The sequence below is a fragment of the Varroa destructor genome, unplaced genomic scaffold (genome assembly GCF_002443255.2).
Source record: "Varroa destructor unplaced genomic scaffold, Vdes_3.0 BEIS01000005.1, whole genome shotgun sequence".
In the NCBI taxonomy this organism is placed as follows: Eukaryota; Metazoa; Arthropoda; class Arachnida; order Mesostigmata; family Varroidae; genus Varroa; species Varroa destructor.
In genome coordinates, this window is record NW_019211458.1 from 28337129 (window position 1) to 28400278 (window position 63150).

General features: G+C 39.1%; 2 protein-coding genes and 2 long non-coding RNA genes across 10 annotated transcripts; 2 read left to right on the forward strand and 2 right to left on the reverse strand.

Moving 5' to 3' along the window:
* Window positions 1-4810: 4810 nt before the first annotated feature.
* On the reverse strand, window positions 4811-27629 carry THADA (Thyroid adenoma-associated protein homolog). Of its 3 annotated transcripts, none has more exons than XM_022807449.2 (30): window positions 27112-27629; window positions 26445-26509; window positions 25863-25975; window positions 25155-25376; window positions 24642-24802; window positions 24094-24351; window positions 23593-23756; window positions 22959-23132; window positions 22461-22591; window positions 21924-22160; window positions 21341-21592; window positions 21062-21236; window positions 20115-20421; window positions 19437-19715; window positions 18885-19067; window positions 17808-18007; window positions 17347-17483; window positions 16800-17063; window positions 16353-16620; window positions 15957-16115; window positions 15559-15647; window positions 15052-15196; window positions 14887-14914; window positions 9543-10039; window positions 9064-9300; window positions 8600-8808; window positions 7734-7842; window positions 7259-7448; window positions 5871-6616; window positions 4811-5625 (listed from the first exon to the last, which is right to left on the reverse strand). In XM_022807449.2, exons 1-30 carry the CDS (start codon window positions 27182-27184, stop codon window positions 5266-5268), a joined length of 6432 nt encoding a protein of 2143 aa, XP_022663184.2. In that variant the 5' UTR covers window positions 27185-27629; the 3' UTR covers window positions 4811-5265. The 3 variants fall into 3 exon arrangements, with proteins under 3 accessions (XP_022663184.2, XP_086845988.1, XP_086845987.1); XM_086989862.1 differs by having other exon boundaries at window positions 25863-25917; window positions 27112-27185; XM_086989861.1 differs by lacking the exon at window positions 24094-24351 and having other exon boundaries at window positions 27112-27628.
* LOC147755501 (uncharacterized) lies at window positions 11754-21662 on the forward strand. Of its 5 annotated transcripts, none has more exons than XR_015328154.1 (5): window positions 11754-12434; window positions 15724-15902; window positions 18958-19095; window positions 20196-20424; window positions 21393-21662. It is a non-coding gene; the product is annotated as an uncharacterized LOC147755501 (long non-coding RNA). The 5 variants fall into 5 exon arrangements; XR_015328155.1 differs by lacking the exon at window positions 11754-12434 and adding an exon at window positions 12452-12526; XR_015328153.1 differs by lacking the exons at window positions 11754-12434; window positions 15724-15902 and adding an exon at window positions 12458-12611.
* A 2034-nt stretch (window positions 27630-29663) lies between the features above and the next one.
* TrpRS-m (Tryptophanyl-tRNA synthetase, mitochondrial) lies at window positions 29664-31116 on the reverse strand. The gene has a single exon (XM_022807530.2). The coding sequence runs from the start codon at window positions 30861-30863 to the stop codon at window positions 29847-29849; it is 1017 nt and encodes a 338-aa protein (XP_022663265.1). The 5' UTR covers window positions 30864-31116; the 3' UTR covers window positions 29664-29846.
* A 15974-nt stretch (window positions 31117-47090) lies between these two features.
* LOC147755502 (uncharacterized) lies at window positions 47091-51418 on the forward strand. The gene is made up of 3 exons (XR_015328156.1): window positions 47091-47795; window positions 50179-50438; window positions 50829-51418. It is a non-coding gene; the product is annotated as an uncharacterized LOC147755502 (long non-coding RNA).
* Window positions 51419-63150: the final 11732 nt, after the last annotated feature.

The following is a 63150-nucleotide window of genomic DNA, read 5'->3' on the forward strand; positions in this document are numbered from 1 at the left end:
AATTATTTAATACGAGGGTTCCAATACACGAAGATAAGTGCAATAATACAAATAGATAAACGTGTCTATTCAGGTTGGTACAAACCACTGTAAAACTACCTGAACGTTTAAAACTCCATATTTATATTGGTATTGTGAAACATGGTTTTCCTTTACATGTCTTTATAAGCTACTCACTTGTACCGAAGATGGCTTGTTGTCTCTAAGTATATGACAGATTACTTTCCCTTAAAAACATTTCATCTGTAAGAGCAACTCGGTATAACATAAGGGCATCGTCATTTCGCAAGTACTGGGTGTCCCAAAAAATTCATACGCAGTCTGAATAATTATAATTTTATTTTTATTTGCATAGAATCTCTTTCCGTATTTACAAATACTTAAACTATAAAAAATCAATATAAAATGCATACCTATTTTTTTCCCTACCACAGATGTTGAAAATTGTTATCATTCCGCCCAAAACGCTACTGATAACGACAGACCCACAAATGTTAACAAACATTTTATTTGATATTGTGGCGCATTGGTGCCTAATGGCGGCTTTTAGCTATTTAAATATTGCAGGTTCTCTTTTTTAAATATCGTAAAATTTATTTTTAAATACCATTAAAGGGAACGACCTACTGGCTTCAGTTCTGAAAAACGTGCAAAGTGTTCTATAGGACCCTTTCGTTCAACCTATTTATCTGGAACATTCGTACAACAGTAGTACATGCTCTTACATCTCGATGACAGTATGCGGGTGTATTTCCTTTTGAAGATATAATTCGCTATCGTTACCAAAATTCTCCCGAGTGCGTGGTAAAATAAATTTTCACGGGAAATTAACTCGTCTAATTAATCTTTTGCTTGAAATGCTGCGCCACGCTGCAACTCCCAATAAATATACGATGCTGTTACGTTTGGTCCGACTCATCTTTATTGATAGGAAGTGCTACTGCTGGAATCTAAGTTTTCTATTTACCACATCTTAAAATGCGATGAACACGTGATTTTCTGATGCCAAGTTCGTAATTTATTTGTGGTGAACGATTCTGAACTGTTCAGCTCTAACTCTTCAGTGACTGATAAAAATCATTGATGTTTTTGTTTTTTCGGGACGTTGTTTATTAAGATGCTTAACAATTCCATCTGTCTAAAATGTAGCTTTTACCCGATTAATTATAAGTCGTGCAGGTGGAGCTGCCCAAAAATGTTTATATTGTCATACTTCCCATAGCATTTTGCAATTTTTTTTGTTTAAGGTTAATCTTGGCGAGTTCCTTACCTCCAATTAATTAAATATCGAAAGGGAAAGATAACCAGAAAGTTATGACTCATTAAATACTAAACAGGTTTTTTAAACATTCTGTATGTTTGTATTAATAGCCAGTCGTCGGATTCAGTCACGTTTGACTGAACTTAACGAACAGGCTAACGTATCTGTTGATCTGGTGCAGCCTGGCCGATATCAAGTGCTGTATTATTGATTTTGCGTATTTGAAACATATTCTACTAGCTATAGTATTAACTATAGTACTAGTTTCCCTTACAATCCACACTTGTACATTCATATGCAGAGGATGTCTTTTTCTCGTATCTTTTTGACCTAGACTACGCACCCGCTTGATCCTCGTTTGGACTTGCCAGTGGAAGAAGAATGCAAACATTGTTTGTCAGTATATTTAATTATTGCTAGTTGTTGTTATTTACAGTACTGCCTTATGCTCTAATTAAGTATGCAATGCTTGAGGAATTTCAAGATTCTTCATCTAATATCCCCGTAAAATTAGAAGGCTATAGTCACCGTATCCGTAAGCAGCGGTTGTAGTTTGAAGGTAACAGTTTTGCAGACCTTTAAGGATCGAAATGTTGCTGGCGCGCCATTTAAAGCGCAAAAATTGGCAGCACTAAGAATTAACTCACAATATAGATAAAATCACGCATGACTGAAATGGAAATACAGAATCCATAGATTTCGTAACTTAATGTGAGTCAATCACATTTCCGGAATTCAAATTCATCAACCAGTGCGTATTCGTTAGTTTAAATTCGCGTACCCATGATACTCCTGTCAATTCTTTTTTTGCCAAATGGTAGTGCGAGACGCTCAGGAGATACTGATTCGAAACGTTATTAAAAAACACTAGAGTTTTGGAAGAAGCAATAATAGGAGCTAAATGTAAACTACAGGTAATGGTTCAGCCAAGATTCCATAGGATACGTGCCGTTCAGCTTAAATCACACGCATTGGCGGTAGGATAAAACAACCGAAATAAATCTAGTGTATATGATGAGGACTCCATAATTGAGCTTAAGCGTACCACTAAACAATAATTTGCAAAGATAGGATCTCTCAATACAAAAAAACTACTCCATTTGCTTGCTTGAATTCGTAGAACATCGTCCAGAACCAGTTTTGAAACAGGTAAATTGTCGATCACTGTCAGTTAAACCTGCATACTTAGCTAAGCGGTGTTTACCGTATGCAAAACATACACCCAGGAGTAACTCCGCAACTGTTTGACACAAGAAAATATGAATTGAAGTAGGCGTCTAAAATACTGTTTATCGCCCCAGCGCTCCAGCCTTTAGATAAAACGAGTGTACATTTTTTGATCTAAAGGAAAACCTTTATAATGTTATCTGGCTAAACCCACCAATGCAAGTGGTGGTATCCTCATTGTTGTAGGTTGAGTTATTTTAAATAATATCCATTTTTTTTAAATTAGGCTTACAAAATTGTTTTTCCCCAATGTAATCGCTGCCATTCACAGTTTTCTACCATGCAAACTTAACAGCTTCAGCTCATCCTTCGATGAAATTCGTGGTGATATGATCCGTGCTGTTTATCTCAAAATGTCGGCGGATTAGGCAGGACTAAATGATAATACATAGGGTTAGGTATTCCTAACCCCACCAGTTATAAATCTAATAAAAACGCATCTTGTATTCAAGACACTATACGCCAACTGGGTAGATCTCGGTGACATTCTTGGCACACGCACTTGTTCAATGATTTTATCGAAATAAAGTCTTTAAGCTTTTTACCGCTGAATTCGATCACCTCATTTGCCGATACCACTGAGACAAAACACTCAGCGTAATTCAATGTTTTAAAATTGCATTGATGTGCTGAAAGGTCGAGCACTTATCATTGATTTGTTAGAATCTAGAAAGGCTTCGAGTTCTACGTTCAGAGCTATCTCTGAACATGGCCTTATACGCCAGACTCTTTTCAACGTAAAGCGCACCGTGCGTCTACGCCTGGGCCTTACACCGTCTACCTTACAAAGCTGTCGCTTTAATAGGCAGACACCTAACCTTTATATCTCCGAAGGAATCTACAATTAACAGAAAATCCTCGGTTCGCTAGATCCTTTGATTTTTGAGTACAAACATAAGAAACGTGTTATCACTTGCTTCCAGAAAAAGCAATACCACCGTCAGCGAACCCTAAAAAACAGTTTGATGTCAAACATTTTAAGTCAAACCCTACCGTTATTGTTTAAGTGGATCAAGATGAAATAGACCTCGATACATGGTTCGTATCATCTTGGAAAATCACTTGACGATTCTCATTGTATTTGGCCTCAAGTAAACAGATCCCTAGGGCTACTGACACGATTGCTCCGATGTCAGTTTTATAAAAAAAAAAACTATATATGTATTATCATAAATTCATAAGAGGCTAATAACGTTCAACTACTGCCCCAGTGAAACTTATGATGGGTTGTAACAAATTTCAAAACTTTTTCTGCGCTCCTTTATGTAATTAGTTTTTATTATTAATTAATAGTACGGGTATTTAATACATGTTTAATACACACTCGTCTTCTAAAAGATAGCTAACATTTTTTTTGACTTTGCTCATCGACGAAGTTCGTGCGCTAATCGATGCAAAGATAGTATGGCATATTCTTTCCTAAACAATGAAACTTAACTTCTTAAAACACACCGTAGTTTTCCGCACACCGCAATAGTCAGTGTTAACGTACATGTGTAAGCATGCCATTCTATTCTTGCTAAATACTCATCTCTTTGAGAGATGGCGAAAGAAGCAACAGAAGCAAACAGGAAGCAGACATTAAGAGCTGAATACACTGATTTGTCATACCTTACGCAATTAATTTGCAAGTGTTCGCTCGGTAAACATCAGGTAAGGTCGCGTTAGGGAACCTTTATTGAACACTGAACTTTCTTCGCTCGCAACCGTCGTAACTTGTTATAAGCTTTGCTCAGACTGACCGAGCGCATCCTCTGCACACGCCGGCTGTTTGTCCATCACAGCAAGCGTCTTCTTCAAAATGTGCGTCAGTCATGGCATCGAATAGGGGAGGACACAGGGTTTTCTACTAAACTCTGTTCTCGGTGAACCCACAATTCACCTGCTGACGTGCGTTAAAGGCGTGATGTATATTTGAACTCTGCCACAAATACTTTGCCTTACTAATCTGTGACATCCACAAAAACAATCAGTACAAGTTCGTAATGATCCAAATAGACCACTATCCACATACCATTCATTTTACGAAAATCTACGCAGGTTAAATTTTCAAAAATATAAGTTGGAAACTGCAAATGCATGCTATTAATTATTATTGTCGACAATAATGAGAACAAACTGCTCAATTTTTTTTAATAACAACCAATTCATATTTATTTTAAAGGCGTGTCTCTCGCCAAACATGTTTACATTAGTTGCTGCATATATACAAGTACGACATATTTGTATATTTCGATATTTCCTTATAAATAAATGTGAATTAATATATATATATATATATATATTTGGAAAGGTTTTCTATATAATGCTAAATTTGTGAAATTGACTTTCCACTGGTGGCCCCATTATACAGCAAGAAAAGTGACTCTGTGTGGATAAGTGCACTCTGTGCCGTAGAAACTGACCTTCATAGCAATCTCTAGGATGTTTTTTGAATCCGCTATTGGCTTTAATGATATTCTACCTGTTCCACTACTTATGATCAAATGTCATCATATATTTTTGTAGTTATTATTATGAAGAAGAAGAACATCTGCGACCGCTAAATATTTGCTTATTTTCTGTTTTCAAAGCTAACATCCAGGACATAGCAAGTCTTATCGGTGTATAATCTTCTATGATTTCCACATCCATGTATTTCTTGTCAATGAACATCTCAGCTACATAATACCTTGAGTTGCTTACTCGTCTAATGCACACCCTACTGTTTATCTGATTCACCCTGTTAACGAATACTATTAAAAGTTCGAATAATTCATAATGGGGTTTAAGTACTTCTAATCAGAATCATCAATTTCAATGACTTCCGGAGGATTGTGTGAGATAAGCTCTCCAACAGGCATAACATTCGTACCCAGGGCGCGCAATCTTCCAATGCTAATGTTATAGGAGGCGGCGTTGTTACCGGACACAACTGTCTCTGGCTTATCGCCTTTGATTTCGTCCTGCGAGTCATCACTCAGTTCAATTACGGCCGTCTTCTTCGAAGGTGGTTTATCATCATCGAAAACGTTCTGCGATGAACGTTTCTTAGACTTCGGGGCCGCCCGATCGTTTTTGATTCGACATGAATGGTGGCCGTTCGATTTGAGACACGGGTTAGAATCATCGTCGACCGATTCGACGAAAATGATCCCCTGCAATGGTAAACTACTTCTTCTCAAAATATGGTACCAAAATTAAGTGTAACCAAAATTTAACTATTGCTGTTTCTTCTAAAAAGTTCTTAATCATGGTCTTATGTAACAGCTAGCTTTTGCGATCGTGATGCTTTATGATACCTGCACCTAGTATTTGCGAATTTTAAGATTTGTGCATATGATCGCATGCTAAAGTAAGGACATACTACTAATTCAGGAACGTGAAAAAGCATGTTACCTACCGTAGATACGTCATCCTCATTTCCAGCAGCACTAGGACCTTTTGTTTCAATCACCGATCCCGTCTTAAGGTCAACCTCGGACAACTCACGGACCTGTGGTAGTCCTTCATTGGAATCGTTCTCTTTCATAGAGTTAACGTCTTTTTCTCGTTTCCTGTTGCCGTCAGCTCGACTGCTAGCACCACTGCTGTTAGTACTGCTATTACGCTCATCGGTTTTACTATCCGCCTTGCTGGCTTCGCTGACGGTTCTAGCTGAGCCATTTGAATACTTCTCTTCTCCCGATTGGCTTCTCTTTGATGCTGAGCGTGCTTCGATATCTTCCTTCTGACAACCCGTAGCCGCGGGCGAGATACCGCTTCTATTACTCGTAGTCGGGGAGTCATCTTTGTGACCGACATCTTCTAACGCCATTTGACCCAGTTCACGCTCATCTTCTTTGCCTTTATCATGATCACTATCTACTATAATCTCGTCCTGAGCTATTTTAGCTCCTCCGAAGTTTTCGATACCAGTCCTGTCTCTGTCGTCCTCAGACTCTTCATCGGAGTTAAGATAGGACTCGTCGACTTCGGACGAAAGGTCGTCATTCTCCTCAGCTTCATCATGCTCAGACTCATCTTGTCTAGCTCTATCGAATGACTGGAGGCTAGAAGATGGTTTTGCAGCGCCCTTTGAAAGCGATTTCCTACCCGCATTGGGCTCTCCGCTACCATAATACCATTTTGGTGAGTCTGAGCCTGCAACTATTTACCATAGGAAGAAATTGTTAGTATAAGTAGGCGTCCATAGTGTTTTAGTTAACTATTGATGTTTTTTTAGAAAACACATGGCTCGACATAATTTCTTATTTTTGGTTATTACAGGTAAATTACAATTGGAGGTGTAGATTTCCTTTTCTCGGTCGTAATCTGTTATAAAATATTGTATATGCTACAATTATTTAGGAAGCAATGTACGTTAGCTTGTTTATTAAACACTGCGAGCGGACTAACTTCAGGCCTATTAACTATTCTATCCCTCCAGTTTTTATCCATTGCCAAATCTGCCCGGAACATTGATTATTCATCTCTACGTAGCCCGAATGTAAAACACCACCACAAACGACCAAAATAGGAAGTTATTCAAACGTCAAACAGATTTTATAGCACTCGAAAAAAATTCAAATGCTCCCCGAAAAACTCGAAGCACTTCGTGCAATACCCCTTCTTCATATTTACGACTAAAGAATTACTACCTATCACAGAAAAGATTTGACAAAAGTGCCACATCTAAGAAAGTGTCACATATATATACACATACGTTATTGAGTATTAGTTGAGTATTGAATAAGTATAATACACTAGTCAGTGAATTACTTCTTCTCAATTGCTACAGTTGGAAAATACCTTTTGGTGTTTTCGACCTTGCAGTGACACTGTCAGATGATGGTGGTAGGTCGTTCCTGCCGTCAGCGCCACTGGCCTGCCTGTCCGCGAACTCATTAATAACAGCCGCTATTCGCTCGCGACCTTCAACTTCACTTGCCCTTAGGCGCGCATTAAGTTCAGGATCATTTTCAGCCGGATCGCTTTCATCCTGAAACACCAAGATCGCGCTTAGTTAGCTATTAGAACATACACAGAAACACAAAATTATATTTGTTATAAAAGCAAAAAATGTCGATACGTTACAACAACACAGATTCATTATACTTACTATGTAGTATAAGCCCTGTTTTATGAATAAGAGAGCATTCATTATGTTTACAATCGAACAACAAATGAATATACAACCATATAAACACCCTACAATAGGGTACAGTTGAGGTGAATGAAGTAGCTATTATACTTCTGATAAACAGAATAAAATTGAAAAACTCACCTGTTGTCCGAACTCTATTTCTAGCGATTCCATATTCAAGCGTGTTTCTATGATTCGGCGTCTCTTTATCTCTTCGACAATCTCCTTGAACACCTCCTGAGCAACTGACCTGTTGATTAACAAAATATCGTGTGATACAACAAAATTATATGATTGGATTATGTAGAATAATAGGTGATTTTTGGCTCGAACATGAAGTGAATTGGCAAAAGATACCATTCTGACAGGCACAGCATGCTATGGTGTATCAAAACCGCGCCAAGAGAAAGAAAAATGGTTTCTTATTTACATTTTTTTAATGCCATTCATTATTTTTTTTCTATATAAATAATATGGCTATCCTCAGGATATCTTCATAGCACATACAGCACACAGAACGAAGCGGATAATTCCATCCTCTATTGTTTTTACTGTCTTTTTGCTTGCATCCCTTTCGTCTTTCTACTTGCGCTACTTCATAAAGTTGATTTTTATAGTATCGCTTGACTTGTCATTCATGAAATAATATCACATAAATTTTTTTTATCACCAACGCTGTAGAAAAAGTACTTCATTGTTCACAGCCAAGTGCATTGTAGAAGTCAGCGCTTGTGTGTAATCACTAACTGACTAAGGTTCCGCTCACTATAAACTGACATCTACCTGTTATTATAAATAATACGGATTTTGTACAATCCTTCGCATTATTACATACAATATATCCTTCATAATTTTTCCACGCTCCTAAGTCCCAGAACACTGACAGAGTATCAAGCACACCCTCGTTAAATATACATGTTTATAACTTAAGGCTTTTATAACAATATATCCTGTATACAACATGATATAATATCAAAACCATTGATTAAACACGGCATCATTCTCACCTTTGACGATCGTCACTCATACCAAGATTCGCTTTTTCGTTGACACGGCGAACGATAGCAAGAACATCAGTAAAATCCGGCGTGAGTTCCCTGCGGATGCACCGAGTTGCCATCTTTCCGGCGGCTCGATTCACCTCAGGACAGGTGCTACAACGAACGGTGATTGGTCGTTGGCTTTCTCGCATTGTTGTCGTTGGGTTACATTCAAGCTGAAAATGAGGATTGAAACAGATACTACTTCTTAAGCTTGAATTCTTTAGGTTTTATCCAATGTGCTAGTTTGCCGGATGGGCCAGAGATGGGCCAAGAAACCCGTTCGGGTTTTCAACATACAAAGAGAGACATCGTTGTCTAAGACCGCGTGGGGGTTTCTAGTCTTAGCGTACTTACTTACAACACATATGTTATCATTTTAGGCTGACAACTGTTTATTTGTTTATCCATTGCGTATCTATTATACATACCTCTTGGATTTTGTTGTACAGAATTATAGCACGCCGTTTCAGTCTATCGAGATAGACATAATTACATTCCATTTCAACGTCCGCATCTTCCTCGTCCTCTTCGAATCCGTTTTCTTGCTCGACGTTGTTGATCTTTGCTATGATTTCAGTCAGTTTCTCGCTCAGCTTCTCAACTAGCTTTTCAGATGACTTGGCTACCTTGCGGTTTCGGTTGATCTGAATCAGTTTACGTTGTTCCTGCAATCAAACAATCAGATAGAAAAACAGATAGTAAAAAACCTGATTTAAAAATATTTTCATCAATATCATATGCACCAGAACTAGCATATAGACGCAATCTAATCACACATAATCTACCGACATACATCTAGTATGTTTGATGTTAGGCTTTGTGTATGTGCAATACTCATATCGAATAAGCGATTGCACCCAATAAATATAAGTGATGGAATTTTCTCACTAGTTAGTACATCGCGTACCTCGCTCTTTGGCGGGTTAACGACCATACTGTCAACCAATTCCTTAAAATGGAATTTTTTCTTTTTTGGATGCTTCACACAGCCTTGCTCTACGAGACGGATCTTGTTGCGAAACGCGGCGGATTCAAGATAATCGATATCTGTTTTTTCTGCGGAGAACAGCTCCCAGATTTGATCTCGCAGCTTGGTCAGATCGGTACTACTTTTCAGGCCACCGCTTGACGGTCCGGCAGAATTGCTGTAGTCTGTTAGGTCGACGTGTTTTTTGCAAAGATTCTCTAGTAGCTCGCGGGCCTGTGACAAATGATCGACTTTAGAATGTCTTCTTGCTTCATTAGCTACTACTTCTGCTTTGCGGTTATCATCGGCTGAAGACACGCCGGACCCAGGGTCTTTGAAAGCTGTATGTGAATCCGTTTGACTAGCAGAAGTGGACCCAATAGCAAGTATTTCGGATGACGACATGACGAAGTGTTTTTGAATAAATAATGGGTCTCCTGCAAATCAAAGAAAATGTTAAGACCTTTTATTAGTATTGTCCAAGTTAGAACAATATAATATGATAATGAATATGAAAATATATCGTTTAGTTGAACGAGTTTCATGATTTCAGTTACATTGCAAAAAGCCCATTACTCTAACCTACGACAATGGGTGCAATTTATTTGTAATTACTTTCTACTTCAAGTTTTAACTTATTTCATATATATGAGTGCATAAGAAAACACGTATTTTTTGTTTGTTCCTTAGTTTTATATTTAAGCTGTAAAAGCCTAATTGAATCAGTTTCTTTATCGTCTACCTGGGGTGTATTGCGCATAAAGATGCACAATATATTATCAACGATTTCAATTTAGCTTAGTACGTTGCTATAGATACTCATCGCGTATAATTGTCTTATTGTCAATATGCAGCTTTTAACTAGATCGTGTGGGCGTAATGACTTGTACCCATCTAACGGCCCAAAGATAGGTCTGCTTCTGCACAAACATAAAATCTGTGATAAGATAATGTTAACTTAAATAATTTTCGCGTGTTCTGCACCTATTGTTTGAATAAATTTTTTTCAATATATCTAACCATAAATTGATTTTGAAAACATCGAACCCAAATCCGGGCCGATCAATCGTGTTCTCGTTGATAACATTATTTAGAAATATACATATAATACATATACATACTAAAATACCCAATTCTATTATATTGTCATAAAACATAGCCATATCATTTTAATGGTATGGTTTACTGTGGTATATAATTTTATTACATTACATACTTTCAAATTTATACGTTGTAGATACATAGATAACATTGTGTAAAAAATTATATGTATAAATAAATGCTCATCTGTGGTTCACTTCTTGTCATGTTCTTTTTTATATCTTTGTAGGCAAAATGAGTAAGCCATCGATATCAATACTGGCAAACACTAAATAGGCAAACACGAATTAGATTTGAATTTTATCTTAGCAAGATTCACAGAGTTCAAACGAATCGTTTATGAATATTTGCTTTTTTATGAACTCTAAGAATAAGTGACGATACATAATATGATGTTATAAAATAATAATAACAACCCCCAACTTTGGAGAGATTAAAAAGGTATCATAGATACTAACAGCAGAAAAAAAATGATGTTACTATTTTGGATAGAATTTAAGAAAATGCCAATACTAAAACGTTTCATTTCCTTGCAGTAACGCCTCTCCGAATCAGCGAAAATTTGAAACGAAGGTTTTATTGTTTGGCTAAGAGCTCAATACCATTTTGAACACTTCCAAAACACTCAAGTTGTTCGGTTCTCGTTATCTCTGCTAAAACTCGACTAGATGTACATACTTCGTGGAGAATCACGGGATATATATTAATAACTAATCTATTTTTGCTTATAAATAGGTAGGAATTCATTGACATAGATTACAGATATCCGACCTTGCAAGCTATCGAACTCATATTCGGATCGTGTATTATCGATTTAGCAGTGCAATTTTTGCTTTACTGTTAAAATTTCGATATTTTCATATCTGAGACAGCTTGTATATTCAGGAATTCCAGTCGCGTTGGTATACATTTATACGCTGTGTACAGATAAGATCTTTCGATATTACCATATCGCGTAATCTGGTTACCACAATCACAATAAATACATGTCGACCAATGCCATTACTGCCGACGACGTAGAATCTTTAGATGCGATACCCTAATATAAATATACTACTATGCGTATACACACCCGCTACGTGGAATTTCCCCGTCGCTTTGATGATGATGACAATTAGGATCGAACAATAGGACTAGTACACCGCGGTAGACACCTCAGTCTATTCTCCAGTCAGACACTTTAGACATATAGTAACGTGGCACCAAAAACTTGATATGATCGTAAATCGAAATCTACAGAGTGTTAAAAAAAAACTTACGAAACAGAAACGATCACTGTAAGCTATGATAAATTCGACGAGTCAACAATGAAACCAAAACATTGCCACAGAAACTGAGCCCGTCCACTGTCTTTTTAGCGGTCAAGTGAGTCCTGCCCTCACAATCCTAATGCCGAATCGAACGTGGTCACAAGAGTATGTTGTTTATTTGGTTCAGCGAGACTGCGCATACAGCTCTGATATAGCAGACGATTTTTGCGCTGGGCGTCTCACTCGACAAGAGTTGTGTTTTGTGGCACGCTAAGCGTTACAGCCTTGTAACGTGTAACGAAAGACAAAATTGACTGATGCGATTTACTTGTCTGAGAGCTCTCGAGTGCAGTACCGAACGTAAAACTTGAAACATTTACTATGTGGCTGTTTGCTCATAAGAAACTCTGCTTTTCGTAATTGACTGCACAGTTTAGCGAATTCTAATAAATAAAACACAACGAAATCGCCTATCCTCGAAGTAGTTTATCTGGAAGCGTGCGTTCTGGCTGATTCACAAAAAGCCTAAATTCGTTACCTTATTAAATTTGCTATTAAGTAGCACATTAACTGGTATTTATGGTGACAGTCTTTACTCAATAGCTCCAAGTGTCGACTGGCAATTTAATACCACTTACTAATATCGCAGTTATAGCATGTAAGCAAAATTACACAAAACAGCTTAAAAACTCGCCAGTCTGTTCATATTTGTACACAGTTTATACTTGAAATTAAACGTAGCAGACCACTTTGTTTATACTGGCTGTTTATTTATCGGGATTAATTTATGGGAAGCGTTATTATGAGATCTGAACCTCTAAAACATCGGTAGCATTATACTAAGCCTTGTAAATGTTTGGATTAATTTTACGTTCCATTGCTTTATCATACCGCTTCAGATAATATCTCAGCTAAACACTAGTATTAGGTAAGATCAGATCTTATTCCTTCTTATTCAACATATTATCTATCCAGTTAATATCAAGGCATTTAAGAGATTACTGAACATCTGAACTGATATCAAGCTTTGATAAATCTTGCAAAGTTACCACTAATAACGCTTGTAATTAGTAACACGCTAAATCACATCGTGAGAATATGATTATGACAGAATCCCTAAATTGCGCCAGTACAGTTAAATGACAAACAAACGACTATAGTAACATTGTCACCGAACGAGTGAAATGTATTTTGTTTTTCCTACTGACGTGCCGATTCTCTCCTTTCATCCATTTATAACAATGAACTTATTGACACATAACAACAGATTGTCCCGATTGGCTTGCTCCTGACACAAGTGAATAGATTTTATTTTAATTGTTCTCATACGTGTCTAGTACGTTGTTTTCGTGACGAAAGTACTTAAACATATGTTCTAGTCTATGTTTACATGCCGTCATAGCTAAATCATAGGTAGTGGGATTAGACAAATATCACTACATAAAACAGCACTACAATATAATTGTACATATATGTATATACCTATCCTGTAACGCGGATATATTGATAAGGCTGACTTTTGTACATTCGATTAGGTTAACGATTGCATAACGACTAACATCTATTGGCTGCCGGGCCCCGCACTGATTTCGACATCTAAATAATGGCGTATAATGCTACCTGATTGTTTTACTCGTAGCTGTAATATAGGTAACAGTTCCTTTCGATTACAGCCAAACCGAGTTAACGTGAGAGGCCAAATATTTCGCTACTTTTATGATGACCAGAGAACGTGTTCGTTCTTAAACTAAATCTCTTCAATTTTTCTTTGCTATTATTCTTATTTATATTTTACCTTTTTTATAACATAACCTAGATCCAAGCCTAGACATTATTTTCGCACGTTGCTGTTTAATGCTTCACAAGAATACGAGTGCCTACTCTAACAATGTACTAAGCCTGTGCTCAATTAATAGTTAATAATAGAACTACTTGATATATATTTTCTTTGAGAAAAAATTGACAATTATACACTTGAAAAGGATCACCTCACCAAAATATTATCATATTATGTACAAGCACAAGGTAACAATCATTCTACGTGCAATCAGTGCAATTGTTGAATTTAGCAAAACGAGAAAAATACATATTATTTATCAAAGGCCTTTCACAAATCTGTAATCTGCCCACAACCATAGATTGTGCCGTGAGCTTCTGTCCGAGTAACACCAGCCCGCGGTCCAGTTGCCGGTTACTTGCAAGTTCGTAATCGGTTGTTTGAAGGACCTGCGTCTCTAGTTTATCAATAGTGGCGCTCTGTTCTGGCGTCAGTGTTGGCATATTGAGATCTCCTACTAATCGAGGCCGAAGTTCTTCAAGTGTCCGTCGACATGACTCTGCGATGACAAGCGTATCATAGAATGTATTTAGTTCACCTTTTTCAAATGGTTGTTCATCAATGTTTCCGTCTATTGAGTCCTGATCTTGAGAGTTGTCCAAGGCAGGTATTCTGTCATCATCTACTGAGGCGAGCTCGACAAGGAATTGGCCAAATGCCTGAGGATTAGCTGTTGTCTTTGAACATATAGCTAGTACAGCTTCTAGGGGGGTTAGCCGACATAATAAATCCGCATTGATCGTCGCCACACCATCGATGATACGGTCTCTTATGTAGACGTCGTTGTCCAATACGAGGTTAACAAGAGCCTGGGTTAAGCATATGTGACTCGCGGCGTTTCTCACGAACACTTCCTCACCATGAGCTTTAAGCAGGTTGTAAGCGAGATCCGCGGCAACCCGTCTCATGTCCGGATCTTGATTAGGGGCTGAGTACTTGCGTAACGCGTCTATGACCCCACGCAAAAAATTACCTTTGAGACGAGGCACAAATGCGCTTACAAGCCCAAACAAGGCCACAGCTACGGAAGGGTGAGTCAATACAGAAAGTCGATCAAGCAATATGAGCACACGAGTTTCCAACCTATCAAGCTTACCCGCATTCAATGTAGCCAGCTCGTATGCCTGTCAAAAGGAAAAACATAAGTACATGGACTTCGCTTGCATTGAACTACGGATATTAGATTTTTTATTTGATCCACTAATATTAAATCAAATGATTCAAAAGGTAATTATACACGGGAGAAACCAGCTTAACGTACCATTCGCTGAACATCGGGATGTTCTTTGTCAGGGGACTGAATAACTTGATTCATAAGTTCGATGGCGGACGATACAGAACCATGTTCCAAACAAAATTCAAAGGCGGCCGCTTTTTCGCTGTCAGTACGAGCGTCAACCGGCACTCTATTCAGCCATATGAAAAATTGCAGTTGTGTCACAGAAGATGGCAATTGAGTCACTTGCGAGAAGAGTTTCTACTGGTCCTTAGAGTTATCCATTTTATGATGAGTGTGTGTGCCATGTAAATTTCTCTATTTTCATCCAAGTTACCAAAGTTTACGTTCCCGCACAACGATATGTCGATATCGTACCCTTATCGTGTCAGTAAGCATCATACTAGAAATATATAATGGTGTTTCGCAACTACTTTGCGCTAATTTGTCAAATGCGTTCTTAAAGATTTATATTAGCTTTGAACACTATATAAGACATTTTTGTACCCTGCATGATTTTACTTTAACCAAGTGACTTGGCACATTACTTACCCGCATGTTAGCTTGTACTTTATGAGGGCGGCTTGAAACTGGTCACCGCCCGGAATGATGAGGTCCGCCTTAGGAACAATTTCTAATACCTGAAAGACCATGTTGCGTAATCGTGTGTATCTTAAAAGCCAATTCAAGTCGTGTGTGCTATATGATTCTTCAAAGTGTACGCTGACGTGCGTGTCAGATCCTAACTGTGCTTGGATTCCTAAATGACATGCATTGTTTTGCACGTCAAAACTGTGGCGTTGCGCAAGGGAAAGAAAATTATACTGCCTGCAGACCAGTGACAGAAGACTGAATGCATTTCGTGCGCGTTGGATCAAACGTGTTTTGTAAAAAACGTATGTGAACAACAACATATTATAGCGAAATAAAAAAATGTATAAAATATATACCTTATCGACATTTGAGCTGCAAGATGTCAGTAAACGTATGTATTCGGCAGCTGCAAGGCCATAATGAGGGGCCGCGATCCATGCACCTTCCATCAGTGGGCCGCTCAAGGCCTGCGTCAGTTCGCTCGACATTTCCGACATTGTAAGCACCGCGCGAATCTAGCCAGTGCATACAAATTACGGAATAATCAACGAGAAATCTCAAACATCGCAAACAAATAAGTATAAATCACAAAAAATTGAGCCAGGATGTATTTGATGAATTTAATCAAAGTGCGTTAGTGTTACTTCCAGATAAGCACAAGGCCTTTTTATTATTGCAAAAATAAATTTAAAGTTTCGCCTAAAATTTACGAAAAACTTTATGAAATCTAGAAAAAATCAAATTGTACCAACCTGCAGCAGGGTTCCGTGAAGCCGGTTTTCACCAATTTTTCCTTCGCCGGCTGCCAGCATCCGCATTTTTTGTATCAGAACCTGCAGACGGGACTCAGCCGGAAGCAACGAGGCATAAGCCTTCGAGCTGGCGACACGGATGCCATGAAGCGAAGAACCCGCGCAGACATCTAGAAGAGGCATAAAGGCGCCTAACTTGGAGTCTGTTAGCGACGGTATAAGCCTTTCTAACAGGAGTAGAATGGGATACAGACCCGTGTGGCCCTCGCTAAAACATAAAGCGAACAAATGGCAATAAATATAGCAATATCAACAATGGAAACAAGGTTCTTTAATTTAATACTGTGCAGTTCTATCGGGGTTGGTTTTAACATGCATCTAAAACTTTTTACTCTACCACTGGTGCTCTGAACATTTTATTTACAGAAAAATAAAAAGCCTACTTACATATGCTTTAGAAGTTCAGCAATTCTTTCAAGAAGAAACGGTAAAAGCTCTGGGAAACGCTGAAAAAAAACATTTCCGGTAAGGCAATTTTTACGCTCGATATCTTGGCGTGATCTGTTTACTCCAAAGATTCTCGTCATTAACGACGAGAAAAGCAGAGTGCTCGCGTTGCGAACATGCCACGCGGGATGAGAGAAACCTCGCAAAGCTGAACATAGTCCGGAGCTCACGTAACCCATGACGCTTTCTCCCAACTGGGTATCTCTGGAAATCAAACAGCGAATATTCCAATATATTAACGATAACTCAGCTGCATGTAATTAGTGTCATACGTAGCTATATCTTCTTCTAAATGGATCCAATCTTATGTATGGATATCGGAAATTGCGATTTCGTTTATATGAACAATGGCAGCAGCTAAACCCAATTTAAATTAACTAATCTACAATGTAAATAATGTTTTTTGAGATGGCCACTTCTATATCTTTCAATTATAGGTTATGAGAGGTTAGCTCAGCGTTATTTCAACTGCTACAATCAATGTTACCTGTAGAGCGCCCGAAGAACGTTGAGTGCGTGGACCCGAGCTTTCTCGTCTTCGCCAGCTGCCAAGGGTAGCAGTCCTGTCATAGCACGTCTCAATCCGCCATTGGCGTTAACTTCAGGCTCCGTGACCACAATAGACTGGAATCGCAAAAACAGCTAGCTAGAAAATGATGCACACAAATAATTGACAGTAGCGACGTACTATATGAACCGGTTTGCTTTATTGATACGTGATTGTGTAAAGGCTGATGCTCAATGGCAATGAAGATTTGGTTAGCGAAGTTGGATGTTTAAAAAAGATGCGGGTAGTCTCGCATGCCCGTCTGCAACTGAACCGAGTGAAGAATTGGTAGAGTAACGACGGCCAACATTACGTTGCTTTGCGAAACGACTACTGATTATAAATATTCTGCTGCGCATTATCAGTTTGGAATACTCTACTGTAAATACGTTAAAACTTACCTGCACGATGAAGGGCAATCCTGCGCTACGTCTCGTAGCTGAAACTTCTCCACTGGCTACACGGGACATTAGCTCATCAAGCCATTCTTCAGGAAGACGCCGAAGCCGTTCGTCTGGATGTCGCCATAAAGAGTAACATAATCGCGAAAAACCCATCGATGCCTGCTCAAAAGCACCGCGATGTCGTACACGACACAACTCTAGAAAGGATACGACAAATAAATTATTACATGAATGAAGTAAACAATGCTTTTTCCCCTAAACCCTTCAAAATTATGCTTAAGGAGAGCTTTTCGATTAGTGAACATAATGGTCCAGAGCTCGGTTCAAATGTCTCACACCTTCTGTTATACCTCGTTCGGATCCAAATCTGTATTGTGAGTCATCTTTATATGTTATTTCGTTCATATTCCGTTGATATGTGCGTAAGTAGAAACATACTCTTGACACTTTTCTTACAAATATCGCTGATTTAATTCGAAACTAAGACGGTTCCAAGACCTCCCTACGGACTCCAGCTAGTGTGGAAGTATCCCTCGACGGATCAATGAAAGAAACTCGACCGAAACAAACGTTTCCAAAACGCGCTCATGGTTGAAAAGATATGTGGAAGATACACACCGCTATTTCTAAATGAGCTGAGATGCCGATTCAAATTTCCCGCTACCTTTGCCTATTTGAAGTTCATTTGCGCATTCACGTGGGGGGTGGTGAAGACGAATCGGAACTTTTTTTAATAAAGTTGCTCTGACAACCAAGAGACTCTACAAGGGCGAATAGGACTAACCAACACATAGTTACGAGTTCTACAAACATCACTTCCACTACGCCCTATATAAAATTCGTAATCTTGATTTGTCAGGTGCTACGTGTACTTATAGTGGAACGTGATTCAGTTACCATGCGTCGTCATCGGTTGCAGTGCCTTCGCAAAAAATTCTCCCTTAACGCTAAAATTTTTTTAATATTAAGTTCATACTTTCATTCATTAAGTTCATACAATCCAATTGTATGTTTGTAAAACATTATAAATATGACTTATTTCGCTGATATCTAATCACTGAAGAAAAAACTGACCGTTCATAAAATAGACTCCCATCTTTACGAATTCCTCTTCGGGTAGAATTTTTAAAGCGGTAACTTTTCCCAGGTGTGAGGCAATATCGCCAAAGCAAAGAGAGATTTCACGATGCGACCTCCAACTGCAAAGCAGCATCATCTGTGCAGCCACTGCCCATGTCTTCACCGCATCCGCATTATCTGTGGCACAAGGAAAAAAACAAATAAGGTAAGCCGGAGACAGCCTACGCTATATAAGGTAAACAAAAAATCTAATTTCTAAACTGCAGCCTACTATATCAATTACTGTTTCACTTTGTATCATTATTTTTTTTCAGTTTATTAATCTTCTACTACTTACATAATTATTTTGTGAAAAGTCACTGGTTACTAGGGCATGATAAAACAAACAATTTCCCTGCGTTGCGAGGAAAACGAAATGATATTAGATGTAATTGGTTCCACTGGAAACGCCCCGCCTTGTAGTCTTAAGTATAGCCTTTCACATGAAAAAAATAACTATTTACAGTATTTTATAGCTTTTCTTTATAAATGAGTTTGTGCACTCACGAAGTCGTTTTCCAAATCCTCTATTGAGAGCAGCCTTAAATTGCTCGACGATCTCGGGGTGTTCGTTGAAATCAACACGACCCTCAGGGCTTGGATGGGTGACCAGCGGTGATGCCACAGAAGTTATTTTATACGAAAGATCTAGAATTTCCTGGAGGATCACTCGATACTCCTCAATGTGCGCTAGATTCAGAGAACAAGAAAATGCCTCATTGAACAAAGTGCGCACACAGAGTAGAGCACTGTACATCGGAGCAGACGATGATGCCTCCAAAAGCCCTGAAAATATACCATGAATATAGCGGAACTTATGAAAGAATCATTGAAAAGTCATCTAAACCAAGTATATATGAAGTGAGTTAAACTGGTGACCAAAATGATGCCGAGGGAAGGCACTGAATAAGCTGCGTGACTATTTATGGCATCCAGCGGTTTCCATCAATCGCAATAATTAGTTTAGTCGCCTCACTTGTTTTTTATGCAGCAATTTATATACATGTATGTATCTAAATATATATGTAAATATATGAATAAACGTATCTAAATAAATCTGTGTGTGTGGGTGTGTGTGTATAATGTGTGTGATTTTTCTTATTCAATACATAATAATAATAATAATAGTGGATTTCATCAATTCATTGATATGCAAATCGTGCAAGTACAACGTTAAGAGCTCACCTTGATTCAGTGCTACTTGAACTTGATTGCGAAGTTCGGGTAGAATTGCCGCAAATAACCGCAAGAATACTTGATCTTCAGGGGAAGCAGTACTTCCTTGTATTATCTGTTCCCTACTTGTCTTGGCAAGTACGCGAAGTATGTATGAAGCTGTAACTCCGTCCGGGGGCCTTGCGGACCGCGTTAATATAACGCTATGTTCAAGCCACTCGTTAAGTACCTTTTCAGAATTCGCGAAAGGCAAAAGGTGCCGTGGTCCCGTAAGGAGAATGTGTACCACAGCTGTCTTATTTCTCTCATAAGTGTCCTGGTAAGTTAATAAAGCAAATTAATTAAATGACAATGATTAGACTTCGCAGTAGAAAACAGAACACAACAAGAGCTTTCTGATAGCCTATTGATTTAACTTAGCTTAATTATGTACATCAATTTATTAAATTTCAAGTGGCGGTGTGAGATGGACCTGACCGAGTTGTTTTTCAATTGTTTTACGTAAAAAGATTCAAAAGCTTGTGTCCGTAACCTATCACAACTAAGTATTACATTTTTTATTGGCAATCGAATTTTGGTGAAAATATGGCATAAATGATGAGTTCCAGCGGCTTTAGCAAGTCGTCAAAAGTTATGCTATATTTCAGCATATAACATTTTTTGGAACTTATATATATATATATATATAGGTCGCCGATAGTGAATAACATCTGAGTTAAGGCTATACTCAACAGCAGTGAGAGTACAATTGCACATCACTTTAAAATGGAACATCTTGTTGCCTTTGAATTAGTCGACTTTACTATAAAGCTGTGCTCAAATATGCACCATAGAGTCATAAAGTTATTTATAAATTATATATTTCCAAGGAGTCCTAAGCATAGTATTTTTTGTATATTAATGATTTTAACTCGTCCGAATTTCAAGCAAGATTAGGATTGTTTTTACGGCCTTACCTTAAGCCAGTAGAGTAGCGTATGTGCCTTCGTCTGAGTCCATTGATCGTTCCGTGCAAGTGGGGCCATTAATTCCAGCAGCATCAGGGCCGTCGAACGAGTGAAAAAGCTACAACCAGGATGAAGTTGAGAGAGGCAGAAAAGCCAAAAATGGGTGACCAGCTCCTCTCCTTGCCTATACGTAGAATAAAACGTAAAAGGGCCAAAGTTAAATGTTTATCTTGGTCTCTATATATAATCTCTAGATATATGAAATTGCGGTTGATCCAACCCTCTTGCCTCAGTACATCTTCGATGCCTTTTTCTCCATAAACTTCGTGTTTCTTTCCAGGTTTTCGCCAATATATATTACTGTCCGCGGCACGTTGTAAAAGCTTCTTAAAAGACGAAAACATTGCTTGACGGAGAGCTTGACTCTGAGTTGATATATTCAACTCAAGGAAGGTTTTGAGATGTGGGATTGCCCTCGGATCGATGGGTTCACAAGACTTAGGGCATTCCGTCAACAGTCGAAGAAGGCTATGGCGCACGCTGTAAATGTGAAATTGAATAAGACTTGTTGATTGATGAAAACCGAGCAATAAACGATAGTAAATTTTAACAGAGAAATCTGAAATTTAGCTTAAAGAGGTGGATGCATTCAGTAGAGCAATCGACTTTACTAGGACATTATAGGGCATATCTCTAAGATACATACGCGTGCGTTAACAAAAGCCCGAACAAATGTACTAGAAAACGACATTTTCACACAACATATTATCAATATAATTTTACTCCTATTCGTTAACTAAATCACTGTGTTCTTCTGAGCAACGGCCTAGTGATAAAATATATCTATAGAGAATGCGCGACATAATGAGACCTTTCATCCGTTGGCCACTGCGCATTCTCGAGGTTCCGTGGACATTCGAACAGTTTATCTGGAGAAAGTGCCTCGAGGGCCAATAGCAGGTAGCGCTGATTATTGCTACGAGAAAGAATCTCGTCAGCTAGAGCCGGTTGAAGTCGAAGAAGTCCCGGTAAAAGGTTCTTGACCGTTGCGGAACATTGGTTACTGTCGAAAATGGTGAAAAACGGTTCCACCCAAACAGCATTCCAGCTGTATGAAGGTATATATACATTAGAAAGTAGCGACGGCATTGAGGCTATTTACAGGGGCCGGGTCAAATACTTCTAAAACTATTAACTACAAGTATGGTGGTCATATCAATAGCTTTTATTCGAAAAGTGATTTGAAAAACAATTTGCATACAGCAGCTACATATAGGAGCTGCATTGGAAGTGTCTTCGTATCATCGTTTGCAATGATTGTGCCGCTGCCCATTTGCTCCTGTTTGAGCCTAGTTCCAGATATAAGGCGACCTGAATCTAACCACTTGTTCAGAAAGGTAAGACTCACCTTTGAGGATCTTCTAACAAACATTTACCGCCCACATCCCGAATAAAGTCTTCCACGTAAGGTAGCATATTTTTCTCCTGCAGGGTCTGGTACACTTCTAGTACGGCTGTTGCATTGATTATATTGTGAACCTAAAACAAATTATTTTGTAGGGTAACTACTTTAATAGCTATGTTCTTAGCTAATAGGTAAGTTTTTTCAGCAGGACAACTAAATCAACACCAAATGTATCATTTGAAGCTCGAGCTGTTTTTTTTTTTAACGCACAATGATTCCATCGTCTATACGTAGCCATAAAGCAAGCAAGCAATAATAGCATATTCAGTAATTAAGTTGTGGGTATCGCAGTAAGTCCGAAGTAGAGTGTACTATGTTACAGTTAGTGCCTTTTGGTGATACGCAGCTAAATCTAACTCATACATGCAGAATTCAAAAAGGTTCAATGTTGTCCGCCCGAAGAGTTGCAGTAGGATGTTTTTATTATGAACAAGTACATACCTTGATATGCTTTGCGATTATTTGTAAGGGAGCATATTTCGCTTTTCTGTAATGCGGTTCACTGAGGAGTTGAATGAATGTTCTTTTTAGCGACTCTATATGCTTCGGATCAGGATTTTTCACCATATTCTCTACGGTTACTTTGAATAACGCTTTTCCCTGATGCTGCACGGCCTGCAAGTTGCACAGTAGGACTTAGGACTTTTGAATGTGAATCAGGAAATGTAGACGTGCACGATGATGAAATGGTAAGTCGTAGTTGGTGCTTAAAATCATCCGCCCAATTTGGCCAATATAAATAATCCATTCTGCCGTATTCCACTATTGAGGTAACCGAGGTTAAGACTTACGAATCTAAGTTATAATTATGAATATGGAAATGAAGTAATCCACATTATTTAAGAGATTTGTATTGCGCCTATGAATATTTCACTGCTATTTTTATTATTTCTTAGAAATACCATAATTTTCAGCTTTGTGCAAATCAAGAGGCAGACTCTAAAGTAAACCATTCTTATGAATGATATTTGTGCCCTTTTTGAGCCTGTTGAAAATTATATGGTATAATAATTAAGAAGGTCTTAACCTCGCCTAACAACGCCTTTTTTTCAAAACGACTAAAGATATAGCTTACGTCCACGAAGTGCTCAATATTTGAAAAAGCAATTCTCAGTAAGTCCTCGAATCGCCGCTCGAACACTTCCCGTGAAGAACCCCTGCCATCTTTACAGAGCTTCTCAGTCCACTGTAAAACTGTGCGTACACAAGTCAGCGCAAATGGAGCCTCTTGTTGTAACTCTGTGTGATACAGCAAATACAGGCAAAGATGCAGCCGTTTAGGTTCAATGAAATTAAAATAGCTTATAGCGTGACTATCTATTACCGCTATTTATACACCTAATTATAAGTCATGGGATATGTTCCATATACTTGATCAACTAGATATTTCCAGCCGTTTGACACTTCAACGCGTTACAAAAATCCGCACGGTAAATGTTGGTTGACTTAGCTATTATCTACTTTGGAAATGTTGGGCAGCTGAAAAAATATTTCTTTTTTAAGCTAGACGCAGTTTGGTAGCATAAACAAGGAGCACGTTCGTCAGCATCTGTTCAGCTTTGAGCAGAAGTGTTACCTTGGCGGTTTCCAAGGCGATCCAGGTCGGAAAGCAGCTCTTCGTAAATTCTCAAGTCATTTACGTTATCAATTGGCGTAATATTGATCATTCCAGAGATGAAACACACATGTGCTAAGGGAACTGCCAGTAGCTCATCACTATGAGCAACATACACCTCACGAGGTTCGCCACTGGAATCTTCTGAAGAACTGGTGGCTCTAATCAATTCAGGAAGGCTAACTCCACAAGCTAGGCGACAGGACAACATAGTAGATTCTGTTTAAAATTCCAACACAAGCGCACATACTAGGTCACCAAATGAAAATATAGTTGCCTTTAAACGTTTGAAACGTGTTTGGGTAGGCGAGTGCTTCTGACGTTTACTAATATCTATGTTCAGAAGTACCGTAAATTATCTAGACATTCAACAGTACGCATTGTGAGAAGTTATGGTCTCATCCCAGTGTTTAGCAAAGATAATGGGTAATATTGAGCTATTTGTGTGTGAAAAATGACTTAGTAAGGAAAAATGAAATGACAATAGGGGAGAATGCAAAAACGCTCACCGTCAATAAGAAGCTCCTTAATTCCTGTACAAATCTGACGCAAGACATCTCTATCTTTCTCGTTTGAAACACCCCCTTTGGACAGGGCCGCTGCGCATCGAGCTACTTTAGAGGCATAATTAAATCCGCGCTCGCGCTCTTGGCTTCCACGTCGCGATAGACTAAACGACGACAGACAAAAGATCATGCATTAATTAATGCTGTCATTGGAGCAGGCCGTTTCTCACTTGATTTTGAATTCAGAGTTCAGTTTGAGTAAAAACTGACGTATCGGTTCCCGTTAAGTGTAGTATGGAGCAGATAAACTATAAGAAACCGAGAATGTAGAAGCATTCACGACCGCTTCTTAGAAACACTACATAAACATTTCGGATACTATTTACGCTTTTTTCAGTAACTGTACGCAATATGCAATGTCGTATTTGATTATTTTGTATCCGCGATTAAGCACATACTTAGCAATAGGACGCATAATTTGAGCAAATATTGTAATAGCGAAGAAATTTTTCATACATTTTTATATATTTCAAAGCGGCGGCCAGATAAATGAGCACGCGGGATAGGTCAATACGCAGCGTCTGCAGTCCATGGGGATGCCATACAGCTAAGAGCGATAACTCGTCGAGCTGACTGCAGGGATTCACGTCTTGGGCTGTACCGGCACGTTCCATGAGCACCATTAGCCGATTGTGAAGTGCTGAGGAGACGTCGATGAGCGGAAATTCGCGAAGCGCTCTAAAATCGCAACCAACGAATATGAACAGACCGCGGAAACGGAAAAAGGCGGAAAACGCAAAAAAGGATTATTGTAACGCTTAAATTTAAAGCGAATTACTCCAGCCCGATTCGAAACTATCAAAATGATATTTGGCCAAAATACGCTTTAGCTTTATGCAACTAAATGTAATCAGTTTATGTTATAAGTAACGATCAGGAACAATAGAGATAGGCATAGAAACATACGTAAACGCTCGTATAAATGTTACGTACAGATTTTCTTGCTTAATCTCCGGAGTTGCCACTTGGCCTCTACGTAACAAAGGCTGTTGTTTTTTGCATCGCTAATTATAATAATATATGATATAATGAAATTATTGTGGATAGTTACGAGCCTTGCACGAGTGTGCATTAGTGTGTAGAAGTACGTATAGGCTTACTCCCTTGGGGCCAAGCCAGTAGAAGAAACCAATGTGTAATAAGCATTGAGGGAAGACGTTTTACCCGTAACAAATTCTCCGTAGTGCAGCGGCTTGCGGCGGGTCGGCGGCCAAGTAGACTGTGCTCAGAAATGGCAAAAGAACATTGCTAGGCAGTTCGGACTTGTTCCTCAATATCTAAAAAAAATTTGTCAATGTGTCAACACGAATTATTTAATGAGATCAATTGATACTTTCAGCGCCGGTTGCGAAAATATATTTTAAAACTCACAGTTAGCGTGTGTGACTATTTTCAAGCATACTTTGACTACACATTCATTGACTTCTCTAAAAGAATCCATATACTTGATGAAAAGTTATTCTATTATCGGCACTCATTAACAAGTAGACATTAATGCTAATTTTTTTTCAATATAAAACTCTAACTGAACTAGGTAAATTAATAAACGTGCAAAAAATGTGACTTTTAAAAGATCAACGACAAAATAAAATATAAACTTGAAAGCCTTTGCGAAACTGGAGATAAGCGAAAAACTGGCAAGGGTGATCAAACCTGATAGACTGATCAGGCAGCTGATGGAGAAGACCTCCGATTCAAATGGTCAACATCAATGAATATGTTACCCATACAATAGCGTACACTTACGTTCTGCAAAGTTGCCACCTGTTGTGAAATTCTCTCGCACGAAAAAAAAGCTTCATGTTGAACACCTGAAATATAGACAGAGGTAAAAATTACAAAAAAAAACAACTACATCGACCGTGCAATATATTGCCATGTTAATATGGCTATATGATTTGGCACACATATATCTCTCACAAAATAACCCGGTAATATAACTTCTAAGCGTCGTTTGTTTCTAAATACAGTTAAGGATGTTGAACATCGTAATGGACTCTAATAATATTCGAGTTCCTCCAACGTAAATTGACTTGGATTATTTGTTACTAAAGCTGTGCATTGTGGCTGTCGCATACATTTAAGTTAATCAACAATCTAACGAAATATTAACACAAACTGGCGACGAAAATAAAGACAGTGTGAAATGGAATGATTGACAACTATTTAATTATGATTATTGGAAAGGGATATCTTTTTATGGAGTTTTGGACATCTATTTCTGTACTGTTCTAAACTATCTCCAATGTGGAGAAATAATAGTAATGTGCTGCAGTAAAATACTATTATTTATTAAGAAATCTCTGAAATAGTTTCATTTCTCTTTAACTAGAGGTGCGACTATAGATACATAGTATTTATTAATTTAATTAACAAAATTAATCGTTAAACAAATCAAAACATAAATACTCACCAATACTTGCATTATATGGATCATCTGCAGGCAACCTCAAAGCGGAAGCGATGACTTTTTTTCGTTCTTTCATTGTTAACACAAAAATATAATTACCTGATAACCCGTGCTATAGTAAACACTTGTGTTCAGGTAAAGCTTGTTCAATCGGCCATATGCTATGCGTACAGTTTATTAAGTTAATATCTATATCGATCTATTGCCCGAAATTGCATTATATTTTTTTCAACAACGACCTGACAATTAATCACTTGTCAGACGAACAATTTTTGGCGTAACCGAAAAGAGAAAATTGTGAACACGCACCGGCTGATGGATCCGCACGTGGATCTTATTTACATGACAAAGTGAGGTGCAAAACGTTCATAAACATTATATTAATTTAATACAATATTGTCACTATTCTGCAAAGACTTTCTATGATGGGCAACAGAGTTGTAAACATGTAAAAGTAACCTTATTCCTAAACACTGTTTAGGCGAAGTGCAAAAAACGTTTTTTTTTTTAATAGTTAGACAAGTGGCTCCACACCTTCCAAACGTTCGGAATCTCCTGAAAACTGTGCGACTGTGTTGTGCGGGTTCCCCGATGGAAAGGGAACATCATGATCGAAGCCCATTTCGCAGAAACTGTGGAAGGATATAACTTTGGAGTTTGGTACGGATGTCTGTTGATACAAAAATAGAGTGAAATAGTGTGATTTATCCTTCGCAATTATTTTCCACAATGTTCCCGGAGCTCCTTCCTTTTCAAGTTTTGTCGACTGTGCATACTTTTGTGCTGTGTTCATTACATATTCATACAACTGTGTTCATTACACAATACGTTAAACAGTAGAACGGTTTTCAAGGTAACAGTTATCAACTGTTCTTCTTCATAATATTGGAGTATACTTTACTATTTACATACGTTTATAATACTGCTTATTTAAGAAACGAGATTTTTTAATTGGCAAGGTTTCTGAGTCATAGTACTACACCGTACATTATGATAACATATTAATTAAAAAAAATTGTGGAACGTAGCCAATACAGTTTAATTCGTCGTGACACTATTTATCTAGATACTGAGCTTGTTGCATCGTTGTTTTTCTATTAATTTAAAAATATTTTAGACACCTTTTTTGATTACGTTTTTTTAATTATAACTTACAAATTGAACAAGCATTTCAGGTTATACAAGTGGAATATTCGTCGGCCTCTACCAATCTCATTTTCAAGCAATATGATTACTTAGGTTATTAACTAAAAGATTTCCAACCACGACTAACTAAGCGTCATTTCATTCCTACTGTCGTTAAAATCACATACAATCAGCGCATTTTTAATGGCTCAAGAATCTACTCTCGCCATAGTTTGGTCTGTTGTTGATTCTATATAAAAATAAACATTTTTTTCAAAGACTGTAACTCGTGTTTGATTGTTGTTTTCTTAGAGCTATCCACTATGATAATAATTCTGGGCCCAAGGACAGGGTTATAATTTGGACACGATTACTCATGATCAAAGTCAAGTATATTACTCAAATCAAGTCCTAATTGTATATATTAAACGATGCTCTTTATTCGGATAATTGAAGAGAACGTTAAGGATATGCCACAGAATTTGAGCAACAGATGTTGAACTGAATTAAATCGAATGTTTTAAGCTGCGTTCCTAAGACGTTCTCGCACGTGAGCGCCGAGTGTAGTTGTGATTCTGTGGCTAAAGGTGAGCGTTCAAATACACTAAAGTGTATAGATAAATAAAGCAAATGTGCTTACCGTCACGATCACGTCACACATCAAGTAAACAAACTAGGTTTACCAAAACCCTGAAATCAACGTACAAGACCTAAATTGGAGAACTAGATGACTATGACGTAAGAAATATTTTTTACTCGTGTTGATTACAAAACAAGCAAACACTAAATGCACGTATGGTACCTGGAACAGTGAACAATTCTTAATAAGACGCAGAGAACTCAGAGTTGTGGGACGAACACGAATGATCATACTGCCCAGAAGGGACATTGAAGTAGTGTTCCTTAGAGGAAAAACTGTGTGAGCGCTTCCAAATCCAATGGATAGGGACTTTCTTGATGTATTTCTTGAAGATAAGGCGACATCATAAAAGAGGGAGATCTTTCTTTCCTATATAGAGGAATAACCTCAGCGTTGAGTACCGCAGGTTAACCTAAACAGCTAGGTTACTGGATACTGAAAAATCCTAAGTAATTGATTTGATTTGGGCCATACGATGCGTACGTAGAGATACTGGGAAAATAAGAAGAAGTTTCAAAAATTCCCGTTAACGAACGTATCACTTTCTATATTTGTTTTTAGTTCAAGATACTTATGCATATATATGGTTAGAACTAATATGATTTTGTAATGTTTTTCTTAATGTTAAGAGTTACATTTATCCTAAGCCGTAAGTTCTTCTTGCGTACTTCCTTTTAGGCGTACCGTCAATACTAACGAGACCAATATCGCGACCATGTTTCACTAAAATACTTTATTAATACCGCTCACATGCAATATAACCTACATAACATTACAAAACAAACATATATTATACTTTTTCAATTGAAAATCAACCATGTGTTTATTCAAGTACCACATATATATATATATATATTTACAAATATTTATACATATCCCCATACATGACACACTCGATTCGAGCAGGTAAGTTTTAATAACCATTAAGTAAAATAGATAACCATTAAGAAACAAATGGTTTGTTTGTAAAATATCAGCTTGTACTTCTCATCATTCCCATTGCAATACGAGCTTCCTCTAAAGTACTTTGGGCTTCTGGGCGCAAAGCCTCAGAGTTAGTCTTAAGAAGTTGCCAAAGATATGATCGATTTTGTAGCAATTCGTTCATACGGGCTCGTATTGGAGTTAGACGTTCTATAACAGCTATGGCCACAGCTTCTTTATACTGGCCGGTGTCGATTCCCTTTGCTGAAGCAACGATTTCCGCCGTCGATTTGCCTGAACAGAGAGAATGAATTAAGACGAGGTTAGATACACCAGGTCGCGTTTCCGGCTCGAAGGTTATCTCCGACTGGCAGTCTGTCATTGATTTTTTTATTTTAGAACGAATGTTGTCGGGTGACTCGTTTAAGTCAATCTTTCCTTTCGGATCCGCGCTCTTCGACATTTTCTTATCAGGATACCGCAAATCTCGTAGACGAGAACTCTTGGTGTCGAGGATTGGTTTGCATTTAGGAAATATGTTTTTTCCAAAGCGTTTGTTGAACGTGTGGGCAATATCATTAATGAGATGTATGTGCGGCAGTTGATCTTGACCAACTGGTACATGGGTGCCTTTGTATAATAATACATCGGCCGATTGAAGTATTGGATAGAGATAGAGACCAAGGGGGGTTTCTCGCATTCCCTGTGATTTCTCTTTGAATTGTGGAAAATGGTACATTTTGTTCATTGTCGAAATGCAGTTGAACAGCCAGCAGAGCTGGCCGTGTTCGGGCACCATGCTTTGCAAGAATAATGTGTCGGATCGTACTCCACAAGCCAACAAAGAAGCCGTCGTAACTTCTATTTTTTCTTGTAAAGCTTTCGGATCGTAATGAGGTACTGTAACCGAATGCAGATCCACAACTGAATAAAGACACTTTGTTTCTACTTCTTCTTGTAATGCCGTCCATTGAGTGATAGCACCAAAATAGTTTCCTAAATGAGGAACTCCAGTGGGCTGGATACCAGAGAACACTTTACGGCTGAACCGCGCAATCGTTGCCATAATACTCACGGTAAAGCCACACACAAGCTGAAATGACGCCTAAACCGAGTGAAATACAAATTTGACCAAATGTATTTTTGTTTCACAGCATTATGACTTGATTAAATTTACAAACAGGTATTGACAGGCACGTACTATATGATGAAGTACTTAATTTCGTTAAAAAATTTCTAGTGCATCTAATTTTTATGGACACTTATAGTCAGTGCTCCTTATGAGAGACCGGGTAGTTTGATCAGCGGTGTTTCTAGGAAGATACCATGTGCTCTGTGCTTCGCATCCGTCGATTAAGACGAGCGGAAAGGGTCGAATCGAGCGTTTTGGCGGCAGACCTCTCTGCAGGCTCCCGTAATGGTGAAAATGGTAAAAATTTTAGGCACATGGCAGCCGATTTGGTTTAGAATCGCGCGTAGATACATTCCGTTTTGTGCTGAGAGGAGCCAACGATGCGAAGCTATACTTAACGCTAGTAGCAGACGTGACACTCGAAACATTTATTTAGATTTATCTACGGCAGGATGAATGCGAAAGAAAATAATACAATTATGCTATGGACAGAAGAGTAGCGTGTCTAGATAAAATAGGGCAAAAACATTGCTTTTTTCTATCCCTTTTGTTAAAATTTATAATAAATTTCTGTTTTGGGTAAACATTGCGTCTCTTCTCTCAAATGTAGACGTATAATTAGCACATACATTGTTTTGGAGGACATCTGCCGATAACAGTCTGCCGCCGAGTAGCTGAGTGCATCAGTAAGCCATTAGCCATAATAATTAGTATCTATACTACGTACGTGTGTGCGACCCTACTTTTCGTCATGGTTAGATGTGTGCGTTTTATAATCAATACCTGTCACTGACAGGAAATCTCTGCCCTTGTTCTTGAATCTATTATAATTTTTTATAAAAAATGTATTCTTTCACAATGGTAGTTTATCGCATTTTTGTATCCGTATTTAATTTGGCTATTTGCGATTCGTCAACGCGGCGAACCTTTTGTGTGTTCCCGAGCTATCAAGACGTTAGGTTGATGTTTACAAACTTTCTAGCGGTTGTACCCGAACCAATATTAAATATAGCGTGCAATCCTCGATCAATACAGAGTCGCGGTCCAATGCGACCTCCGTAGCTATGACCAACGATCGCCATCCGCGTGGACAGTACCAGCTCCAATGTTGTCGCTTAAAATGCAAATACAATAGTTAGTAAATAAAGAGAAATTATTCGTCGATTGAGAACCTACCGATGATAGCAGATTGTCTTGTTTTCGATTTAAATTTTCCTGTGATAGCAAAAGAGGAAGGTCTGGACTCTTCGTTTTCGAAACAGTGTGTTGGTGGCATAGTTGCCTATTAGGCTTTCGGACAAGCGAAACAGCCGATCTGCACTGGGAACCAGCGTTTGAAGCAAAGCCTAACGGCAGTGCTGGGGTTAAAATATAGAATAACTATTAAAATCTGATTCCATTGAGTTCAAGTCCTGTCAAGAACGAACATTTGCAGCTAAAATTTGAAGGCTATCAAACGGTTTTGCTTTTATGGAATAACAAGAGTTCTCTAATGAATTACCTGAATACTCATTTTAATGGGTGTTTTACATAGATACTTTTGCTTTTCTTTAAACTGTCTACATTTAAATTTTTTCCTTGTACTTTAGAACTGCAATAGAGCGCATTGATGTATCCTATCAGCAGGACAGATGTACATCTGTCCTGTTATCAGCACATATAGATGTTGACAGGTCAATATAAGTCCAGCAATAACTCATTTGAGTGTTATTAAGGATGGTTCCCCTGCTTTTTGATCATAAAACCTTTAGCGATGGAGTTCGTTCAAAAGTAACGCTTTGACAGTCGTAACTGATAGCATACACAGAACTATGGTAATCGCTATAATACCTTGAATAGAACATCCAAACGAGCAGGTTTTCGACTTCGAATAATTGAACCTAGTTCTAGGTAGATTCAATTCTGAAAACTTTTTGAACCTCCAGCTTCAAAATACTTACAAACGGACAGGAAAATGGCAATATAGTTGCTGACTACTATTCGCACCGAATTTCCGCAAAACTAGCGGTTAAGCAGTGCTTCTGCCTATAGTGTCTCGTCGAATAGAAGCTGAGGTGCATTGGTTCTTCGCTGGCATTGTCTTCAATCATTGGAAAAAATCTTTGCGGTCTAGAAACGTCCTGCTGTCAAGTAATGAAAAATTATTTGAGACTGAGGCTATCTCCTCAGTTTCGACTTACTACTTACATACTGCTTGCTAATATGTATATATATTGAGGTGTAGCAAGTGGAGTAAAGGCAAATCTGAAAATGGTGGAAAGCTTACGGACTACTGTCAGCATACGAACAGTATGATAAGAAAAAGCCACGCTAGGCTTAGTTAACTTATCAGACATTTAGTATGTATGCTGATTTACCAACCTGTGAACACAAATCTAAATGACTTACTGTTACTTTTTTTCTATGGTGATTAAACACTTCTAACGTTTAGAAATCTTGTGGCTCATTTTATGATTAATAAACTTTTTCTCTACACAGCCAACGACTCTCAATGAATGTTACAATATCTCACTTTAGCAAGAGACATTTGAAAATAGGAACTTCGTCGCCCGATTCTGAAGCGGCAAAGCACCACAGACTTGAATAGTACAGGAAAGCTTCATAGTGTATTTAAACATAAGGTAGCTGTTTAAAGTCGACCGTGGGTTAGTGTCGTCGTGTCAGTCTTCTGATAGCTATGTGTGAAAAACATTTGCTTTTTTATGCTATCTCTGGAATCTGTTCATCACCAGGTCACATGAGATACAGTCCTTGAGTAGGATTCGAAGTGCTTATTTATCACTGACGTTTTTCTGTCTAGAACGCCGACGACGCACGTTCTGCTGCAGGTGTACTTGATTGCAAACGATGCAGTCTACTTTAAGGCCGATTCATGCGGCTGGCCAAGTTTTCATTTAAGCGTTCGTGTCTCATTCGGTTCATTCAGCCTCTCTATGTTTTTACGTCCGGTAGGCATCGCCGTTGGCATTCTATCCATGGATGCAGCCAGTAAAGTTTCAACAAACTATATTCACACATTGAATCTATCAGTTCGCTATTATGTACCTCAGTAACTTTATGTCTAGATATGCGTGTTCCCTCATGTACACTGTACGTACACAGATACACTAATATGCAATATACTCGGTTCGAGGAATAGAACGTGCGAAGTCACTTTTACAGATAGATTAAAACCGACTGAGACGACACAATAAATATAGTTATAGGCGCCTCCCCTCTATAGTTCAAAGTAACGAAGTAGAAACCATATCAGGCCGATGAAAGAAACGATAGACGGTGATGATACAGGTTTCTACTGCGAGTAAGGGAAATTTTCGACAGATCGTTCGCGTTAACTTAATATATTCAATATTTTGTAACTTACAAATAGACCATATTTTATCATTCCATACCTAAGATCACAACTGCAAGAAATAAACATTGTGAGGCTCAAGGTCCGTCGAACCCTCACTCTGTTGTGCCGACAAACAAGGCAGGCTCGCTTCTTTGTGCAGCTTCAATAGGAGCCATTTGCTCTTAAAGGTGGCATAACCATTATGACGATCTCCAAAGATACCCCCGATGCCCTTGACAAAATCCCACACAAATGTCTGTCCCTCTAAAAATACAGGATGATCCGACTCCATATATCAGTGTGTTTGCATTTCTAGTCAAGGTCTTGGCACTATCCGTTACTAACCACCCGCCGCTCCGTAATTATGATGCGGCCGTTCTACGTAACATTCACGAGCGAAGTATTTCCCGTGAGAATAGACGACGTTTGTAGCAAGGTCGTGAGGCCTGTTATCAGAAGAGCTAAGCGTTGTGAGTTTAAAGGCAGTGTACATTCCATTGTTCCTGAATGCTCTTTTCATGGTTGTTTCGCTTGTATCCAGTGAGTAATACTCCTTGTGGAGTTACAACTGTAATAACTTCTGAGCCTTAGCCAGGATTGCGGCGTATCGTAAAACAAGGGTACCCGACGCCTTTACTCGGGTGACCTTACTGGCGCTGTTCGTTTCAAATTTCCTAGAAATATTCTCGAATCTATTAAACATAACGAAGGCTTCAGCTCAACTTAGAGATACGTTCCGTCGCTTTTTCCAAGGAACTTAAGTGTATAATAAATAAAACTTAGTTTAAAAAAAAAGTTAAGTTCATTCTCTGGCACGAATATTTCCTGATTTAAGCTCCTCCCCAACTATGCACAGACCTTACGTATGAGAAAGTAGTACAACTGACTACACGAATATAGGAAAAATAAGTCAGCGAAATGCTGGAATGAAGGATATTAATGCGTATCCAGACCAAGCTAAGAGCACCACGATGTCATGCTTTGCTCATCAAGCATAATAATAATAATGAACGTACAAAGGGTTTATCAAGTTATATATTTTTGTAAGCGAAACGTTAACGGAAGCTTCTGTCATCGCTAAATAAGGTGCAGGTAATCTATTTCTTCCTAATTTTCCATAGGCGGAGGTCAAACATCGCTAAAAGGCTGACGCGTCATAAACCCATAATACGCAAGTTATACCAAGGCCAAGCTCTAAAAAGTAAACCGTTACAACGAGAATGCTATCTATAAAACAAGCAATAGGATAATTGTTCACTTGACTTCTGATTTCGAAAACGTCCAACTCTGGGCGTTGCTGTTTGAAGTACAGGCGCTACCGTACCAAGATCATCGGCATCATCAAGTGATAATCTCTAGAGCGAGCATCTGTGACGATGATGCGCTCATTGTCTGCGGAAATCGTGACGTCGACTTGTGGAGCCTACGAAAAACAATCCGGAAACAAATTTCCGAAAGTCGATAGCTGGGTAGTCATCAGTTGTATATGATCCTTATCGTCTTTACGAAGAAAAACAATATTCATCTAACCGAGAAGCTGAACCATTCTGAACGAAATGAAAGAATCAAAAGTACGTCAGGCATTTGGAAAGATGGATGCGCTCTTACAAATTGGTACCGAAACGGAAAGTGAAACGTAGTTACATATTTGCATTTTTCGATTACTGCAGCTCCGTAGATTGTCTTAGTACTAGCGGACACAAAACTAGTAAATATTCATAAGAGCCTTATCATGTTTACTATCTTATGTGCCTTTTGCGCAGGCTCAAACAAAATTGATGAGGCATAACTCTTAAGCGAATTTAAATTCGTGCAATAAAGGTCTATCAAAACTAAATTGCACGATCAGCAGTCTCTACCGTAACATCAGCTTTCGTCCAAATAGTATACGTACAAGGTTAGAGCCATTTCAGATTATTCTTATTTCGCAAGTGTACTTAGTCATAATTTCAACTCGTTAGACCGCACGCAAAAAATTGCGCGACTTGCGCGCCCCCATCTGGTATTGCTGAAAAAGGCGCGTAAAGCGCAAAAAAAGCTGCAGATTATCCTAAAAACTTGTATAGCGCTTTTAGCATACGTCTAATATTTGCTCCGGGTTAGAGCAGGCTACCATTACGACACAAGTAATCTCATTCATCACAACGTATTCCTCGCTGAATTTTATGCGGTGTCAGCCTTTACAGCTTTTGCAAAAACCGTCACCAAAGTTTACAGTACAAAGATATGCTAAGTTAATGGGCGTCATCCGCTCAAGTAATCCGCTAATACAGAATGGCTTGTTAGACCGTACGTTCCGCGGACCGTTAGCCGTATAGCTAAACACCACTTTAAAGGCCAGAAGCAAGACAGACGAAATCAATAGGCGAAAACATGTCGCTGCTCGTTCCGGACAACTCGAAAGATACGAGTTTTACGTCCGGTATCACCGTTCAGGATTCTACTGGACGGCTATGCCCGGGTTTAAAGCTACAACACAGCGTCCATGTCCCGATGATTAGAAGACAAATACGTTATCCACTAATCTATTATGAGAATCGCCAAACATCCTGCCGAACTGGTAAACCATCATTGGACTCCACGAAGGAGACGCTGGTTTAGTATCGAAATATAACTGAGTTATAACGGTCCGTGTATACAAACGTAGGGGAGTGAATCTGCACTGATAAATGAATTCAACGAATTAGTATAAGTAAACAATGTGGTTGTCTGAGCTGATCGATACCTAGGTACAGGATCAAATTAGATTTAAGAAAAAAAACAGAGGTCTACACGGTTTATTGGTTACTGCACTTGCTAAAAGCAATTGATTGTTCTCCATCCGAAAGTAAATTGTTATTATTCCTAATTAACTCACTATGTATAACCACATCTACTATACACCAATGTCATTTTTTCCTTCTGAGTGCTTGAATCGGGTCGTCAAGGTCTCAGACATTCAACTTATAAGATTATGTAGACTAGGCCATTTTAGATGCAGTTAAGGGTAACAGGATTGATTCGTACTATGAATCTAGGATATGTTAGTTGACATTAGCCAGGGCCAGAGTAGCGACCTAAAGCCAACAATGGCCCGCGTGGCACGTGTAACAGTTAATTAGTAAGGTGTTAGTTATGCAGCGTAAGGCGGAAATGGTTCGCTCTTCGTTGTGGCGCAGGATTGAATGCACTACGAAACCAATCCTTGACTAGCTGAAATGTCTCCTTTACATGAAGTTCGTGGCAGCGGAAGCCAGCTGATGCCATCAGCGTCACTATTCGATTAGAGACGCTATGACGAGACAAACTTCACGAACTAATAACCACGCAGCAAGCGATTACCCTTTAATACTACTAGATTCGAAATCCGTTTAATATTCCTCAGCTAATTGATTTGTCAATATGCATGGATGTCAATGTTAGTTTAACACCGATATTTAAAATTATATCCTTTTTTAGAATTAGAAAAAATTCAATGTCGAGGTCACGAGCATTGAATATTTCTAGGAGTATCGATCCGACATTTCGGTTGACCGCTAAGCTTGCGGTTTTAACCGAGATAGAGAAAAAAAAAACACTGTTTGTATCCGTTAATTTTTCTTCTTTCTACATCAAGTGCAAGAAGTAAGAGGACTGGTTTTATAGAAGGCTGTCGTCGCAATAGGAATTATATTATGTGTCTCATCCATAGGGGTAGTCTCATGGCATTTTTCCTTCATATTTTCGGTAATCGTCACTTAGCAGTGAAGCTTCATTGTGAAAGCGTCGATGAAAGTCACTGCTCGACAACTTAATAGTTTCCACTAGCGAATGCGTGTTAACAGTAAGCTGTAAGGGTATGATAGCTTGCTGTGGGGCAAGACCGGATGCTTTCGAGAGGTCAATTTCTTTGGCAATTTTAGTCGGGAAGAGGTTATCAAGTAAATTGTTGGCTTCAGCTTAGGTGGATGTGGGAATCAAAAACTTAACCAAAACGTTAATTCCCGCTTAAATCATAAAGCAAGAACGTCACAGAATTAGATGCAAGGTCTTTGTAGAATGTCTTTGTTTCCGTTCTAGTAGAGACATTCTACATTTATCGACAGTAATTAATGTCGTATACTATTATGGATCGTACTTAAAAGGAGCAAAAATAAAATATGCTAGAATGTATAGCGGAAAAAAACAAAGTTCTAGGTTCTAGAATACAGCACGGTATATGGGATCAGAGCCAAAGTTCAACGTTGTTAATATATTGCAAGTAACTAAGATTTCATTATAAGCGACCGCTTGCGCAAACTTCGGATAAACAATTGCACACAACGATTTGCAAGAATTAGACAAAAATTCACTCATACTGCTTTTTAAAACATCATTAAAAGCACTTTCTCCCCAGTTCTCATGTAAAATCTGTTCTACTCCTCGTGACCCTGATCAGGGAAACGGGCAAGCCAAAGCTGCTATTGTAGTCCCCGCCATCGACCCATAGAGCTGTTGGTGTGATTGGTCAATGCAGCACTATCAAAATGGATAGATTATTCCATTATTGCGCACCTGCTCCTCATTTCAGCTTCTTTTTGTGTGCTCAACCTGCTGAAAAGGAAGGTCCGAAGAAGCTGAAAAAGGGCATCTAATCATTTAAGACGCAATCTTAGGGGAAAGAGGGGGGTGGGGTGTACTTTCTACTCCAACAATCTTACGTACATTTTGAATGTGGCGCGCTTACTATCCGTCCGCAGCCTTAGTAAACTACAATCAGCGCCATAAGCAATCTTAATATAAAACCATTGAAATATCAAACATTACCAACCGAGTAGTCTGCTACACTATACAGCGCAGCTGATTTGTGCGAAATAGGATATTCGAAGGGACCACCCTCTGAAAATTTCGTTGTGCTTGGCGGCTAAAGCCTGTTCGCTTGTCAATAATTTTACGATTTTTTTCCAATTCAATGTCAACACATACATTAACGGTATGAGTACATGTGTGACGCTTATGCACGCTTCAACATGAAAACACATCCGGGTAATCCAGAGTAGAGGATACAAATGTATATCCTATTTTTACATTTTTGTTGTAAACAGCTAGTGGTATTTGTGAAAGCAAGTTGTCATTTTAAACAATGCTTTCCGTTACGTGCTGGGAACCAGCCGGCTGGTTAAAAGTTTCAACACGACACCGGATGTAATATTCAAAACTTTAGATAATACTCGTATATACATCTTTCATCCAAACTTAATTCAGAAAGCACTGACGAAGACTTATGTGATGTAAGTCGCGTGATGTCTCCTGAGGTTCGATCTCAATGGATACAACTAGTGCCAGTCAGGATAAGAGTAGTGTTGCAGCAAAAATCGACGCTAGATTAGGAACACGAAAGTGTCACTTTACTGAGCTATCCCTTTTACTTAGACTGTAAATTAATTATATTCACTTGCATCGATTGATACCAAAGATAACTTACGATAAATTCGTATGATAGTATTCTAGTCATGAACCCCGGCACACTCATAGTTTAGGTGGACGTAGTGAAACCAAGGGTACTAGCTTCCCCTGTCGTTTGATTCAGCCTGCGAAGTGTCCTATTGTATTACGGTCATCGCATCCGTATCACATCGCTAAACCGCATTTCCTCTCGCATGCACTCGTCTAGATGCAGTTAGCCAACAAGACGTTTGGCAAATTAATAACAATGATTCATGATGTTCAGCCGACTAAGCGGAAAGCCTTGCGAGCTCACGGTGGCGGCAAGCCACCCACGAACCACAAGGGCCACTGTCGACTAGCAAAAAGTGTCCAGTGGGCGAGTGTGCTTAGTCAGTAGCGACACCCAGGCCCAGTCTGACAGACGTAAAACGGTATTTCGGTTAATTTACGGCCAATAATATTGAAAATCGCTCGCTGTATGACTATATCCTATTTTTACAAGAAGGCTATCTTTGAAAAACTTTCCGATTTTGAGATGTTTGGCTCCTTTCTGAATTTCTGTATCTTTGTGCTATATTTTTAGCTGTTTCATAAGGGTCGAGTAAATTTTTTCGTGGAATTTCTGATTTTTATTTTATTTTTGTGGTGGCTTTTTAGTACTCTTTTGGAAACCCGAAAAATTCGAAATTCTGTTTGTAGATTTGGTGAACTGTTTCCGTTACAGAGGTTCGCCGCAGTGCCGTAGACAATTTTCAATAAATATTGCCTTTCTCCTTTTCTCCGATTTTTGATCGTGCTCAAAACAAGATCTCCTCCTAAAGCCTGTAAAGTCGACTCGGCTGAATTTTTTGTCCTATGGAATACGGGAGATTATAATACGGTAAGGACGGCCTCACAAGAACTCGGCAAAAGTGTTTTTGCTAAGGGCTTACATATATGTACGTGATTGCTGGCGTGGCAGAGAGAGATTTCTGCATTCTGCTTTCCGCATAAAAGCGATTTTAAAGACTAAATGAATTATGTTTTACAACACTGATATATGGAGTTCCACTGAAACTTTTGAGCCATAGCCACGGCCTTTAATCAAAGCTTTTATTCGGGTGGAGAAGAATTTAGCTCTATGAGATTAAAGCTGTGCTGATCCTACGCAGCGAAGTCTGAACGTAAGCCGTTCAAAAGAGAGGCAGACGTTTCAAAATGGTCTATATATGGGTCGCATTCTTTGTTCGCCTGTTGCTAGATTCTCGCACTTGAAGGGAGCTTAGTTATCTTCAAAAGGTCACAACTCGAAAAGCTAAGAGCTGGAAAAAGGAAACGCCTGTTCGACCAGTCTAGTATTTTCAACTACTCTGTCCAGCGAGCCATCAGTAACGTTCTATATTTTAAAAGTTTTCCAAATTATATCAAAGCAAAATCCATGTGTGTTGATTCTGACTCGAGTTCTCGTTTGTTGAATACCTTTTCTTGCGTTAGCACTGGAGTTCGGCGTTAGTTCTTATGGTCTTTTCTTGCAGGAATACGTCAAATCATAAATTCCTGAATTTAGCTAGTGGTTGATTTTCTAGAGCGTCTTCCAATGAGTTCAATCCGTTGCAATTAAATCCCTGTCTAATGCCGTTTTCATGTCTTGTTTAGTCTACTTGGCTACAACTGCTTCCACTTAGAAAGAAGAAGAAGGACTGCTTCCACCTTGTCCTCTTTTCCACAAAGTCCCCTTTTAATCCTCTTAAGAACGCTAATAGTCGACCTTCTACAAAACACCCACTGTACTATCGTAGAATCAGTGATTTGAATTTGATGGCGATGCTGCAGCCCCTCTCAGAGCCTAAGTTTGCCCAGCGTATGTGGTGGAAGGCGGCAGTTGAAGGACGGTCTAATACATGGGAGGGGCGGCCCGCTCACTCTACTCCGTATAACACAGCGGTGAACTAATTTTAAAATAGAAAAGGTTGTCTCTCGCGTCTTAGACACCTGCCTTTACCACAACCATTACCAGGAACAGCAGTTAGGTATATTCAGACGTAGCAGCTGTCCTGTAGCGTCCTTTGCGGGGTCGTGTGGCATTGGGCGATGCGCGATGTTTGAGTGTATTCTAGTTCTTGGTCGTGTCCCACATGAATTTTAATCTGGATGCTTAGCTGTATGTCACAGCTGCTATCAGGGGATGTTCTAATCGTTCTTCTGGTTGGTATCTGCTCCTTTCGTCGGCCTCTTCGCGTCAGGAATGAAAGGCGAATTGAGGGAGATTGAGGGCTTAACCCGGTTGGGTACGAGGTAGAGCTGGCCGGATAAGGTGGAAGGGGAAAAACTGGTCTGTAAAACGAGCATTAAAAAGTGGCAAACGGAGTCCGAAATTTTCGATCTGTTCTCAGCTATCTTCAATGGGATGTGACAACCAGCACACCAAGCACAACAGTAAGAGCAGGCAGCGGCTATAGCAGGGGATAATAAAAGATAAAGAAAAAGTAAGTCGCTGCTACTGCTGCTGCTACTGGATCAACGTTGCAACTCCCTGGCTCCTTCTTAGAAAAAAAGCAAGCGGCTGCTAAGGAGGTAACAAGATTGGCAAACACCCCACAGCAGAAGTAGACGTCAGTGTCTTGGTGGACAAGCAGGCTACTTGAATAATAACCAGCTGTAAGCTCGCAGACAGAACAAACAAAATAAGCGGAAATGTGGATGATGCACGGTGCGCCGGTAGCACAGGCTGTCGCTAATCAAAACTTTGGAAAATCAGAGAGAGACAGAGCTTACATGGTACAGCACTCGTACCGTTTATAACTAGGCACTCGATTTTTATTTGTGTAAGTCACTTAAAATCTCCTTGTTTACAGCTTTGGCCACAACAGCCTCCGTTTTGGACGAACTAGTTTTGCAAGTGTTTAGACAAAAATGTTATTCGCACGAAGTCAAGTTCTGCTGAATAATATAGGGGAGTTAACTTGCATTTATTCTGCAATTATCTAGTTATGGTCATTATGTTTAACCCATTGCATTCTTCTGGTTTGCTTCCATCTAAATTCAACTTTTCTGTATTGAATAGTTGATGCTATTTCGTTACGCCAATGTGCTGATAGCTCGGTTCGTTATTTCTGTTATGGCATCGTTTACTCGCAGTTGTTTCATCTGGTGCCCAGTAGAGAACAAAGTGTGTCTATTCTCGAGTTTGAATCTAGATTATAACATGTTCCTAAGATTAGCAGGCAAGTACGTTACCCACTAAGTTACCACGAAAGTGCGGCTTTTAGACCTAAAGCTTTTTTAGAGACTGGAGACATGGGGTGCGCAAATACGGCCACATAACGTCCATATGAAATGTACAGTCATCCAAATGCAATTACTCGCGATAGGGCTATATAGTTATAAAATAGATAACTTGAGATCTATATCATCAGGCGGGACCATACAAAAATGTATGATTCATTTGCATCAAAGACTTCCATAAATTTTCGATGACTGCTAAAATTGGAGCGAAGAACATCGCTGCGGAACTAGATTGCGGTGTGTGATACGTTGTCATAAACTTTTGAAAGCTACTTCAACGACTAGTTTCAGACCAGTGATTTTTCATGCGTACAATTGATGCAATCTCTAGTAAGATCCTTTTCGTGATGAATATGTAGCAGTCTGATTGAGTGCCTCACGGCGATGCTGGACGAAAAACTCAGAGGCTTAAATTGCATCACTTATCGCTGCCTTGGGTGGGACAAAAACAAATGGCTTGATCATTAGATCAACACGGAAAACAGCAAAGTTGTTCTAGGTTTACCTTAATCGCGTTACAGTCGTTGCTTTGCATCAAACCCGAAGAACGAACCCTTAATACAGCTCGTAAGCTAAGTAAAAACTTTCAGTATAGTGCGGCCTTGTTGATTAAAAACAAGAAAAGCTGGCGGTAAATCATTTATTTGATGACTAAGTTGTACAGTTGATATGATGACAGAAGCTTGGTCTATTAGGTATGATTATACCCAAGCAGATAAAAAAGTATTGCTCTGACTGTGTTGTTTTAACAGAATCCATATAATATTATAACCGAGTTCAGACCGTGTATATTCTGAAGCCCTGCGAGTAGTGGGTATTATTATAATGTAAACACTTCTGTTGTTATTCCACAACTTTGATTGTCATTGGCAGATTATCTGAAAGCAGTTGTTCTTTCCACACTGCCTTGCTGCCACGGGCTCTGGCAGTTCCTGTTCACGTGAAAGCCCAACTGGAATTCGAATCTCCCGGCCCCACAATATGAGAGGTCCACACGGTAAACGCTCAAGTCCTTTCTTTGGAGTGGAGTTTTCGTCGAGACTCTCTTTGTAGGCAGAGATTATCATCCGTACGTAGCCTAGCTTAGTTATTCAGGAATAGATCATAGGACGATGACCTCTTTTTCTAGTGTAGCTTCGAGTCTGTGCTCCTAGTCCTTAGAGCTTCTTTTTTACGAACCTTCGTGGCGGAGTAGTTTTTTCCCTCTTTCCGCGTCAAGCAATAGTCAGACAATTTCTGCGGGAAACTAAGCAGTAGGTAAAAGAACATCGCCAGCTGTTTTTGCTGCTCCTATTACCTTTGCCGCCTTCATCGCTACTGCAAAGGAGATTTCCGGCCCTGCGCTTTGCAGTATCCTTCTTTGGTATCGCACCGGAAAATTTCAGCTCAAAAATGTAGTAGCCCACCCACAGCTTTTGCCAGCCTCGACACTGGCGACCAAAACAGTGGGTGGGCTTCTCAGCGGTTTCAGCCAAGCGGCCTATAAGAACCAGAAACTTCTTTGTAGAAATCAACGAGAAGTGTATGCGCAAAACTGAGCGCTGTAGGGAAGAATACATTCGTTATAGACACAGAAAGAGTGTAAGAAAAAGTTACTGATCCGTTGAAGTGAGAAAAAAGCTGGGAACCATGGGCATACGGTGGGAACGCAACGAGATTGATGGCAGAAAAAGGCCAATGGAAGTAACGGAATAGAAAGGTCGCACTGCTCAAGTCTTATGTTTGGGCCTGTCATCGTTCAGTGTGCAGTTCAGTGGTGCGCCTAGCATGGAGAGTGATTGTGACGTTGGAGCAGCGCAGAGATGGATTCATCGACGTCAATTCTCTTTACCAATACCAGCAGCACCGTGAAGCTGCGGAGGCCTAACAGAGGAAGGATGGCAGAACAACTGTCCTATTTCGCATCATTCTCTCGATTCATCTATGTATTCATGTTTCAAAATATGAAACATACAGTACGACGCCTGAGCGCACGGAAATACCGGGACAATAGTTTCCGACTGTTCAATTTTGAACATTTCGCCAGCCGGCGCTGTCGTTAATGTAGTTGAAACACCTAAGGGGCCAGGTCCTCGAGAAAGAAAAGATTCTAGCGGCTCGACAGGGCTTATGCACGCATCACAGAGGCGAACGACGTGTACAGGGTTAGAACACGTTAGGTGGTTCTGCTGCTGGCGTGAGTATCTGCGCAAAGATGAGAAGTTATTGTCGGAGGGCTGAAATATAAGGAACAACAATTTACGGTTGAAGGCTGCGTTGGAAAGGTATTTAAAGCCTAAGAATTGTGTAGTAATTTATTATGTTTCTGCATTTGTTCCATGTAGCATACATGAATTAGGAATTTCATAAGTTGTTGTTTCAACACTTTACGCTAAATTGAAAATTCGTAGAATGTATAGATGAAAAACCAATCAAAGATGTGCAACACTGTGTGAGACCCAATAATTGATGAACTGTTAGTTAATTAACTATTGCATGAATAGCTTTATAAAGCATAGAATCTGAAGTTAGTGAACTTGCTTAACTTATCGGAATAATATTAGTGCACACTTTGGATGCATTCACATTACTTTTATGTAAGTTTTCGCGAAAATTGATTAACTCATATGAATTAATCAATTTCCGTCTAAAACAGAAGAACAGAACATTAGATCAGAAATGACACTTGGTCAATTCGGTACTTTTTATTTCAATATCTTAAATTTCTTTGAGACTAGATATCGCCATAAACTGCTATGAATCACAGGTATAAGTTTTTTTATGACCTTTTCTGTATCTGACTAAATTTCCCACTAAAGACAATACGCAACATATTGTTGACGGGAACTTCTATTCCGTTTCTGTTTTTTCTTGTGTAGAGCATTACTGATCTGACTTGCGAAATTCTTTGACGATTCGCAGAACTTACCTCAACTCCAATAAATCAAGTTGCACAACGAGAGTACTATTTTTTTCTAATGTCAGTTAATTTTTTGAATATGAGTTGTACACCAGCATTGATAACAGACCAAAAAATAGCTGCTACGATGATAGATACGTAGCAATAACTTCCGATAGATAGCTGTAAAGGTATTGGTGTAACCGTGCAGCTTACTCGGTAAGTTCTTAGTGAGTCCTTTGTTGTCCATTCAAAGGCAACGTGTTTGAGATGAGAAAAAGGACTTTTGCGAAATGACGATAGCATCGTCAGCATGCATAACAAAGGAAGCGATAGCTGGGCTCTGCCTATAATAAGAGCTGAAACTGAGATAGCACTTCAAAAAGAACACAGATTCTGGTCAGCGATAATCTGTTCGAACGAAATATCTTAACAAACCAAAAGTATCCTTTATTCAAATTGTGCGGTACAACATATAGCTGGAGCTGTTATGTGGTAAAATTTAACGAAATTTAAAAAAAAATAGATATTATATTGACAGAAAATCTCTGCGTTGGGAGGCCTAACACAGCAGTTAAGCTAATCCAAAACCTCTCGGATATAACACTGACTTTTCCCTAAATGTAGGACGATAATCCCTTAAAAATTGCGCTCAATTGGCCTATAATCGACTGCCGCTTAGAATATAGCGGCATATTCGTTAAGAATGCGACATTGAATAAATATATGAATTTTTCGGGAAACAGTTAGCGACGCCAGCGACTACAGAGCGGGAAACGAACTTCCATTTGCAAGTTACGGATAGTCGTATCGGAAGTTTGTGACACTTACTAAAATCGCCAAGTTCGACACTGAACGAGCACCCAGCGTCCGTACCATAACTGCCGGAAGTCTACTGCTGGTCGTACTGCACTGAAAAATGCCCTACAAACATCCTTGTTTTCAGGAGTAAATTCACAAATAAACTATATTTTATTAATTGTATTTTTTCTATCAAGACACATAGCTCATTTATGTTGCACATTCTAGTTGCTGTGGTCTATTCTGCCTCTTCCGTCCCAAAAACGAGCTCTGTTCGCTCTTAGAATCAATACATGATGAATTTCAAGCTTTCTCGAAACCGCCATTACTTAAAAAATTAGAGCATCATGTTCGTAGCCGTGAGAGATCAATGGTTTATTTCAATATGTGCCCTGTTAAAATTCCATGTCATACACGGTAACACACGACGCAACATCTTGGATAGACGCAGATTCTACGTTTATTCTGTCCCATTAAAATTGATTTCGTACCGAAAGCTTTTAGGTATTATATTTAGATCTGCGTTAAGCATTAAATAGGTTGCTTTCACTGTTTCTTTGCCAGATTTGAACTCAAACTAGTTTCAGGCTAACTTTAAATGTGTTTTCAGGTATGAACTCATTTCCAAGTTACAAAGCTCTCGAAAATGCGCTTGCACATGTACGGTTTCTTTAAAGGGAAGATACGCTATATTAGAGAAATAAACGGGCCACATTACAAATGTATTTCAGCTACCTCAAAGGCCGACCAGCCTTTGTTTTCTATCCAGATCATCTGTGATCCGTTCACTTCTATGGCAGACTGCGGTAAAAGTTCAATGGACTACTTCAAATTTTTTAGTACTTTATATAACGTCCTGCGTAAAATCCACAGATCGATCGCATTGAGCTGTCTTCGTCCATGAATGAATAGATAAACACAATTAAATGCGATAATAGCAGTAATACTAACGATCATCATAAAGAAACTGCGTCTTGGTGCAAAATATAATCGACTGGACAATGAGACGCCGAGGGCGCATGCGCACAAGCAACAGATTTTGTTCACACATCTACCTCATAGGACGAGCGTTTCACAAGATTCCGTCTGCTAAAAGAGTGTCTGGTAATGACGCTGTTCCCTAGCACACCTTTAATTTAGCGTGGAAGACATGTGTTAGACAACACAGCGAACTTCTAAAACGACAGACTGTCTATCAGTCAGAGTAAGTATCTATGATACAAGCATTTTACCGGTAGCTCGGACAATGCAGGAATAAAGAGTTTTCTAACGGAGCGAGAAGCTTAGTAAATAAATAGGGAGAAAGACAAGCGCACCGTTGCAGAGATAACACTCTGAGAGTAAGCTTTGCAATCACGAAAGAGAAAAAACTAGAAAACTCTGTGAGACATCTATAACGACAAAGCGTCTATGTTTGACGAGAAATATTTTCGCCTTGGGAACTAATAATGAAAAAAAAACTACAATGAAAGATTGCGCATCTTGTGAACTGTTTTTCTGGAGCATGTTACTTATCTTAATGAAGGTTCATTAACATTTTAGGTAAGCTCAGGCTAGAATTGCTTCCTGTTGCTTCTCGGGCCTGCTTCTAATTTGTACATCGATCACCACACATTGACATGAACCCCTAAGCTGAGTAGCTAGAATGTAATTTTCTCTTTGCCAGCTTATAGACTACGGCTCTAATTCTAGCTAGAATGCGCTAAATGCTTTATTGCGTTGTTTTTAGCAATTATAAAAGAAAAACTCCATTGGTAGTCTCGCGTCGTGCCAGTTTTTTGGAGCTGCCATTCAAGATCAGTGCCTGCTTCTGTGGCTAGGCGCTTCTGTACTGTTAGTACTGCCGCTTTTACGGTATTCAGTATTGACCTAATATTTATAGAAGGCTTGACCGGTAGCGCCTAACACTGTATTTCTCTTGCTATGGTCCTATCTAATGCAATTAACGCTGTCGGCCTGAGCCATCGAAGGTTAGCGCAATTTCGAATATATTGCCGGATGAAAGACTTCAAGACTGAATAACGTTCTTTATTCTCGCGGCTGGTGTATCGTTGGTAGGAGCTGAAGTAATTGAAAGAGCGAAAACGATACGGAAGGCATTCTTCTAGTATCTTTCTTAGGTTTTGATAAAATGACGCCCTTCTTTCTTGGTGTATCTGGCCGCAAATGTTCATCTTAAAGGGATGATCTCTTAGTCTTTCGCTGGTTTACTTGATGATGGTTTGCTCGGTTCAGGAATAGCTGAACATTTTTAAGTAAGCCATTCGCTTCTCGTGAATGTACTCCTCGTTCAAGTTGAATTGCAGCAAGGTTCGGTATCGCATTATGCACGCGTTTACAATAACAGCATAGTGATTTTTAAAATTAATATATATATATATATATATATATATATATATATATATATATATATATATATATGATTTTTAAAATAATCAGGATAAATTTGCTAGAATATCTTCAGAATCTTTAGATCTATTGAAAATATGCTTGGCCTTTCTATATATATAGTTTAGAGGTTCTATGCTGCTATCATCATGTTTTTTAAAGTTATGTCCTTTTAGCTTTTTAACCGTGATTTGCGCACCCATGAATGTCTTGTGAATGCCCATTTCGAAATTATATACACTTATATATTTATGTATACGTAGACAAACAAGGTATATCAAGAATATATACATAGGTTGAATGACTATAACTGCAGGTAACTCATGTTTACATGTCAAACATGTAATTCATATTTAAGCTGGAAAATAATCTATACAAGATGTATAGCTTTTTTCCGGATATTCACAATTATAACCGTTTCGATCAACACACGTCGGACAAAATTGGGCTTTTAATTCTTAAAAAAAAATTTATTTGATGAAGTTGCGGCGTCGTTTTGAGCAATTGCAATATTTAAGCCTCTTAATGTCGTCGATTTTTTGGCATAAACTTTATCTCTTAGATATCCTCCAAGAAGCAGTCGATCGGCATCAGATCTTAGGAACGAGCAAGGCACTTTATGGGATGTCTTTATATGACCCGTCTGCTTAAAAGTTTCTCATCAAAATATGCTCACAAAACACGGTGACAGTGCGCATGTGCTTTATCAAGCTGGAAATCAATTTTTTCTTTTCTCAGAGTTTTTTTGAGTTCGTACCAAAATAGATTCACGCCATTGTAGTAGGGCTTTATACTATCAAAAAAGGAATGGTCTAATTAAATTATAGTGCATACATTTTATGCAGCCCCGTATTATATATATATATATATATATATATATATATATATATATATCGAAACACCTATGTATATTCCCTGACGCCTTTATGACACCGAATACTCTCGGATAGTAATAACACTTATCGTAGACTACAACACGATGGTGGATTTATTTGGAGTTCGGTCACGGAACGCAACCTCTACCGGCGGAAAGTCCGCCATCCTGCTCAAGTGAAGGGCGCAGTGGCCGCGCCAGAGCGACGTCCTCTTCGGCCTTTTTTCATATGACAGCTTTACGGAGGCACGCGCCCTTTTACTACGACTACTACTATCTCGCTTGTCATCGCAGGAAACAATTCGAGAGAATTCTAATTTTGCAGGTTTCCGTCGACCTCGCAGTTACCAACCGGAACTCTGCATCGGCGGACGACGACTAGCCGAAAATAAATGCGCTGTCACTCAGAGGCCAGTCGGCAAAACACTTCACTGCGTTCGTAGCAGAAAAACGCCTCAAGCGCTAGCACCGAAAAGAGAGTTCCACCATTTCTTCCCTAGATGAGTAGAACTCGACTCTTACAGCGTTTCAGCTCGCTCTGCTTCTTCATGAGTGTACCTCGAGTTTGCCTTTTGGTCCGTTCAGGTGAGCTCTTACCCCCAGAACCATTGGTTATGCTGACCGAACACTAACTGGTCTGGTTTTATCTATTTGTTCAAGTACCTTTCATATTTGATTCAGTAAGGAAAGGCGATTGTAGCAAGCTGAGAATGCAAAGGAATGACTATGTAAAACCTTTTGTTGGATTTGGCCTTTACCTCCATTAGCGAAGAATGATGTTTTTATAGGGAAGAAATGTATTGAATTTAGATTTAGAGCTCATAAAATAACAGTATGTTTTTTCTATTTGCACATCATGACGCTTTGATACAACTTTTTCTTACAGTAGAAAAAGACGATTGGCAGAATTTGCCACAATATCTCTCTAGTATGGAGGCTACTTCCGTGTGATTCAATTATTTTGTTCAACTTCAGGCTTTTTCTGAGTTGACGATGAGGAGCGGCTGAAGCAGATGCCAAGACTGACAGTAACGACGATGCTTCAATTGCCAAGATAACGGTCAAATTCAGTATTTCGATTCTGTGGCCACCATCATACCACCCAAACGCTTAGGGCGAGTCCGATTTTTGAATAACGATTGCAACATTGTTCAAGTTAGCTGGTTTAATTTTGAGGCCGGTTAAAGCTCCTTCAGGCTATTTCTCTCGTTTAATTTTGCCCTTTCATATTTAAGGAAAATATTCTATGGCTGCAAAACCCTGACCAAAATTACGCCATCATAAGGTTATACTTTTAGTAGTATGCCGCATATGGAGTGCAAGCATACATGTCTTTGAGAAAATCGAAAATAGAAACAATAGATATGGCACGCTTCGAAAGCAGAAGTATTGCTTCTTCTTAAAGTTACAAAAAATGAGCTTTGAAAAATCTTTCTCTAAGGATCTATTTACAGACCAGTTGCATAAAGCAATCCATTCGCTATACTTTTATTTGAATATATTATATGCAATTATATAAGGTTTTGTATGTAGCTTCTCTGTTTAATAAACTTAGTGCAAATATAACAGTGACGTGATATGTCTTATCTTGACGTGATATGATTTATCCAAATAGGTATTTTTTGAAAAGACTAAAATACAGGAACGCCTATTTAAAGCATATGTTTAAGTGAATTCGTCGCTTTGTTAAGCACAGAGACAGGTCCAATTAGGACACTGGCTAAGCCCTTTTAAACTAGCTATATAGAGCGCGGTATCTGTTACTTTTACGAGGTACCTTGTATATACACTAGTTGTCCATAGGAACCAGATTTTCCAGTGAATGGAAGATTACCTCAACTATTAGAAAATGAACCCAATCAATTGTAACTTGTGTGCGTAATGTAAAGTACGTCTGCAAAGTTAGATTTTTTAACGATTTTCAACTTAAATGTTCATTGCACGAAATGCTAGATATGAACCAAGGCAGCGAACCATTGTTGAATTTCAATACAAATCTGTTAATGTTTCCAGTTCAGGTTCGATAACAGATTAATCATGCGCGTCTACAGTGGGTTTAATCAAGACACAGGTACTTTTCTAGTAGTCGTCCTCGTCAGCTCCAAGATACTTTGTCGCAAATATCATAATGATAAATGGAATCGTGTTGCCAGAAGCCAGTTTTCGTTTTGCAACCATTCCCAGGTATCGACTCCGTTTATCTTTGCCTAACTATTTACTTAACTTTACCAGGAAGTTAGTGCCTCCTGATAAACTTAATGACTTGTCCCTAATTTATGCTCATGGGACATAGCAGCTTAAGGCGTAGTCGCTCCGCTAGAAGGACGATGTCGGATGTGAGCATATGCGCAGAATTGGACTTCAATGTTGAAACGTTTTACTTCAGATTGTGATCGGATATTATTGTCATGTAGAAAACAATTGAACGTAGACGATTTACTTCGCTTATTCAAGCTTGCACTTCATCATTGTAGCTACAGAAGGCTTCTGTTAGTTGGACTTCAACGAAGAGAATCAGGCTTCGAATCGCAAATAGTACCTACACACCGAAAGATGCCCCCTTGCCGTTATAGACAACGTACGATAGAGAAACGATTTATGATAAACACTGGGTTTATTAACAATATAGAATCTGTCATACTCGGACCCCAAATCAACATACATGGGATAATAGCAGCTTGAACCCTGCATGCCTGAACCTGTCTTGAACTCAAATGATACAATCAGACTATGACAGAAAAATATATTTATTCCTGATAGAATTTATCGATTAAGGTTTTAAAAACTTTTTTTATAGAACAATTTAAAATTGTTCTATAAAAAAAAAAACAGAAAAAATTCGTATAAATTTAAGGTCGCTCTTACTCGAAACCCTCAGCGCGTTTTCCTATAGTAAATCGACACCAGAAGTTGCCCTTCCTCCGCAGACTGTGCCTAGCTCAAAGTTCAATACTATAAAACATAATCGCAACAAAAATTCCATCAGGACTAGCGTAAATGGCCGCTGAATCATTCTAATGTCCTTTAGATTCATGTTGAAGATAAATGCGGCTCTTCACCTCACTGCTACTGAAAGGTGACAGCATCAACTAAACACTTGCTTCAAATTTTCCTAACAAAGAGAGAAAAAATATAGCTGGAATGGGCAGCAAAAGAGGACATAGTAGCAACATAACAAAATCATACAAATCTCTAAAATATACCAAACAACATGTTGCCTATAAGACAAAGCAGACACCAATTAGAATGGCAAAATCAAATATATTCTTTCAATGCCACATCGTTTTACACGAATAGTTTCGCTAAAGATTCCGTTTATGATACTGCGCAACAAAAGGTCGTCGTCAACCCTCAACATTTAAACAGAGCCAAAGATCAGATCTCTATCAAGCAGATACAGCCTCTTAGTTTTCTATTCGCTTTCATTAGTAATATGTTTTTCGCTTCCTATGAGTAGAAAAAAAGGCTACTTTCCTGAAGTCCATTCTGCAAGTACTTGGAAGTTGACAAAGTCTTGTCAATCAGAGTATACAGAACATCATCTATGGTAATTTCATAATGTTTGTTAACATCGAATCAACGATATTGATTTTTCACCGTATTTGTTAACTAAATAAACTTGATTCATCAATAATATATATATATAATACAAATGATGTACTTGTAAATATTCGAATGTACTATCATGTTACGTGTTAGATATCGTGCCTTTAAATTTCGACATATGTGTTAACTTCCATAGTTAATACGTCATATTAAATTAATTTAGTGCAATATTATGTTTTTTCTTTAGTTCGATGTTCTTTTTCAAACGCACAGAAGATTGTAGAAATCGCTGAACAGCTTTCCAAGTCCTTGGCTCCTTTTTGACCGATCTCGATTGTTGAATAGGCACAACTTACAGAGTATTCCACAAGCCATTTTAACGATTTCGCTTACCCATAGCCCGAAGGTTTTCTCTGGCCTCGGATACCGAACAGACTTCGAAAGGCTCGAAGCGCCGGAAACAGACACGAAGATCTCAGTGTTCCGCTAGCAATATTTCTCGTCGTCAACTCGATCAACATTACTACCATCAACTTTAGGCCGGAGGATTTGCTAAGGCGTCGTTAATAACACGAACAACTCAAAAGTTGATAGGTACAAAGAGCAAGATATTTTTGTATAGCTCAAAAACATAGAAAGAATGGTGGTCTAGAAAAGATCGACAAATCGAAAGGTATTGAAGGAGTGTTTCTTATACGAATGTTGATATCAACAGTGTTGAACACAAAAAAGCATGTTGCCGAGTCGCTGAGGTCAACAGAACCCAAATTTGGTTGCCTAACCAAATTACCTAACCTAACCAAAACAACAATTTAAAGACATTGAATACAGTTTTACGGCCAGAGGATCTACTTGAACATACATTTAGTGCAACTGAAAAAATGTTTAAGGAAACTTTGATTCATTCATTTGAAGCTGAAGGGACGATGCACTTTTTTCTTGAAACCATTGTCCCTTTGAGACATGGAGCTCACTCTGAGGGTCAGCATTATTACTGATTTACTGTGTAACACTCGTAATCATGCATCAGTGGATATAGAACGAAGCTTTACACTATCAGGACAATACGGATTATATTTAAAAAACGAATGATCATGGTTCGGAGTAGACAAAGACATCAAGGTGGATGATCCTGGTCTCACCTTACTGATAAAAATAATTCCTAAATAAGAATTTAACACCAACCACGTCTTTAATATTCAAAGCAATTCAGATTCGCCTGCCTCACTTGCTACCTGCCATAATTATCCAACGACCCAAGCGTCAATTAGATATGATAAAATTTAACAGACCCTAAAACTCGAGTATGATTCACAGGGAACTAGTTTGTAGTAACCACTCACACGGATCACGCCATTTGGCGTACGGCTCAAACGATGCCATAAATAAATGGCGCCGATTAAATGTCTTTTTATTTGACATTTTAGCTTTTGTATTCCGTCCGTAGCTTATTTTCCTGCCTGTCAACAAAATTCCTTGTGGTCGCGTTTCGTTGTCGACACAAATAGCGTTTTATGTAGCGCTTATGTATAAGCGAGCTAGCCGTTTTAAGCTTCATTTAAATCTAAAACGAACCAGACTAAAAACGGGTTAGATTAGGGTTTTAAACCAACCTTGCAGCTAATTAGCTCAGGATGAGGATGCACTATAGTATCCAAGCAGGGCTTCCCACTTTCAGACTTCAAGTTTGTCACTGTATACATACTTTATCTCATTTGCCGGAAGTGTGGTAAATATGCAATGATAAAAGAGGCTGTAATTGCTAAACTAAATTTACGAGACACGGATTTATTTAACTGTCACCTCTGTTATGTTATTAATTGTAAACTTTTTGCTGTACTCCCTTCGCTTCTTCATTGCCAGCTAAATGTTTTTGACGCACAGGTATCTTGCCCATTTGCGCAAACCAATACTGAACTCATCTAGATGTTACAGAAGTATACAATTTTCACTCTGACGAGACAACCGTCGCCTTCATCCCGAGAGCTATTGGGCAAATTGAAGAATTTGCCCGGTTAAAGCCGATATATAGATAACTAATACTTGAAATGTCTTATCAAATGCAATTTTCTTAAATTTCTATTATACACTGCATTATGCAAGCAGTACTATGCCAGTTTTTAAAACAGGTAGTTTTTCATTCCTGTGGAATCCACCTAAATACTGTGAAGCCAGACATGGTACTAGCCTTCACCTCCGTCCTACCAGATTTTGCGAGCCGTATTTCACGATTGATATAGGCACATACCTCTTCATACAATTTCCCAGCGGAACGCCGCTTCAAAGGCGGCAACGAATCTTCCAGCATCTTTGTCATGTCTAAGCTGTAAATTCACGGAGTTGCATATTTCCTCTATCATACGGATTCTACAAATAGAATAAGAAAATACATTTCTAAAGGTAGTAGGGATGCAAAAAATAGGTTAGGCTGTAGGGCCTATCCTACAAGACTAATTAGCTGGGACACGCAATCCAACAACCTATATAGGGATGCAACAGTGTTACTGCAGTATGATATGATTATCAATGGGAAATCTGTGACTGCTTCATATTCAAGGAGACCACTGCATAAAGTAGCTATAATGGCTAATCGGCGAACAATTTGGAATAGCATGTTAGAGTACTGAAGTGTAACCACGAAGCGATCGACTTGATCATCAATGCGACCCAATCGCACTGTATGAATAGAAAAAAACCCGTGCAAGTGTGTGTTTTTTATTATCACCACATATCCTGATGATAGTTGTTACAGCTGGGCAAATCTATACTAATCCAACTGCTCATGGGTCTCCTAAATTTGCTCCCTGCAGGGATATCATGCAACGAAAAAATTGCCTAATTGGCACGACTTATTTCCTCAATATCCGGTGGGGCAACTATGACAAAGGTTGGAGTGTTTTTGCTGTTCGAGAGACACCTCGTGTTTTTTTCTCCATATCGTCGATGTTCTACTTGTTCACCGGCTGGCCATATACTAGCGCGAGTGTGGGTCGCGCAGCGCATCGTCATACAGACGATTCCTGCACGATTCTTATCGGCCAGAGAAATGTAAACGGTAAGCGGTAATCATCAATCGTTGCACAGTGTATGGCCGTATGATGTGGGACTCACTTTTAGCTCGAGCGGCATCCCACGTGAGCTGGAAATTAGGAAATGCTACTGCTTGTGGCAAGCGCTACTGCATCGACGACTATGTGTTAGTCAAGCGGCTATTTACCGTACACTACGCTGTTTATCCTGAATCGAATTTTTTTGTACGATCCGTTGTAGCAAAAAGCAGGAACCGGACTTGTTCTTGATACTGGCTATCTTAAAGTATGCCCGCGGTGTAGCCGCCAATGCCGCAGCCGGTTAAGAAAACCAATAATGTCCACTCATGGGGCCAAGCCTGCGGGGCCTGTCGTACATAGGGATTTGGTCATGCGTAGAGACACGCCGAACGATGGGGCATTCGAAGGAAACAAAACAGAAATCTTGTTACCACCACGTCCGCCATGAAGGCAACAGCAAGATGTATTGAGGTCATTGACGGGGTGGTCAGCAGCCTACAAAAAGGCCGAAAGCCAACATTGACGCTGAGAAGAGACAAGAAGAGATGCTTCCAATGGCAAAGTGTAGAGGGTAAATTCGCAAGAGTGGGGTAAGAAGAACAGATCCGCGCTGGGATTGCAACGGAAGCAAAAGGAGGAAAGGCTAAAAAGCAGCAGGATAAAAACATACGACCACTACGCATGGCAGGCAATCGACCAAAATCGGTTCGGCGCCTCACGTCGTAGTGTCATGGTATCAACGATAAGACTGATGAACGGATGGGCATTCGAGTTTGCATACACAAACCGCTCTGTCGATAACAGTACCCGTGTTTCTTACCACGTCGTGCAACCCGAATGCTCGCTGCGATCGAAGCCGACTAGCTATACCGAGAAAAATACGAGGGAAGCAGAAATTATACTAGAATAATCTAGAATTACAATGCTCCAAACAATGTTAGTCGTATGACTTTTTTTAGCTACTGAATTGTGCGTCAGTGGGCCCCTCGTTCAGTGAACGCGGTAAGGTACGTCAATACGAGGATGGTGTTTTTCATCTGTAACTCTTTAAAAGGGACTCGAATGTACGTACAGTTTCAAAAAAAGGGGAAAAACATGTTTTGAGTAGAGTGTTTACCTAACAGAAGTTAACGAAAAGAAGAAAACGAAAGACCTCAGAAAGATCAAATCGACATCGCAAACATCTAGCGTTCCGGTAACTATCCTAAATGACAAACTATCTGCCAACTGCGTAAGATACTTTTAGAAGTCATCACCTCAGGTTTGGAAGTGACTACAGCGGTATTATTCGTCCATTAGGGATCTCTGTAATCTCAATGCAACCAAGCAAGGCCAAATTGGAGATGATTAACCAAAGTGACAGCTTACCTACGTCCGTCATGTGTGCTTCTGGTCGACCTCGTCAACGATGCTTGCTGAGACGCGACTAAGAATGCTGTCGGATAACGCTCGCTGTTGACGTAAATGCCGGAATTAGCCGAAAATCCACGAAAGCAAACCCACGCAGGCGGCAATGGTGCTTAGAGTAGCGAGTTAGTTCATTATCCTGGATCACTTTTCTCCCTCAGACTAAAACGCATAGGCCAATCTCGAGAAACCTCAAGCTGTTCACCTCTCCCGTGCTGCATTTCTGTGGGGTAATGTCGATATGCACACACCGTACGGGGTTTTACGGATTTTTTTCCCACAGCAGCAAACACGAAACGAAAAAATAGCCCCTGTGGAAACTGTGTCATGTTACGAACAGATTACGTATAACTCTTAAATTACAGTGATTAGCATTTTATTATTATTAATACCAGTAATCAAAATAGGCCCAAGAAACCGTACTTCTTAATCAAGTTACAGACGACTCTAGATAAAATATTTTGTGCCAGCCATATCAATTGGCAAAACAAGCCGGAGAATTACATAAGCCTCTATAAACATGTACCAAACCTAGCTTGGGAAAACCATTTGTAAGCTGATGACACATCAACACTTCGTGTAGCCACACCTCGACAATAGAAGTCTAACAATATAAACACTATCGCGCCTAACTTCGCACATATAAGGCACCATATGTCAATGGCAGAGCTTATTATATAGCATTCAAAATTCAGAACTCATGATCTAATCACTGAGCGACAAAAGAGCTAAGAACATATACTTCGGCCAACTGATCCAGTGGCTAACATTGCCTCTCATTGGATTTTAGCATTTTTAAAAAAAGAGCCGAATAGGCATGGGGTGATGCATAACGAAAGAATCGACGGGACCAACTTCAACCGTACGGGTCGAGCGCCTGCACTCAGCCCATACTACCGCGATAATGTCCAGCCGCGTACAAACATTGGATTATATAAACCCGTGTAAGACAAACCATTGAGGACAACACGCATTCGTTGAAAATCGCTCTAGACCTCGGCGTTTACAATTTGCTTGAAAATACAACAACGATTTTCATTGATGCTATTTTCTACACATCGAATTATACCTAGGAAGTATTTCGAACTATGACAGGTGTTTGAGAATACTACGCAGTCTACACTGAAATCATTCGGATTGTAGCCGGTCATCGAGGCTGGCAACCATCTGTTTTGCCGTTCTTCTCAGATAAAGCTGGCTAAAAATGGTGCACGACAATCATATATAGGCAGTATAGATTCGTATTAATCTTATATTCATCATTCAAGACTGTCGTGCCAAGTTGGTTCACTTATAATGTATGATCATACATTTCCGAACCTATCAAAGCAATCAACATGGTTCTAAGGATAAGAAATACAGAAATAGAAAAAAAAATCGAAGCCATTTATTATGCTTCGTAACACATTCTAAACGCGATACCGTTCATACGAATGCGCTGTACGTTACGACGTAGAATTTTTCGTGGCTTTTAGCGAAAAACTTTCCACTGTATATTCTTCAAGTGTAGGTAACTTCGCTTGCTGCTTAAGCGACAAAACGCTTATAACCGAGCGCATTAATAGCGTAACAACTTGTTAACTTTTGGGGGTAACCGCATATTGTAGTCTACGATTGATACAACGTTTTTTATTTAAAGCTAAACCTAAAAATCTGTTTCAAAGTGTTTATATTCAACTGATAGTACTTAGTGTTAGGATCCGGCTATTGATCAGTACAAATACATGCTTTCTATAATGTTTCTTTATCTAACCACACTCGTCACAGCCCTTAGACTTGTTAGCCAGAAAAAAAGTTCCTGTTATCGACTGCGTAAGTTATTCGTGTTTTTCGTGCGTTAGTATTCTACTCGAGCAAAGCGTGTCTACATAAATGAGACGAGAAAAAACTACAGACGACTCTGGCAGCGTAGCAGGAAAAATGTTCAGTATTGATATCGATGTTGCAAGAACCTCAGTATAAATATATACATACATCTATGTAGAAAACGTTTATTTTATCCGAGATCTAAGGTGTAAGCACAAATTCATCGTCATGGCTTGCCAGAGGAAGTATGGAGAAGCTAGATTTTCATCCGAAGGCGTTCGAAACTGCTTACACACTTGCGGTGTTTGTGTCATGTTGGGAACATTCAGCACGTATACCTTTTCAAGAGCGTTTAATAACTGAGTTGCTCAAAAATTAAATTTGATTACAGTTCCGTAAAATGATATCTCCATAAAACCATGTGTGATGATGAAATCAGTAGTCAACTTTAGATACTAGTCCACCTTTCGTAAACACGTATGATTGTTTATCGGTTATAGCTTCACAACAAACCTTGAAAACTTAAATGGTAACAAACTCACTATTACCTTATTCATGTTATTTATACTGGCCTTTGACCCAGTCTACAATTCTACGGTCGATGCAAAAACGCAGAACCGGTTGCATGCCGTTGAAACGCTGGGTCGACGTGATTCCTTCTGAAAGATCGATGATTACCGATCTCACCTCTGAGCGAATTTTTTTCAAAGGGTATTTTTAAATTACATCGATTAGGACCTTTACGGCGAGGAATTCTTTCGGCGAGAGGTAAATACAATTTAAAAATTGGCATATATATATATATATATATCTATATTACAAGAGATTGAAGTTAAAGTTGGGCTCTGTCCGTCGAAACCGTAGCCGTGCGTCAGTTTTCGTCACAGGTCCCCGAGCGAAAATTGCATCTCTCTCCAATCAGCATATTCTTGTTAGATTCATCTAGAGTATGTCGGAAACTAGGTACAGCAAAGTTCCTAGGTCGGATTGACTTGGCTTCTTCGAAGGGGAGCGTGATTGGCCTCATCCCTTCAGGCACACATGAAGGAGTCTGGGATAACGAAGGAAAGGAGAGAAACGAAGCCTGGGTGAAACAAAATTGAAGAGAGTTCATATTCACGTATATAGCTAGCTAGCGAAAGGGAACTGTGGTGCGCACGGAGGCCGCTGCACACGAAGAGAATCTTTCCTGCGGCAAAAACATCAAAATCTGTCAGGTCAATAAGTAATAAATACGTGTGAAGTGCAACTACGCTGTTACTTCTCACATTAATACGCTCTGAACATGAAGGGGTACGAAGGAAAATGTTACGTCTTCCTTGTTCGGATGTTATTAAGTGCTGGAACCTCTTTCAGGGTGGTAGGCAGCCCAGCAACGGGCAGTGATGGCATATACCGATACCTGCTGTCTTGAATAAGCTAATGAATTAAACACGTACTTGCTGTTCAGTTAAAGCATTTTTGGTTAACGTTACAGTTCGCTATGGAAGATGTCACCCAACGGTGTCACGAGAGTGTCTAGCTCAAAAGAAAATGGGGGCGTGAAATTGGGTTCATGTAAGATCCACCGGTTAACTTTTAGGTAATACTACTAATCAAATCTACGGTGATCTCTGTAAACAGCATTGATGCTGTTTTATCGTTGATATGTTTATCGTTCAGGTTCCTAGATACTTTTCGGCCAAAGCTAATACACTAGTCTACGAACCGAGCAATCAAAAAAGGATGTTAACCCGCTTGCAAGTAGTTGGCTAGTATACTTTGATGATTTTACTAGCTGAAAAAGATAGCAGCTAAACAAAAAATCCGCACGAAGATAGCCGGGAAAAAAGTAGTCATTAACACACGAAAAATATAGTTCAACATAGCTTTGTCGAAAGTGTTCGGTAGATTGGTTAAAGTCAGTTGTTATAACGTATTGACAATCAATTTCAATTAAAGCAAATAACATTATTTCATTAGGTGATATGCTGAATTGATGCGGGACACATAAGTGTTTGACAGTAGCAGTGGACCTAAAACTCGAGCTATTCATTTTAATAGCGAAATCATTGTCAAACACAGAGCGAGGCCAAGAACTCTTATCTTCTACAACAGGTCCAAACGTTCCTATCTTTCTGTTATCTAAAGACAAAAGCGAACAATGATAAGTACATGCATTGTCCAAAGCGAATCCATGTCGAACCGGTTAAACTTATTTTGCAACCATACCCCCCACGGCCTACATTATACGATACATTATTCAAGGAAGAGAGGCAGGGAGGCTTATATAAAGAATAGGGAAACATACGTCGACCGAATGCCACCTCGATCTGTCTGTCCATCGCGATAAAGCTTCCGTTTCTCGATGTCCGAACGTCATCGTGCGCGAACGGATCGAGGACAAAAAGACCAAAAAAGGCCTAAGTGAATCAGAAAATACGAAGCGTTTTTTTTACATATGTAGGAGCAGATAGTGTTCAAATCCGTTCAAATTGAAATCGATGTACCAATTTATCGAATTAATCGCCTCGTTGAGTCGGATGCCGCATAGTTGAAATGGATATTAGAATCGAGGGATAAGTGTTGAGCTTCCTAGATTTTTGATGTATCCGGATAATCCAATCCGTTGAGGGAAAGTCTGCATAACACAGAAGATAGCTGAGAGGTTTCAGTTTCCGATCCATGTGATCTAATGGAACGGCTGTAGACTCATATTTTTACAGGCAAATTAATTACGATTTTAATGAATATGGGGAATCCAGTTGTTTCGCTTGCCCTGTCTATGTTCAGACGGTCTTTTGACAAAAACCTAAAAAAGTAGTCCTTGTCAGTTTGTGAACCGTACCTGTCTGATGCTACCCATTATCAGAGGCTAAAACTAGATGAGGCTTGGTGCCCCATAGACGTCTCATACGTTTACTAGATACCCAGTTAACACAGATCCAGTATAGGCTAATTTGAAAAAAAAAAACCTTAGATATATAATGTCAATCGAATAATAACGTAAACACAAACAACCCTAGATAAAGTTCGTCGCGATAGAGTCATAGTCGTTTCAATTCAAACACGAACAACCCGTAAGGCCACCCGACAGAATGGTGGACAGCGATACAACTAATGAACTTACAAACTCATTAGCCGTTCAAGCCATATTAGAGCCAATTCCAAAAGAAGTTCCAAGGATACGGGGGAAGTACGAGCTCTAATTGCTCAGAGCCCTACCGGGCAATACCTTATCAATATCGAAGTCGGATCTGCATAATGCATTAACCAGAAGCCTACTGAAAAGCCGTACCCCTCCCTAAACAAATAAATTCCCTAGGTTTTCCAACGGAACAGGGAAAAGGTATTAAAACAGTCTCTTATTACTGCTTTGATCGCTGAATACGGCCTCTGCTAGTGACGTTCGATTGCAACTTCTTGCTGGTCAGGTAATCCTGGGATGTAATAATAACGTTTCTCCAAGCAGAGTTGTCAGAATACTATGTTTTCAACACATCGACCAT

Bases quoted from the DNA above. Each gene is read 5' to 3' on its own strand.
- THADA (XM_022807449.2), bottom strand. From the start codon at position 27,184: ATGAAAGAACGAAAAAAAGTCATCGCTTCCGCTTTGAGGTTGCCTGCA. The intron at 17,064-17,346 runs GTAACATTGATT...TTTGATTTCCAG, and splicing joins GTTCTTCGGGCGCTCTACAG to AGATACCCAGTTGGGAGAAA. The intron at 15,197-15,558 runs GTAAGTAATGTG...ATGGCTGAATAG, and splicing joins AAGTACAAGCTAACATGCGG to AGTGCCGGTTGACGCTCGTA.
- TrpRS-m (XM_022807530.2), bottom strand. From the start codon at position 30,863: ATGGCAACGATTGCGCGGTTCAGCCGTAAAGTGTTCTCTGGTATCCAG.